Genomic DNA, 71,927 nt, shown 5'->3' on the forward strand with positions numbered 1-71,927 from the left:
GCAAAAAATAAATATTTTAAATTTAATCATCATTAATATTTTATGATATTTAAGTAATATTCAATAGTTTTTGTTAGGTAATTTTATATTGAAAACCAATATAATGAATTTTAATAAATACTAATTAATATTTTATTTATTAAGATAATAAAATAAATAATCTTACGTATTAGATTTATCTTATACTTGATCTAATTAACTATGTTGTAAAGCACTAAAGTTTATGTTACTGTATAATTGTTTACAATAGATTTGATATAAGAATAAAAATAAAATTTTGGTAAGATAGCTAAAATTTGTTTGATTTTTCATTTACATGAAAAATTGTACTATCTTTTCAAAGCTCTTATAACTTAATAACTAGATTTTGACCCGCGCTTAAAAGCGCGGGATTTTTTTATTGACAAACTTATTGTTTGTTAGTTCCTAATATGTTTAAAGCTATGCGTTCGGTTTTGATTCAGTTCTTTTTAGATTTTAGTTCGGTTTCAATTCGATTTTTGATTTTTGATTTTTGATTTTTTCATTCAAGAAATATAGAAATTGTTTAGTTATTCATGTCACAAAAATTTAAAATATTTTATTTAAGGTAAATCTTAAAATTTTTAGGAAATCTAGTTATATCACCTATTAAATTGATTAAATCATTGTTAAAGAAATATATAGTAATATTTTGTTAGTATAAATTTAAGATAAGATCAAAATATTAATAATCTAGTGAAAGGGTTTAACAACCTTTTATAAGTAGATTTTTCAAGATTGCTTCCCTTTTAATAGTATAGATTGTTTTTCTAGTTTTTATTGCCGGCTAATATTTAATAGATTTCATATATAACAAAGTCACTTTAATCTTAACATCTTTCCTTAACTGATAGAAATTTATAATACTTTGGTGATGATTGTTTACATGGTTTTGGGATTTTAGTTTTTGGTTTTTGGATTTTGATTTTTAGTTTTTAGATTTTGGTTTTTAGTTTTTGGTTTTTGATTTTGCTGTAGATTTTAGATTTTCTAAAAACTTGAATGGTAACATTAGATTTTAGTTTTTGTTTTTTACAGTAAAATAGATTATTAAAAATATTTATTTTGAAAACCATTAAAATACAAATGTTATCATTATCACTAAAAATAAACTAACTTATATTAAACTTTTATTTCAAATATATACTATAAAACAAAAACTAATAGATAAATTTTAAATACATTTAACTTTATATCTTGAGAAAAATATACAATTAGTTAAGCTTTAAAACAAACTATTAAATTTAAGTTGTATTTAAAAAATATGGTCAAACTTAATAGAATTTATGCAACTTAAATATTACAACATAAATAGTAATAACTGAATTTTCAAATTACATGTCTAAAGTGTTGATTAATAACTTGGACTATTTATTCATTTATTTTTTTCTATTAATTAGTTTCAGTTATGTCACTATCTATTAAATAAAACTGTAATAAAGCAAAAATAAAATTAAAAAGTCATCGTAGATCATCTTTACAAAACTGAAAAATGATAGATTTTGGTTTTTGTGTACAAATGAGTAGTTTTTCCAAAAACTAGTTTCCCTAAATTTTAGAGAATCCATTTTTTAAAAATCTTGATTGGTTAATAAACTAGTTTTTGAAAAACAAAAACCAAAAACTATTTTAGAATCTGCAACAATCAACCTCTTTATCATTTTTAGTTTGTTTATCAGCATATTAGAAAATATATAACTATCTTAATAAATGAATTATGTCTATTTCTCATGTTATTTTTGGTGTCATTCATGCTATAATGATAGTCCCTAAATTTTGTTGGAATTATAACTAAAATATTTTTGATACTCATTCATGTTCTTAGACTTTTAATTTTTGATATATATATATATATATATATCTTATAAATATTTTCCTTTAAATATCTTTATGTGATAGAACTCGTGTGAGATTATCTTTAATTTTATAGGTTATATATAAACAGAATAATGTTTTTTTTTGGAAAATTTCCAATTACTTTTATTAATTAAATTTATATTAATTTTCAACCATTTAGTATATATATTAAGTTATTTCCTTTTTAATGATCTATTTTTATTAGTTTTGATTTGATATGAAATTTTATTCTATACTAAATAAAAATTTCTTAAAAATTAATTTTTAAAATTAATAAATTAAAATAATATTTTGACATATTTTGATTGATAATTTAAAATCATACTTGATTTATTAAAAAAAAAATAATAGTCTAAACATATATTTTAAAGTAACAATAGATAGATCACGTTCTGATTATAATTAGCGAAAGTTTGTGGAGAGAAATACCAATTAATCAACTTATCTATCACTTCCCTCTGAAGATATTAATATATGAAATGTTGTCATAAGTCAATAGTAATTGTCATCAAGTATGAAATTCGATTTTAATATATATCTTAGTATTGTAGTTATTTAATTAGCCTTCATATTTGTTATTATACTATTTCATTTGTATTCATATTTGCTTTGGAAAATAAATAATTTTTTTCGTCCAAAGATGCAAATGATTTTTAATGACTTTTCTATTAGTTTTTAATTTGATATTAATTTTTAAATGTTTATAGTTTTTATTCTAAAGGTATGGTATTCTTTTTTAAAAATGTTTGTTAGTTTTATTTTTATATACTATTTTTGGAAAATAGTATATATAGCAAGTTGATTTATTTTAAATTAATTTTGTTTTGTTATTTTATTTTGTATATGCTATTTAAAAACAATTAGAAGATATCTCACAAGGCTTTTGTTCAAAAGCATTTATCTAATCTTCCTCTTTAATTGAATATAGTTATTGGATACCAATTTTTTCTAAAAATGAAACGAATTCTCCGCAACATGTCCTCTCCGGTTTTGATCTTCTTCTTCCCTACTCTCCTCTCTCCCTATCATGTAATCAGTCCTCAACTCAGCTGCTTTGATCCTGATCTTTGCACTGATGATGAGACTTAGCCAGTGATGTTTCTTAATAAGCTTCCCTAACAGTGGCAAAACTTCACGTACCTCTTTCTTCTCTTTTTCAGCTTCTGCTTTCATTATTCTTCTACTAAACGTTTATAGAACAGAAAGTAAGCAGCCGAGGTCTCATTTCTTCGCTGATCTGGTTGACGTGGGTATCATCAAAATCTTACCATCGATCACCTGCATGCTGCAAAGAAAAAAAAAAAGAGGTTAGAGATACATGGGACTTTGAGACATACAAATGTGTCTTCTGCTTCGGACACGCCTCAGTGAACAATGGAAGGTAGTATTCATGATCAGTCCTGCTCATGATATATTTATCTCTGGGCAAGTGTGGAATAACATAAGAATCTCTAAACCCACGTGGTCAGTACCAAATTCTCTCGCACAGGACAGCTCTTCCACGTCATTCTTTGACGTCCTGGTTATTCGTCCTCAACGGGAATCCCACTTTGGATAGATTACATTCTTGGGGTTATGACATCGGTAAAACTTGCATTCTATGTGGTCTCCATGAAGAGACAAGAAATTACTTGTTTTTCGACTGTCATTACTCTCTATATATTTGGAAAGATCTTATGGTGAAGCTAGGGATTTTCAATACCCCTCATTCGTGGCCAACTCGGCTGATCTCAAATTCTGGATCTACCACCTTGAAGGTGGCTATTTTTCAAGCTTAGCAAGGAGCAATCCATGTTATATGGGATGGGCGGAACAGCCGTTATCATGACGGGATTACAATGCTTCCTCACAAGACTTTTAATTCCTTGGTTTCTCTGCTAAGAAACAAGGCTACTGCTCTGGTAAATCTTAGACGTTGTACCGGGGCTCCAGCCCAGCAATTCTGGTCGGGAGATTAGAGCCCTAAGTAGACTTGGATTTATTTTGCTGCCTCTTTACTTTTCTTTGTTTTTGTACTAACTTGCTGCCTCTTTCATATTTTCTCTTATTAATGAAAGCCTTTTAACAATTTTATGTTAATCTTCCAAAGATTTAGTTTATATATCAAATTTATTCGATTTATTAATTTTTCTTTAATTATTTACTAAATTTAATAATTATTTCTATTTTTATTTTGAAAGAAACAAATTTTGGGTATTGATTTGACATTTTCTGCTTTGACATTTTTTGCTGCTTTAAAATAATATGTGGATATTTTCAATAATTTATAGCCTCAACTTATATATATTATATGTTATTTGTGAATATTTTCAATAGCATATAGCCTAAATTTTAAAAATCATGTATTATAAATATATATAGTTATAATTGTTTGTAAGTCTTGCATTTTAATTAATTATTTATATTTTATAATTATTTTTGGGAAATACCCTAGGATAGCACTAAAAAAGTTTTTATCACAAATATAGACTCTAATAATCAAAATGACCAAAATGTTTCATTAAAGAGGTAAATATACACTTATACCCCTAGGGTTAACTAATCCAAACCTTAGAGTTTAGAATTAAGGGGTGGAGATTTGGGTTTGAGGTTTAAAATTTTATAAAAGAGGAAATAAATATTAAAAATTTAAAAATAAATATTTTAAAAACAGTTTCAAAAAGTATTTTCGAATTACGAAAAGAAAATTTGAAAAAAGAAATAAAAAAGATTTTCGAAAAAAAAATTCAAAAAAAGTAATAAAAAGTTCGAATTTGAAAACATATAATCTAAAACTATAAAAAAAAATTTATTTTTTATTTTTATATATCTAGGGTATTAGTGTCCTTTTACCTATTAAATGAAACATTTTGGTCATTTTCCTCTTTGTGGTCTATTTTTGTAACTAAAACTTAAAAATAGTCTCTTTATGAGAATTGCCGATTATTTTATATTAAATTTTGAAATAATGATATAGATATTAAGTTAACATATTTATAATTTTTTACTTTGTTAGTTTACCTTGTTAGATAGTAATCTAAAATGCTGATTTGTCACAAAACGATTGGTGGTTTTAAATCCTATGTGGACGCCATTGAGGGCTTATAGCCTCAACTTTTATATAGTATAGATTGATTACAAAATAAATGTTACTCTCCAAAAATGATTCTCTATTAATAAAAAAAAGATATTATAGCGCTGATAACAGTCTTGTTATTTGAGTAATAGAATGGCCTTTCGACGTAAAAAAAAAACAGTCTTGCTATTTGTATAACAACGCTTGATTTTTTTTAGCGTTTGTCAATTTAAAAACGTTATGTTTGTTACGGCGGGAAAATAAAGAAATTTTGCTGCTTAATTTGTTACAATAAGGTACGTTCTCGTTCAATCGTTCTTCTTTGTTCTATCTCATTGAAAAAAAAATAACAATTATCTCTTGATTAGGGTTCTTATCATCACTCACTGTATCTCTCTGGCTCCAAATTCAATATCGAAACACTCGGTTGACTCAATGACAATCGCCGGCAGCCGCAACGAGTTGTCGAATCAAATGGAGGTGGGGTTAGATTCATTTCAGAGACAAGTCGCAGAAAAGTTATCGATCTAAATGCAGGAAAAGGATAATGAGAAGAGAAAAAGATAAGGATAGCACAAAACCAAGTTTTTGTTCCTAGCACTCAAGGATCAAAGTCACAAAAATAGGTTTCATTAAAGAGGTAAATACACATTTATATTCATTGGGTTAATTAATTCAAACTTTAGGGTTTAGAGTTAAGGGGTGGGGTTTTGGAATTACGGTTTAAAATTTTATAAAAAATAAATACTAAAATAAAAAATAAAAATTATAAAAACAGTTTCAAAAAGTATTTTTAAATTATAAAAGAAAATTTGAAAAAAAATAAAAAAAAATTTTTGAAAAAACAAAATTTTTAAAAAAAAATTATAAAAATTTCGAATCTGAAAACATATAATCTGAAACTATAAAAACAATTTCTTTTTTTTCTTTTTTTTTTATTTTATTTATTTTTATTTATTTTTGTGTGTTTATTTAATTTTAAACCAAGGATATTAGAGATATGAATGTCATTTTTGTGATTTTCTCGTTTAGTGCCATTTTTAAGAGAGTCATCACCTCTGGTGCCCCCAACAGCACAAAGCAGAATCTCCTATGCCTCTTTTTCATTAAGTGGGCGTGAAATGACGGGAATGCCCCTGAAAAGTGGAAAAAATAAAAAAATTAAAAAAATAAAATTCAATATTGGGGGGGATTTCGGTCGGTCTGGGTTTCGGTTTGGGTTTGGTGTGGGTTTCGGTCAGGGTTTTATTAATTCAGTTCAATTGAAACTGAATATCAATTTCAATTGGATATCTGGAAAAAAAAATTTAAAATTAAAAGAAAATAAAATCGAGCAGCTCGATGAGGAAAGCTCCTCTTGAGAAGAAAATAAACTCCCGCAGCTCTGGTTCACAGCTCCCTCCCTCACAGCAACTGAGTCTGTTATCGACGTCGATAGCTACTCTGGAGACACCGTCGGACGGCAACGTTTCCACCGGCTAGCATTCTTTAAGATAGGTGGTAATGCAGGTTAGTTATTCTCTCCTTAGCGAGCTGCAAGATAGAAATTTGATTTAGGGTTTGTAATTGAAAGTGTTGAAACAGCATTGATTCTGGGATGATTTGGTTGATTTATATATGAAATTGTTATGCATTGGGGTGCGTGAATTGTCTTAATTGTAAGTAGCTTCGCCCGGAGATCTCTCCGATCAATCAATCATACATACATTTTAGTTCTTGTTTAAGCATTAAGCATTACTTAGTATAACTAGGTATAACAAGTAGAACTGATAATTGTTGTATAGTAGGTAAAACCTGGTAAAACTGTTGACAAGTCGGTAGAACTAAGAACTACGGGTATAACTAAAACGTTTTTATTTTGTTCTTGCAGGATACAATGATGAAATATGTGAGCGTGTATTTCAAATTCAAAGGGGAGATCTCTTGTGTAACCTTGAAGACAACAGTGGAGGATATAAGTTTGGCAATGCTAGAAGAAAAATTGTATAAAAATCTTGCGTTGGATGAAAGTAACGTAAAACTGGCATTGAAGTGCATGCCGATGGTGTATGGATCTGAAGAACAGCAAATTATTCGTGATGATGATGATCTGTTTGGTTTCCTAACAACCGTTGATAAAGACAACCGTAGATCTCTTTTGTTAGTGGAGGAAACGAGTAGATCAGATCAGTTAGAGAAGGTGTCGAGAGTGGGCAGAAGTTCATTTGGTATGAACTACGAAGTGTTGCAGGGAGATGATGATGTTTATGATGAAATCGGACCGAAGGCCATAACTCTGTATGTAGAAAATGGTGAAGCAAATCAACAGAAGGATCCGATAGATGCAGAGAATGATTTTATGGATACGGACACTGCAGCAGAGACAGACACTGCAGCAGAGACAGACACCGCAGCAGAGACAGACACAGCAGCTGAAACGGACACCGCAGCTGAAACGGACACCGCAGCTGAAACGGACACAGCAGCAGCAGCTGAGACGGACACCGCAGCAGAGACGAACACCGCAGGTGAGACGGGTATGGCTGCAGATAAGTATATTGAGCAGCCACCTATAAAAAAAGGTAGTCCGGTTATAGAGGCTTGGGAAGACGGTTTGGGTCTGTATAAGCTTCAGGAGTTTCCAAGTAAGAAAGCACTTCAAGAGGTGGTCGATAGAGCTGCATTTGGTGAATGCTGTCGTTATGTTATCAAAAAGTCGGACCGGAGACGATTGGTGTTAAAATGTTGTGAAGCAACTTGTAAGTGGAGTTTACGAGCTGCAAAGATTTCAGAGACTGAAATTTTTTCAGTTAGGAGGTACACATGTGTGCATACATGCTCTCGGTCTAATCAAAGTAAAAGCAGCAACATCAAGAGGAAAGGCTCAGCAGAATTAGTGGCGACTTTTCTGAATGAGGAATATCCTGGAAAACTAAGTACTCCTGTTCCGAAAGATATCATGGATCTTATAAAGTTAAAACTTGGTGTAACAATATCCTACTCCACAGCCTTGAGAGGGAAAAATCTAGCTATTTCTGAGTTGCGTGGTGGTTCTGAAGAGAGCTACAAGATGCTATATAGCTACTTGTATATGTAAGAGCAGGTCAATCCGGGAACAAAAACAGGGGTGAAGTTGGATGAAGCAAATAAGTTCAAGTACCTCTTCGTAGCTCTGGGAGCTTGTATTGAAGGTTTTGCAGCCATGAGGAAGGTGATAGTTGTCGATGCCACATTTCTGAAGAATGGATATGGTGGTGTACTAGTATTTGCTAAAGCTCAAGATCCTAATCGTCACCATTATCCGCTTGCGTTTGGTGTACTCGACGGTGAGAATAATGCTAGTTGGACATGGTTTTCTCATTCACTTCATCTCCAGAAGCGGTTTCCTCATTCTCTTCATCTCCAGAAGCGGTTTCCTCATTCTCTTCATCTCCAGGACCTTTGTTCAGTTTCGTCGGAGCAGCTTCTGCAACCACATTAAACGGCTCAGTCATCTCCGCCGTATTCTCAGACGATTCCTTTCTCGTCTTCTCCGTCGAGCCATCCGTCGTCTGAGTCATCTCCATCGAGACATCCGTCGTCTTTGCCGTCGATTCATCCGTCGTCTTTGCCGTCGATTCATCCGTCGTCTTTGCCGTCGATTCAACAATCTCCACCGCCCTCGTTTCACCCTCCTCCGTCGTCTTCTCCACATTTTCTCCGGAGCCCGTCTTTGCAAACTTCACTCTCGGACCCTCTTCCTCTGTTGGATTCTCCTTCATCTTACCCCGTCGCGTTTCGACCACCATCGCAATCGGAAGATATCACCGGATTCTATCTCCGATTCTCACCGAATCAAGCTCGATTTTGGAAACTAGGGGTCTTTTTCGTGAGGAAAGAATGAGGAACTCGAAATGAAAAAAAAAATCGAAATTGGGGTGGGGGATTTCGGTCAAATACATTGAGAGGGTTTGCTAAAACCGACAGCTTTGGTTTGGGAGAGTTTTCAGGGATTGGTTTGTTTGGTTACACGGTTAGACGATTCGGTTCAATTGATTTACCCATTCAAACGGGTCGGGTCGGGCGGATGGGTTATACCCTGGTATAACTTGTAAATACTTCAACTATTCCCAGGGTTTTATGTCATTTCGTTATTTTCCGAATTAAAAACAAATTATTTATTTTTCTGTTTATTAGGGTGTTTAATAGAGATTGGATTATCACATTTGGGGGCACCAGAGGTGATGACTCTTTTTAAGATATAAACTTCAAAAAGTGCGAGCCAACTTCTAGCGTGCCCCAAATGTAAAATGTCAAATCTCCTATGGGTTCCTAGAGTCTCCTATACCCCTATTTCATAATTCTTTTTTTTAATCAAAATCTAAACTCCCAAATCAAATTCTTCCCGGTTATCAAAACTAAACCCTAACTCCCCCCTATGGATTAGTGAACCCATGGGTAAATATTTAAATTCTATACTTTTCAAATTCAAAAAAAAATATTTTAAAATCGTTTTTAATCATATTTTGATGATTTTTTCGAAAATATAGAAAACAACGTTTTTGGATTTTTGAAATATTTTTATCAAATTGTATAAATCAAATAAAAAATATTAACGTTTTCATTTTAATTTTATGATTTTTCGTTTGACATATAAAATTAAAAGAACAAAAGGGTCCTTTTGAAATTGTGTTATGAGATATAGGGGCACGAGAGGATATGATTCAAAAAGTGCTATTGACAATTGCCCTAATGAGAATCCAAGCACGGCTGCTTCAAGCGCACAAGCCATGGAATTGGAGAAGCCGAAGGCAAAGCAGAACAAGGAAGGAATTAGTTACATCAACAGCCGCGAAGCCATGGACTCATCAGCTCGTCTCTAGCATCCTTCGCTCCTTACCCAGATTCTTCTTCAATTCCCCACTTTCCATCGGTTGGCAAAAGGGTTTTCGTCACCGGTCACTTTAAAGTAGAGAAATCTCCGTGAAGAATCAGTCCGACGAAGAAAGCTTCACCTTTTTCTTCATGATTATGTTGCAAAGTAGCCGAGTATGTCTGATTCTGTTTTTCGTTCTGATGGGGGTAGTGAAATTGAATTGTACATCAAGATTGGTCTGATGAGAATGATGTCAAGACGCTGTATTATAATGTATTGAAGGCAAGGCATCAGGAAAGGAAGTGTCTTCACAAAACAACGAGAAGGTACTTCTGAACTTTAAAAATTGAAATTTTTATTGAGCTCTATTCTCGTTTCTATCACATTTTGACAAGTTGGGATTAGTTTGTTTGAGTTACAGTGCAGTGTCTTATCTATAGTGGTAAAGGATGAATTTTTATTCGGTTTATCTTTTAGCGTAATGCACATTTTGTTTTTGCATATTCCAGGTCTTGTGAAATGGTTTGATGCCATCTGCAGCTGATGTTGCTGTGTATGCAGATTTGCATTCTTCAGTGGTAATGACTGTTATAATGTTCTTGTTATATGTCGTTTATGTGACATCTTTGTTTTGTTCCTGTTATCTTTTGCTGAAGGCGAAGACAGCAATGATGTTGAGAAGGAGATTTCTAGGCAAGCTTCCAAAACCAAGTCTGTTAAGGAAGTACGTTTCCCAATCTCACTCTGTTTCTTAGTTTTAGATTCTGCTAAGTAGTTAAAAGGTGTTGTGTTGAATTAGACTGAGGAGCATCATAACAAGGCGAGAGTCGTTGTCTTAGTTTAGATCAGTCCTTGTCAAATGTTCTGAATGACAAATGCTTTTTGTTTCTTATGGTCTTGTTTTCTTTGAGGTCTTGAAGGGTATTGTAAGAAATGGATAACATCAGTGGATTGCCTAATGAACTGTTGGTGAGGGTACTATCGTTAGTTCCAACATTCACTGTTTGTACTTATGGATTTTATCGACAAGAATCTGCCATTACATAGAGCTCCTGTCATAGAAAACTTGTGTCTTTCTTTATGGGAGTCAAGGGTGGGTTGAGATTGATGTATATCGCTATCTACGTAAGCTGGACGTTTCTTATTCTTCGGTTAAGAAAGAAAACATGGTTCCCAACAGCTTGTTTACTTGCAAAACGCTTGTGATCTTGAAACCTTGAACCAATACATGTCTTTTCATTTGTATAACATAATTCTACTTTCATATGTTTTTGTGATCAGATTGTTCTGAATATTGAGTGAGTGTTTCGGTTTGGTTGTGGACCGGTTCTAGATTGTCAGTACCTGATTTTTTTTCTATGATATAATATTTGGCAATTAAATATCTGAAATTACCGAAATGTATTCGAAAAGCCAAAAGTATAATTAAAATCCAAATTTAAAACATATTTATGAAAAACCAAAAGTATAATTAGTAACATACTTTACTCTCAAACTGTATACTTTAAAATTTACCATAATTATATAACCTAATCATACTCCAGAATTCTAATTTTAATTAACAAAAAAAATTATTTTTTTTCACAGTTATAACCGGATGTAAATTTAAAAATTTAATTTTATAAATATATTTTTTGTTTATTTGTATGTGGTAATTTGTAATTTTTTTTTAAATAACAACATCCTAAACCCTAAACCTTAAACCCTAAACATAAATTTTAAAAATTCAATCTTTTCATAATGTAACTTTAATCTTAAACTTAAACTCAAATTTAATCATTTAAAAATTATAATCTCAAATTTAAAACTTTGAACACTAAATATACACTCTAAATCTAATACCCTAAACCCCAAACCTAAACCCTACATATAAAGTCTTTAGTCTAATCTAATATTTTTAACATCAAGTCTTAAATTTAAAAGATCTTAAATTTATACTATCCAATACTTACAAAAGTTAATTTTCAAAATTTAAATTTTAACATTTTATTTTATATATCTAAACTATAAACCTACATATATATATACCTCAAATCATATATTATCATTACTTTACATCAAAAACATTAGACCATATCACATATTTCAAATGCTATATCACAGACATTAACATTTAAATAAAAATTGAATTTTAATGATGAAACCAAAATATAAAATCATATTTTTGTATTATCTAACATAGAAATTACTATACAAATCTACTATACAAATCTACTAAGAGATAAAACAACATAAAATAGAAATAAAAAAATCTGTCATTGACCACTAATATTAATCTACCCATATCACATTCTTTACCATTGGATTAGATTTAATCTAACAGACCAAATCTAACTATACTCTCTCTTTCTTTTTCTTTTTTCTCCGTGTCGACAGACTCTTTGATTATCTCTTTGCCTTTATTTTTTTTTCTTCTGAAAACTCATCTCTCCGTAGATTCTCTCTCAATCTTTAATATCCCTATCAACAAATTCAAAACATTTTTTTTTTATTAACCTGGGGGGTCTCCCAGGCCCATGGAGAAGCCCAGACTAATCCCCAAGGAGAGGTGCAGCCCACGGATAGATCCTCTCTCTGGGTATTCAAATTGGCCCTAAAGCATAGGCTCATATATGTGTTAGGTGACCAAGATAATTGTGACTTAGTTTCGCACAGCAGATGGATCGAACCTGAAACGTGTTGGCGTCTCAGTTCCGTCTTCTTCCTCAGTCATCTCCTTCAACTTTGTCTCAATCAAAACATATTCTTCAAGCCATGGCTGGAGGAAGACATGACAACAACGCTGGATCTGTCTCTCTCTACTAGTTCAAATCTAATTTTATTTATTTTGTTTTTTAGGGTCGATTCAACAAATGAGAAACTGAAGACACGATGGTACATCCGCTCGTCACCACCACCATCGCTTCTCAGATCCATCCGTCTTCGCCGGGGTCATATTCTCATAGAAAGTCCTTGTCTTTGGCTCGATGCCATTCAAAGGAGATATCTTGCCGGAATCGGAACGAGCCGGAGTCGAAGAGGGAGTCGAGTCGGAGCTGTGTTGGATTATGTATGCGGAGGAAGACGGTGAGATGATGACACGGGAAGGAGAATTGGTGAAGGAGTTCGTGATGGTGGATGATGGAAGAAGACATCAGATGGTGTAGCTGACAGCGTGTTTGAAGTGTCGATGGTGGAGAATCCGGTAAAGGTGGCTGCGGAAGTGGAGCTCTGCGGCAAAGGAGGCGGAGGCGCGAAGAGTTAGGGATTTTTTTATGTTTTTTTTTTGTTTATTTATTGCTTACAATTAAAACAAATTTGGTTTAACGTGTAAACTGAATTTATTTGTAAACTGATTATAATTAATAAATAAATTTTAAATTTTTATTTCTAAATTAGTTTTTGATTTTAGTCAATTATTTTTAATTAATTATTTTTTAATCAATTAATTTAATAAATTTTATCAATTAATTAATTTAATTTTTAATTATAGTATTATATTTATGTCATTTTAACAATTTTATAGAACCAATCGCTATCGATGTTTATTTAACTATAGCATCCAAAAGATCTGATATCAAAAGTGTCAAGACCTATGATAATGGGCGCTGTCTGAGCGTTTTAGGAAACTCTATTATATCAAACTCATAGCATTTAACGACGCTATTAATATCCACATTTCCTGTATTGATTTCTTCCTACTAAAGAGTTCTGGTAGTTCTTGTTATTTCTCGACTTCACCTTCTTAAGTAATACCAAGGGTTTGTCGTAAAAAATTAACATATATAATTGAAAATTTGACTCAGTGACAACGGAGAAAATGATTTTTTTTTTCTCCTCTTACTCATTTTTCTTTGCTCCTCTTCTCACCTTTCTGCTTAACGTCGATATGCATGTTCTCTGGTGGAGGTCTTGCCGTTGGGGTTCAAAATCTGCTCCAGGGGGAGATAGATCTGGCTTGCTGAGCTCTTCTTCTTCTAGAGCTTAGACGAGGCGTCGAGGGTTTTGTGGCAGAAGAAGTCAGCTTTATAGGACAAGGCTAAGGCGGATATAGTTTTCTCGTTGTAGATCTTTTCAGCGTTCTTAGCGGTGGAGGCACATGAGGTACATGACTGCCTCTCTCCTCTGGTTCATATTTGGTTGGTGTGCGAAGTCAGTTCTTCGGTGTGGAGTGGAGTGTGTAACTTTCTTTGTATCGAGGCTTGGTGTCCTGTCTTGGAAATAGGTCTAGATTAAGCTCAGGGGAGGCAGCAGATGTCTTGTTCTCTGTCGGCGCATGCTTAGGGTATTGGCAGTTGTGTGATTGTTGTTTCCTTGGGGGTTTAGCGTGTGCAGTTTAGGTACTGTTGTACTGAGTTATCGTTTATGGTAGCTTATGTTTCAATGTCGAGGCTGCTCTCTGTTTTCTTGTTCCTCTCATGTCCTTCCATGTTTGAGAATCAAGATTGCTCTAGCCATTTTGCGAGTGGTTTTAAGTTTCTTTTAGTCATGCTGCATTGGTTTTCACTTCACCTCTCCAGCGTGGCCAGCCCTGAGGCGTAAAGAAGACCGGTTTCAGGTTCTCTGGAACTTAGCAGAGAGCCTTAAATTGTGCTAGTTGGGTTCTGATTTCTGAAGATCTTGGTGTTTGATGTTGTCTCTACCGCATCCCATATTTGTTCTGAGGATGGATGGATGGATTTCGTTTGGTGGTTCCGAGATCATCCAGCATATTCAATCTTCACCTGCTGGTTCCCGAGGCCATATGTATCATCACAGCCTCTCTTCCATTCGGGGTTTGCGCTTAATGTCATGAAGAAAGTAAGCTTGAAGCAATCATTTAAGACTAGCTACTCCGGCAATGACTCCAAAAGAACCGGCATCCGAAGCAATAAGTTAAACTTCACTTTTTAAGTGGTTATCACGACAGAAAACATTTAATGATACTTTAACAATTTCAGAGCGCTCTAGCGAAACCGTATGATGGGCAAACGAAGCTAGTATTGTAATTTTTGAATTAGAAAATTTTATTCAAACCAACCTTGTAATTAACACTTGAATTTCTGTTTCTTTTTTGGTTGATTATATATATATATATATATATATACGATTTTTATTTTTTTTGGTGTAAGAAAATACGATGTCTTCAATGTTAGAACTTAGAATATTCCAAATTAAACCCAAGAAAAATACTTCGGGGCTCCAAGTTTATTATACGTCACTGAATAAATAATTAGTTAAGTCAAAACCTTAAATGGTTGGTAGCCTCATAATAAGAATTAAATGGTTAAGCAATTATGTATATCAAAAGCAGTTAAGATCCCATATGGATTGAAGCTGCTGCATTTCAAAATACTCATCTCTATCGCATTGACCAAAAATTCGTCCGTACAACTCTTCATAATCATCCACTTCCAAATCCTGCATCCACCCCCTCCTCGGCGAGTCCAATGGAAATTCATTAATCGCCTGAATCTGATCCGGAGACAATCCGACCCGAGAATGTCCCTGACCCGACCCGAGATCTGCTTCAGTAGACGACACGCCCGGTTTAAACAACAGTGCTGCCTCCTGAGCAGCAGCTTGAATGTGCTCGGAACTTGAGCTTTGCGGCTGAGGAAAACTGTCAGCAAGCTCCGGAAAGTTGACATGTGTCCCACGTCCTCGGAGGTGAATAGCCGCAACGTCGTAAGCAGCTGCGGCCATTTCGGCCGTCTCGTAGCTTCCGAGCCAAATACGGGTTTTCTTACCGGGTTCTCGGATTTCCGACACCCATTTTCCCCACTTCCTCTGGCGAACGCCTCTATAAGACACTTGGTCAACAGAGAATCGTTGTTCTAGTTGACCAACATTTTTGTTTTCCATGTAACTAATACAAACGTGTTTAATACCTATGAGAGGGGTGTGTGTGTGTGTTTTGAAATGTGCTTAATTAGATCGAGGACAGAGTTATAGAGTCCGTGTTTAAGTGGAATCGTATATATAGAGAGTAAAAGAAAAGACATGAAATGATGGGATGGAAGTTTTGTGGAAGACTTTGTTTGGTTTCAGGTGAAGTGAGCTTCCCACGTAGTTACCTGTGGAGTGGGACTATGCTGTCATGCATGCATGTGTCTAATTCTACAGAATCGATGGGTTTCTATAATTTAAAAAGCTGTTTTTTTAACATGAATAAACAAGTGCATTTTTCGAAAGCTGTTTTAAATAAATAAATAAGTGAATAAATAGGTGCATTTTCAGCTATAATCTCTGCTAAACATTATAGGATATTCAAAACAATTTATATTTTCATTGAAAAACAGTACTATTGCCATTTTTTACAACTTGAATATATCATCCCAAACCATTTAATATTTAACACAAACATTAAAATAAATTAGATATAAAACAATAAAAATATATTACAGGTAAAAATCATATTAACCATTTACACATATATATATATATATATATATATATATTTAACAGAATATATTAAAATATGTTTTTCAAACATTTTTCAAAAATTGTTTGGTTTCGGTGCGGATTGGGTTTGATATTGCTTTTCAGTTATAACAATTGAAAAACCGTTCAAGTATATAGGTCGATTAATAGATTATAGATCCTTTCTCCGCGTCGCGCGGATAATATATTTAAATTTATTACATTTATCATTTTTATTTGTATGTGAATTTTTCTATATTAAATTATATATAATTAATTTTAAATTTGATTTTTTTTTATTTTTAGTTTGAAGTAAATATTTATATTATTTGTAACACAATTAACTAATAAAATATGAAGAATCAAGTCCGAGATTTTAGAGTTATGTAAAAAATATATAATTATATATAGACCACAAATTATCTTAATTTAAAAGATCGGAATCTCATCTCGAATAAATTTACGAAAAGAAAAAGTACTCCAATAACCTACTTAAAATATAAAACCTCCTTTTCAAAAAAAAAACGTACTTAATAATATTTTTTTACGTGTATTAGTTAAAAATTGACAATTGAATATCGATCTAGAATATTATTTTAATATATCTGTTGTAAAATATTAATTGTAATAAACAAATTTTGAATTTTATAATATTACATGAATTAGAAGTCTTTAAAATCTAAAATCTATTTTATTAACATACTATATTTTTTATTCATTTATTATTTTGACGTTACAAAATATTGCTTTAGTTTTATTTGTATACTACTTTTTTAATAATTTAGTTTCTTTTTAAGTAATTTTAAAATTATCAAGAATATAATATATTTAAAATTATTTATCTAAATATATCCAAATATGATGTCTCATTTTTATGTGTGTTTGCGTTGAGCATATTAATTTGTAATTTGTATATTTAATAACACCTTATTGCATGTCGTTCTATGGTTTTAATAAATATGTTGTCATTTCATTTTTATTACTACTAACATGATTTTTTAGTGATCAGTGATAATGTATTTTTAACGTTATGTATTATATTTTATAGTATATTTTTTAAGTCTTCCTGCTGGCACTTTTTTTAGAATCATTTTTAATTAGATAATAGGTTTATAAATGTAAATAAAACTGTGTATGTTGTAAATTTAGACTTTTTAGTGTAGTTGAGCACTATCAATTGTGGAAATTATATTATGATTTTATTTTACTAAATCTTTCTTTTTTGTGTATTTTTTTGCTTTATTTTGTATTTTTACAATTTTATTGCATTATTCTTTAATTGCAGAGAATTGATATTTACAATTTTTGTTTCATATACCTTAAAAGTCTTCGGTTGATTTTTGTTTGTTTTCTTTCTCCAATTATAATGTACGGTTCGACCGTTTCTTCTTTTTTTTTTATCAAACTTCTAATATCATCAGATAGAAAAGCTTAAACTCTAAGAATGGAGTGAGTATTTATGCTAGAGAAAACTGAATTAACCACTAATATAGTGAGATATTATAATATTAAAAGGTATGGAAACTCTTCTATGTTGTCCTACGCTGGACATAATTAAGTTGTTGTCAATTGATTCTATATTTGTGATAACTGGAAATACATCTTTATGTCTTCTTTACATCATCTTTAATTGGTTTATGGTTCGACCATTTCTAATCTACTGAGAGTAACATAAAATTAGATGTTTATTATCTCCTCCCAATTAGGAATGCACGGAATGAGAGAAATTCAAGATGAGACCACTTTACAATTTTGTCATCATATCTATATAGAGTTAGTTTATAGATTACTCTATCTGTTTCAAAATGTAATCAATTTTAATTAAAATCTGTAATATTTAAAAGTTATTACTTTAGAAAACTGTCTTTTAATATATAAATTTAATCAATTACACAGTAACTTACATAATTTAATTGGCCACACAATATCCAATAAATATAAAATTACATTAAAATATAAAAACAATTTATATAGTGAAACAAAAAATACTTTTAAACTATTATATTATAAAACAAAGAGAATATTCAAATTATATTGAAACATTAGAATAGTAAAAATCAGAAAAGCTGAAATCTCAACGTCGATCATTTACGTTGACCATGTTATTGACTTTGAAGATAACGTGAATGATCAAGAACAAAAAGATGAATTTTAGCTTCAGTCTTTTTTTTAATCATTTTACCAAAAAGAAAAAAAAAGAACAGGAAGATGACTAATAAAAAAAAGATACAAACAGAATACCGTAAAAATGTGTTAATCACAATAGCAAACATTATAGTCTCAAAAATAATCAACTTTATATTAAATATTAGTCAAAAATAATAAAATATATAATATAATAAATTTTATTTTAAATATAATTTAATTTTTAAAAAATTTATCACTGCACATGGTGCAGGAAAACACCTAGTATTATTTGAATTTCAAAAACTATCTGATGCACTAACTTTTTGTGACAAATCAAATTTAAGAAACTGGGCAAGAGATTGAGAGGATGGATGTGGAGAGGTACAAAGAGTCTTTACTGGATGAGTTATAATGGAGCATTGAAGTGCCATTGTTGTAGTCGTAGGAATTACACTGGCGAAGTTGGATAGACGAACAGATTTGGAGTCGCTGGAGACGTCTGAGGCGAGTAGGCTAAAGAAAAGGAAGCTATAAGTTATATAATGGGCTAACTATTTTAATGGGTTTGGATGGTTCGAGACCCATTATCTAAACATTCGCGATGACGTGGCAGTTTGATTGGTGTAGAATATTTTGTCCTATGTGGCACTCTTAAAAAGCCTCAAAATTAGTAGCTTTTATATAGTAGGATTCAAAACAATTTATATTTTCATTGAAAAACAGCATTATTGCCATTTTTTACAACTTGAATATATCATCCCAAACCATTTAATATTTAACACAAACATTAAAATAAATTAGATATAAAACAATAAAAATATATTACAGGTAAAAATCATATTAACCATTTACATATATATATATATATATATATATATATATTTAACAGAATATATTAAAATATGTTTTTCAAACATTTTTCAAAAATTGTTTGGTTTTCGGTGCGGATTGGGTTTGATATTGGTTTTCAGTTATAACACTTGAAAAACCGTTCAAGTATATAGGTATGGTCTAATAGATTATGAGACTTTGATTTTCAGGTCGATTCCTAGTCAAGTTTTTAAGGTATGCATATTCTTGACTAATTATGTTAGATAACTATTAAGAAAATATAATATGTTACAAAGTTTAAGAATAAATATTAAAAATAATTTTTGAAATGCATATAGTACAAATGTATAGTTTTGCAACTTGACATATTTAATATAGTTACCAAAAGTTATATTAACTTAGATATGATTACAGAAAAACAAAAATATAAAAATTAAAAACAAAAAATATATACTTGCCATTTGAAAGTGCTCGCCATTTGAAAGTGCGCATGAGAATCTAGTATTCATATAATTTAGCATTATTTATTTATAGTTATATTTTCAAATATTTATATAATTTGAGATTTATTTTTTAAAAGAAAATCAATAGTTACATGTCTTTAATAAAAAAATTTATACATGAAAAAAAAAGAAAAAGAAAAATGCATACATGGTTTTCTCAACAAAAACATACATGATCTTCAAATAGCCGGAAACGACTTCGTAATACGATTATTGATTATTTTTTCTTAGTCAGTTTAGTAGATTGTGTTTTTTTGTGAACTTTTTAGACCAAATGCAAAGAAAGTTTATTAATGGGAAATTTGCCAATATGGAACTAAATCTCTAAAGTATTGTCCCTCTAGAACTAAATTCTCAAACCTTGTCCGTATAGAACTAATTCTTGTCCGTATAGAACTAATACCTAGTGAATTTACTGTTTTGTCCTTTTCTTTACAATATAGTTAATAAAATTTGAAAAAATTATTTGAATTAAAAAGTACATACTTAATTAAATAAAAATAGGGCAAATTTTCCCCAAAATATCAGTCACATTCTCTCCGACTCTCTTTCCCAATCGAGAGACGATTTCTTTCTCGCCGACGACACCTTCCGCCTCTGAGATTCTTGGTTCGTCGGAGAGCTTCAACGAGTAGTCACATCGCTTCTCCCTCCTCCTTCTTACGTATTTCCTCTGCTAGAGCCACCGGTTAGATTGTCGTTCTTATCTCCGCCGCCGCCGACGATCGAAGCTGTTCAAGCTCGGGAGTAGCTTCTCCTCCCCGATTAAGGACGATTAGTTTCACAGTTGTTTTCTTTTGCTCTTCCTTCATCTCGGTTCCGACAATTTGAAGGTTAGGCTTTGAAATCCCCTTTACGATTTTGGTTTTTTTTTGTTTGTTCTTTATGTTTATTTGCATGTACTACGAATTGTACTAGGAAGAGAGTTCATGGTTTAAAACACAAATCGAAACAAGTTTATGGTTTTCAGAGGCGGAATGTGGTTGAGTGGGGGTGTGAGTTTGGCTTGTTGTTGAGGTGATTTTGAGTTCTAGTTTGTTTGGTATCGGCTTTATTAAGGTTTAGAATTCCTAATAGACTTGAAAAGGCTAATGACTTTGACATGCTTTAGACATTAATTGTACATACTTGTTTGGGATCGAGTTTGTTATTTGAATTGAATTTGTCGATAGTGTGTAGACTTTTGTTATTCATTTGGTGTGTAGCTTTGACTCTGATTTATTTTAGAGGAAAACACATTTGCTAGTTGATTATATTTTGTTTCGATTTGTGTTTCTATGTAGTTTTGAATTGTCTAATAGACTAGTTAAATGTGAGATGTTATATTTGGTTCGCTGTTAACTTATGGAATTCATGTTTTTTAGGAATGGCTCACCAGTTTCCTAAACGCATTCTTCAAGAAGGAGCTGAGACGCAGATCGATATGATTAACAACACATGTAGAAGGACGCTTCTGAAGGCGGTAAAGGTGGCTCTGAAAGATGAGTATGAGGAAGTTTTGAAAGAGCCTGTCTTCGGGCCTCTTCTGGCGATCATAGAGAACAACCTCATCTACTCAGGGAACATTATTCACAGCTTCATGTGCAAGCAGCTCAGGGTTTCCAAGCTTCACGAGCTGTGGTTTCTTTTTGCGAAGAGGCCTCTTAGGTTTTCTATGCAAGAATTTTATGCTGTGACTGGATTGAAGTACAAAGAGGAACCCGACGTAGACTTCATTAACTGGAAGAATGATAAGGGGTCCTGGGCTAATGCGCTGAAGACCAATTCAAAGATCAACTTATATACAATAAGGGATGAGCTCCTTAAAGTGTGTAACGAGTGGTCGTATGTGGAGAGAGTGAGGTTAGTGTATCTGTCTATTATACAATCATTCCTCATGGCTAGGGATTGGAAAGTGTATATCCCTCATGAATACATCCGTTTGGTGATGGATTTTGAGAAATTGAGGATGTATCCTTGGGGTCTTCGCGCTTATGATGAGCTGATTGCATCAATACTTAGAGCAAGAGAAGATGTGCATACGAAGAACAGCTACGTGTTGGATGGATTCTCATATGCGTTTCAGATATGGATTATGGAGGCAATTCCAGACATTGGTTCTATGGTGGGTAAAAAGATAAAAAAAAAACGTGAAGAAAATGAGATGTAGGAATTGGAAAGGTAGTGGAAAAGTATCCTACCAAGATATCACCAGCCTAGAGTCCCACTTTGATAAGGTAACTTATCTTTCTTCTATTAATATTGAGTTCAATAAATGTTCAATGTAAGCTTATTGTTTCATTTGTTCTTGCAGGGAGAGGTGTTCACATTTATATCATCTACTGGTGATTTCGATGTGATTGAAAATACTGAGTTCCTTAGAGAAGATGAAAAGAAGGACGAAAGAGTTGGTCGTATTGTTGAATTGATCAACGCCAAACAAGGCTGAACGCATTTCGATTGGGAAGTTGAGTCTTTGCCTGCACATATGGACCTTTCTGATTCAGAACAAGATGAACCGGCTGATGTTGCAGAAGAACCGTCTGCTGTTGCAGAAGAACCGACTGTAGTTGCAGGGGAACCGGCTGTTACTGCGAAAAGAGGCAAGCGCAAGCTAATTGATCCTGGTGCCGAGTCTCGAAAAAAACAGCTGCTTTGTCAACGTGCGGCTGAACACAACAGTGGTGTCTCTAGTGAAATGAAGACCTTCATTGAAGGTTTGTTCACCGCTTCTTTCAACTCTTTTAAGGAAGTGGTGCAGAAGGACATCCATGAGCGTTTTGACAACGTTGCCAATGAGGTGGCTCAACTCAAGGAACAAGTCTCTCAGATTAAGGGTCTATCGGAAACAATGGGAAAATGCAACACATCTGAGATTTTGTCTCCTTCAGCAACACTTGGGAAAGACCAAGGACCATCATCTCATAGTACGGGTCCTCCCGTAGCAAAGGGAAAAGGCAAGGCATCTGCGAATGTGGATCTTCCTCCGGTTCGTCGTAGCCCTCAGCCAGTAAGAGAGGTAACCAAAAAATGAAGCTCTGTAATATCCTTCTCTATGTATTTTGCTATGTCGACTCTTTTGTAATACGTATGAGGAATTATCTTTTGATGTAATGTCCTTGTATTGTGATATGCTATATATCGGCGTGTATGAACTAATGATGATGACTTGTGGGATTGACTATTTTGTAATGTACTTTTCTATATTTTGCTATGGACTGTCTTTTTACTATTAATGTTATGCTTGTTTTTATTAACAGGATGTTCAAACTGATGAAAATGAAATGATGGATTTTTTGAAGAATTTGACCAAATCAGCGAGATGTGTAGATAAGGGGACCCAAGAATCTTTACAAGAGGCCATGGGAAACCATTCTCAAGCATCTCATGTTAAAGGTTTTGATCCTTCACAACATCTGGATGGTGATGAACCAGCTGACTTTGCCACTCCACTGTCTTCATTTAAGCCTGCGGATTGGAGACCACATACTCTGAAAGACGTGGACTCACATGAGGACCGGATACATGATCCCGATTACTCACTAGTGTTTGTCCCTGAGGCATTATGGGGCAAACTTGTTGACTGGACCAAAACTTACAAGTAAGTTGAAATTTTAAATTTTTTAACAATTCTACCATTTTGATACTGAATTTTGTAATGCAGAGAACTAAAAATTGGACCATCTATACTCACAAATGAGTTAGTATCTCGTGTCGTGGGACCTTCACAGTGGCTCCTGAATAAGGTCAGTTATTACCTTGTTCCTTTTTATTTTGTGTACACAAACTTACAGTCTTTTATCAAATTATGCAGGAAATTGATGGTATGATGTGGTTATTCACTGAGAGGACTTCCTTGCGGCGATGGTTTCCAAATAAAGTAGCCTTCATGACATGCTTGTTCAGTAATCAAATTACGAACTCTTACAACGAGTATAAGAAGGACAAGAAGAAATTCAAAGTGGGTGGACTGCTACAACAGTACGGCATTGGCGAACTTCCAGCACACGGACGAACAAGACTAATGTGGGATCTTGATGTTAACCGCATGTATGTGCCCCTAAATGTTGGTAAGCACTGGATCTCTATGTGCGTCAACTTTGTTACTCGGTCGATAGAGGTCTTTGACTGTGAGGGACTGAGACACCCCGGTGCAGTGGAGCCATTTGCAGTTTTCATCCCTAGAATTGTCAAAGCCATTCAGTCTTCTAAGAGTCGACAGTATCAAGTCAAGCAGTATACCGTCTCCTACTTCTCAATGCCCTTCTTATTGAACAAAAGTAGCAGTGACTGTGGAGTATATGCCTTGAAGCACATTGAATGCCATCTTCTAGGCTTGGACTTTTCCCTGGTGAATGACAACAACATTCGTGAAGCGCGGCAGAAGATTGCTTATGACCTATGGGAAGCTGCTATTGATCCTGTCCTTATTGAAAGGATGGCAAATTCCGTGATGAGCTTGCGGGTACACGTTAGCAATAGCTTTAGCAATCGAGGAATTCCTATAAGACACAAAAGCTAAACTATGCTCGTCAGCAATGACCGCATTAAGCTGTCTCATAAACCAGTTCCACGCAAGGTCATTCTCTGAGTCGACAACTCCAAATGCAATAGGATATAAATTCGAGTTTCCATCTAATGCAGTAGCAACCAGTAATACCCCTTTGTATTTGCTCTTCAAGAACGTCCCATCCACAATAATAACTTTCTGAATTGCAACATAGAAACCGCGAAGACTCTGACCAAAGGAGATGAAGAGGAATCTGAATCGCCCTTCAGAATCCCTTTCATAAGACGTGTGTGACCCTGGATTAGCTTCCCTCATCATGTGCAAGTATTTGAGAATTTTTTCATAGCCTTCCTTTGGAAGGCCTTTCACTTTGTTGATTGCATACTCACGTGCATCCCATGCCAAAGAATATGATATCTCAAGTCCATGTTCTGAACGCATATACTGGACTATATCTTTAGATCTCGGCCCTTCTTTAACAGTTTCATACATAAGCATAACCAGAGTACCAATTGTTTTTGCTGAAGCTGTCCGAACAGAACCCTTCCTTTTGGATGCAGCACATGAATGATGAGGTACATACTTTTTGATGATAAAATAAGATGAACCAGGTAACCCCTCTGCACGAACACGCCAGCTGCAATCATCATCTGCGCAACGAATGTACCACACTTTTTTATCCGACTTGACAAGCTTATAGACGAAATTATGTTTCATTGCACATATTTCGAATGCTGCCTTCAAAAGCGTTTTCGAAATAAAATGTTGACCCTCCTTCACAAAATCCACCAAAGAAAATCGCACATCATTTCCATTGGTCTTCTCTTTGTCACACCATTCAACCTCTTCTTGCGAATCCAACGATGAAGAAGACCACAATTTAGGAAAAATAACAATTAAAAAAGAAAAAAAAATATTTAAAAGATTTAGAGAATATTTCATAACCGTTTTTACCAAGATTTCTGGATTTTGTTTACTAACCGTTATAGAACTTGCATTCCACCAATTTAGAAAATAGAATAATAAATAGGATGTTATATACTATTATAGTAGATATAAAGACATGTTGTAGATTGTATTTTCTTGCGTGGTTTATAATAAGAAAAGATTTAGATTATATTTTCTAGCGCGGTTGATGAGATGACATTGTTTAATGTTTTAAATCTACCAAAAATATAGAGCATAGAGGAAATCGTGAACTTCATATTCTGCCTTAGTAGTTGTATACGTTTTCGTTATAATGTGCAGCCTACATGCCTTAGAATATTGTGTTTCTTTCAGATTACATATTCTAAACCGCCGTAGATGGCAGATATGGTTAACTAGCACATTTAGCCAATTTTTCAAATTATTATGTAAACATCTTTTGATGTCAAAAATATTTTTCTCACATGCACATGCTTATCTACATGAAGTTAACTACTTTTCATATTTTTTTCCTTTGTAAAAAAAATCTTATGAATTTTTATATACAAAAAGGATAGTCACTGTCCAAATGTGTCAAAAGTTAATTTAGTTCTAAGGAGATAATACTTTAGAGATTTAGTTCTATATTGGCAAATTTCTCTTTATTAATTGGTTCGTACATCTTTCTTTTTTTTGAAAAAAACTTACTAATACTTCTTTCTTACATTTTAAAATACTTATAAGTTAAAACATTGATTTTAAATTAAGGTTTCGATTGGCAATGTTGTACAGCCAATTATGTTAATGCCACCGATTTTTAAAAACAATATAAAACATTTTTTTCTTTTATATCTCCCCGCTGCTGTTTATACGGACAACATCGCTGCAATTTTTTTATATTTAGAATTGTGAGCACATCCTTTATATATTAAAAAATAAACACGGTAATAAATGCGTTCACATTATAATAGACACAAGATAGTTTAATAGCGATTTGAGAATTAGTATGTTGATGTATCACGTGTAGAAAGCTTCTTAGATAAACTCTATATAAATGTGTCAACACTATATATATTATGTTTTTTCAATATAAAACTCACATGTAGGATTCAAATAAAATTTACGTTATCCGGAATTTTTGGTTCGAATCAAAATGGATAACGAATCAAAAACCAATTATATATATAATATTATTTTTATTGTTTACGGATTGAGCTGGGCAAAGTATTCATAAATTTTGATTCAATTCGTTATCTGTTTTGATTCGAACCGAAAAATCTGGATATTCGTAACTCTACGAAGAAAAAAAATAAAATGCAATATTTGTAAAAAAAAAGAAGTAAATCACAAATACTAATATTATAGGAACGAATATCCAATTGAATCCGCTATATACATATAAATACATATATTTGAAGAATTATTTATATAAGTTATATATTATAGTTTATATAAGTTTTACAACATTTGAATTTATTATATTAGGTATTAGAATTTAAAAGGTTAAATAATGTTTTATTTCTGTAGTAAAATATTATTATTTTTAGATTTCTTCATTTATTTTAAAAAAAAATTATTTTGCTTACAGATCAAATCGGATATCCTTTAAAATTCTAAAATTTTTCGGATATCCGAGACACTAAATATCCATGTGGCTAAGGATCAAATCGACACAAATGCCTCCAAATACCCAGAAATTCGATCCTTGCCCACCCCTATTTATGGATAAAATTTGATTTTCTTAATATAAAATTTATTTTACTAATGTCTAGGTCTATTTTATTTTTAATTCATTTTGTTTAAAGAATTTTATATGTCATGTGTTATTTTGAACAAAAATATCATTTAATATTAATTAACCGAATTTTTATATATTTATCAACCACCTTTATATACTTTTACATACACATACATCTGGACTTTGACGTAAACACCTTATAACTAAATATTCACCACAACTGAAGTATCTAGTTTTCTTGGAAGTTGAAATATTATTTTTCTGAATTCTTCTGTCACTATCGACCAAATTGTAATGAAATGATTTGTCTTAATAATTTTATTTTCTTTTTCTTTAACTATTATCCGTTTAGAAGCTACAATAAGAAACCATTGGTTCGACATCAAAAATATCTAAAGTTCAGAACATGAAAGCAAACAAATAATAGTAACTTTTTGTTATCACCGGAAAAACCAAAAACATAAAACATTTCAACTGAACAAACCAAAATAAATATTGATTTAGAATGATTGTTATATTTTAGGAGATTCAATCTAACTAAAAACCAAACCGATATCCAACTTAACCAGATTTGCTGTCTCCTTATTAAAAAAATAATGAATTTAATAATCACATTCCACGTAAGACGCAGATTATTACCTAGTATTTATTATTTCTAAATATATGATTTTCTTAAGTTCAGTACTAATCAAGTAATCATACAGAATATTAAATGGTTTTGATAAGAAAAAATAGGTACTTATTATTTAGATAGTCTTAAAATTTTGAGTTTCTATAAATCTGTTGTCCAATAATTCTTTTTTAGTATTTTGATATCACCAAGTAAATGGTTTTCGTAAATGTAATCATTTACTATTTGAAATGCTGATTACAGTAATTGTTCTCTACTTTTCTATGTGTTGGTTTGAACTTTCAAGCACGCGTTGGTTTAATTCGTAGTCTCTCGAATCTTTGATTATCCCATAAAACAGCATAACACGATTTTTGAACGTATGTCCAAGAGTCAAGATGTAGAAAAAAAGGAGCACGAGACCTGACAGAAGTGTGATGATGACATTTACTCTAAAAGAATATGAAATCTGTATCTACCCATAGACTATCAAGTTGACCAAATTAGTGTAGAGTTCGTTACGAAGGTGCGGAGAAAGAGAAATCTATCAATGTTAACCAAAACACGATTTAATAGATGTAAACTACTGAAGCCAGACTGTCATCCAAAATGTTTGACAAAAAAAAGAAAAAGAAAAAAAAAGACTGTCATCCAAATAATTTATTGGATTATAGTAAAGCCTCGCGTGTCGAATTTTCCACTAAAAGAAAATAAATGGTTACGTGAGGTCACTACCACCGCCACTAACCACCACACACGCAATCCGTACGGACCTGGATAATCCGGTGGTCAAAAAGGTCTCCATGTCAATCTCACCGTCCATATTCTCGAGGGACCCTACATATGAATGAATATAACAAAAAATAACTTTTCAGTCTATTCCTTTTTTCCAAAGATAAATCAGTCTATTCAGGGTACGTTCATATCAGCACTAATGCACCAGATTTTCTCAGAACTCTACAGTTAATCGTGCTTGTACGAGAGTAATACTAGGATGGGTGACCTCCAGGAAAATCCTCGTGTTGCACCCCCAAAAAATGGTGTTTCAAAAAAAAAAAAAAACCAGCCTATTCATTTGAACTCTCATATAGGTCTATTTGTTCAATAATTTACTATATTATGACCGGCTCTTGAAATGACGAGTATATTTTTTGTTTTAATTTTTTTTTGAAAATTTTAATTTTTATATTTGTGTTTTTCTTGTACTCATATTTGTGTTTAATATTAATTTAATATAATTTTTGGTAACTATATTAAATATATCAAATTGCATAACTATACATTTATGTCATATGCATTTCAGAAATTATTTTTAAATTTTATTCATAAAGGTTGCAACATATTATATTTTCTTAGTACCTAACATAATTAGTCAGGAATATTTGTACCTAAAAAAATCGTTTCAGAATCGACTCGAAAATCACAATCTCATACTTTATTAGACCTTACTTATATATTTGAATGGTTCTTAAAGTGTTATATCCGAAAACTAATATCAAACTCGATCCGAACCAAAAACCGAACAATTTTTTTGAAAAATATTTTTAAAAATCTAATTTTTAAATATTCTGATATATATATATATATGTAAGTAGGTTAATATGGTATTCACTAACTTTAAGTAAAATCACATTTAATAAATATTTTTTAATCGAATAACCTATTTAAAATCCATTAAACTAAATGAGTTTTTATGAATATTTATTTCTATTAAAAGTCCACTTAAACCTGGTTAAACCCAATTTTTAACATCATGTGCTTTGTTGATTGATAAACTTAATGTCTATGTAAGATATTTATAATTTGAATAAACTAATGTCTAGTTGAATAAATTAATCTAGATTATGACCCGCCCTTTCAAAAGGCGGGTATATTTTTTGTTTTAACTATTTTTGATAAATTTAATTTTTATATTTTTTGTTTTTAATAATATTTGTGTTCTATATTAATTTAATTAATTATTTAAACTTTATTCCTAAAGTCTGCAACATATTATATTTTCTTAATAGTTACCTAACATAATTTATGAAGAATATTCCTACCCAAAAAACCAACTTGGAATCGACCAAGAAATCAAATTCTCATACTCTATTAGACCTGGCCTATATACTCGAGCGGTTCTTAAGATGTTATATCCGAAAACCAATATCAAATCCAACCCGCACCGAAAACCGAACAAATTTTTGAAAAATGTTCTGTTAAATACATATAGATATATAAATGAGTTAATATGGTCTTCACTAACTTTAAATAAAATCACATTTAACCATGAGTCTTTATGATTTCAAATGAGCTTTGATATTTATAAAATTGCGACAAACATGAAAAAGTATGATTACTTAAATTAAGTTGTAACCATTATATTTATGAGAGTGATCATTGTTGTATGTAGTCTAACAATACTGTGGTATGAGTTTAGCTCGAAAGAATTTTGCAAATCTCTACAATAATAATTTATTTTTGTAGAAATCAAAAGATCGAATTCACAAACTCACTTTCGTATTGCTTTAGAAAAATAACTAAAAAACTAAAGCTTAATCACCTCACACAATTCGTTGGTGATACAACAACATATATAGGACTAGATAATCCTAATCCTATTAGTAATCATTCTTTCAGTATTTCCTAATCTCTATTGATAAACATAACAGTTAGATTTAGGATAGCTTGTGGTTCAAGCTAGCTCCCAAGCTTAAACCAACAGTCTCCCCCTTAAGCTTGAATTCATCTTCGCATACTACTTGCATTCCAATAAAACTCCTCATATCAGCAAAACGAACTCGGCTAAGGGACTTAGTAAGTATATCAGCTCGTTGCTTATTTACTGGGACGTGTTCCACCTCAACTTGATCGTTTTCAACGCACTCTCGTATGAAGTGAAACCTCCCGTGAATGTGTTTGCTTCGACCATGAAAAACGGGGTTCTTAGTGAGTGCAATCACAGACTTATTATCAACCCGTATAACCACCCTTTTGCAACCATCACCCACGACTTCACTTAACAGTTCCTGGAGCCATATGGCTTGCTTCGCAGCTTCCGTGGCGGCCATAAATTCTGCCTCACGGGATGATAACGCCACAATCTCTTGCTTTTGAGAACACCAGGTTACGGGACTGTCTCCAAGATAAAAGATATGTCCGGTTGTACTCTTGCCATCATCATCGTCGACATTGTGAGAACTATCACTGAATCCCACCAATGCTTGCCTTGACGATCGTGTAAACCTCAAACCAAGATTAGTAGTACCTCGCAATTACCTCAGTACTTGTTTCAAAACCGCACCGTGAGACTCCTTAGGTTGTTGCATATATCTACTAAGCATACTGACACTGAAAGAAAGATCAGGCCGTGTGTGTAATAAATAGCGAAGGCACCCAATGCTTCTTCTATACTCCCTCTCGTCGATGTCTCTTTTTTGTGACGACTTAGATAGCTTGACGTTCATGTCCATATGTATATGAGTAAGATTGCAATTGTTCATACCATCTTCTTCGAGGATCTTCTTAGCATATCGATCTTGTGATAGCACAATTCCTTCATCAGTTTGACGGACCTCAATACCTAGATAGTAAGTTAGTCTACCAAGGTCGCTCATCTCAAATCTTCGGGCCATCTCCTTCTTAAACGTAATGATAGACTTCAATGACGAACCTGTCACAAGTAAGTCATCAACATATACGCAAACAACAAGCAAATCCTCCTTCTTCTCCTTTCTATAGAGTGACGGTTCTTTCGAACAACGGGTGAAGCCTAGCTCTTTCAAGATCGTATTGAGTTTGATGTTCCATGTCCTAGGCGCCTGTCTCAAGCCGTAGAGAGCCTTATGTAGTTTATAAAATTATTTGATCGCTTGATAAAATCGTTATCTACTCAGAAACAAACGGTTCTTAATTATATTTTTATTAATACAAATTCATTTATTAGAGTTAAGTGTCACCGAGTATCCGAAACTACCAAGTTCTAGAAGTAGTTGGGTTTGACTGAACTATCTCTTATATATTAAAAGAGAAGCGTTGGCTTTAATGCTTTCACATTACATTGGCCACGTGTCAGCTTCACAGTCATTTGAAATTAATTACGCTGACGTGTCGGCTTGCTAAAGCTTCTCACGAGGATTCGATTTTGTTATTAATTTCCTAATCTGGTTAAAATAAACACAAGCACGTTGTATTTATTTTCTTCTTACCGATGAATGTGAATTGAAGATAATTACGATGTGAACTGAAGATACTTGCGTCAATAGAAGCTAAATGCTTACAAGCAAATATAATCATAACTATATAGTTGGAATCATGATCTACTTCAAGAAAAAAAGAGACGTTTATGGTTAAAAACAGAGCAGAGATGGAAAACAGAGGAGAAAACTTTGTTTCATCTACGGTCTATAAGGAAGAGGCAAACTATGGCTGTGAAGAAGCAAACTACCTTGACAAGAGAGTTTTCTACAACCTCAAGAAAGCATTTCAAGTGTTAACCTCATGCGAGAGGCACAAATTATATGAAACGTTCAAGATTCTTGATAGCTGCATGGAGGCTATTGCCATGCATGCATGTAGGGAGGAGTTAGTATCAGGTTTATCAGAGGAGCTCAAGGGGAGAGACTGTCTCGAGTGGTGGATCGAACAACTCTCTGCTCTTGGTATTAATAACTACACAAGAGTTGGTCCGTGACGGTGAGAACAGGTGTCCGGTCCGAGAGTCATTGCTTCTCTGATGCATTACTCTCAAGAATCATTAAAGGGTTGTTGATAGAATTGTCAAGAGAAGAGGGAGATCGTTGAAGCCATTGTAACTCTTTTGCCGAGTGGCCAGAGAGGATCAATCATCCCTCTCAGTTTCCTCCTTGGAATGTTAAGATCAGAATTACATTAGACATAGAGATCTGCCTGAGCTAGAACGTAGAATAGGTCAGCAGTTAGAGAGCGTGAGACTTGATGATCTGCTTATACCTTCTGTAGGAAGGGAAGAGTCCGTCCATGTACGATGGGAATATTGTCTATAGGATGCTCACATGATTTCTTGAGAGGGTTGATGAAGAAGATGAGGAGAGTGGTTATGATAAATACTCCACTGGTCATCACCATGGTTCGTTGCTGAAAGTGGGAAGAATCATGGATGCGTACTTGGCTGAGATCGCATGGGATCCATACCTGACTCTACAGAAGTTTAGAGCCATTATAGAGAGGTTACCTGATTATGCACGTATGTAACCCTTTAAAATATATACACATGTTTAATTATTCATTATTCCAATCCAAATTTTATATGTTTTGTTTAAAATGATGGCTTGAGGTTATTTTGTTACGAGTGTATGTATTTGATCTGCATGAACCTTTGCAAATAAGCATTGAGCAATAGATGGCTCCTAAACTTTCACATACCTGATTTTGGCAAACACATGCTCTTTCAAGTTTGCAAATAATATTTAGTTTTATAGTTTTGTATAAACCCATGTGAGCTATATGGACCTCCATGTCAAAGCTTTATGGACCACTCATTAAAAATTATAAAGATATGAGTTCACTATGATAATCCATGTCAGAAATCTGTTTGGAAAGACATTTAAAATTAAATAGCCTTTAAATATTTTTACTTAGTTTGACATCTATACTCAACTCCACGTACAGTTTTTATGTAGCTAGAAACACTTAAATCATTGTTCCCATTTTAGTTCTTTAGTATTTATGACGGTGCATATTGAAAAAAAACGTGTCCTACCTTTCCTACATTAGTTGGAGAAGTTTGTCTGAAATCAGTCTTTCCATATATCTATATACAATATATTCTTATTGCGTATATTATGTTTTTAAAATTTATTATTTTGTTATCATAAGACCCGTATCAAGACCATATATTGTATTTTTATTATATATGCACGCGGTCTAAATGTATAAGTTATATGATGCTTGGAGAAGTGTCTACACTTTTAATATAGTAAAAGATTTGTGGCAAACCTTACATATACGACCATCCTAAATTGGCAAAACTTAAATACGACTCATAAATATCATTTACTATGATGTACCTATATAATACCATACAATACAGAGTCAAAGATTTTGCATCTTGTTGGCCTACTCTAACCAAACTGACATGTCTTCCGCCCACGGGAGTTGGCTCGGGACCGCTAGCACCGTGGATCCTATGGTCCATCTGGTTAGCAAGAAATAACCTCCTTTTCAATAACAAAGCAATTTCACCAGAGGAAACCATGACCAAAGCCCTCTCGGCAGCAAGGGAATGGCTAGCGGCGCAAACAACGGCGGCCCCTGCTTTGCGAGTACCAGCGAAACCTCCGCAATTTCACCCACTGGATTGCATTGTTATACATTCAGATGCGGCTTGGCACTCAGAACGGTTTCTTGCAGGGCTTGGATGGATCATCGACACTGGAATCAACAGCCGCTCGTACATGGCGCATTGCTTCTTCGTCAACTCAACACTGGTGGCAGAAGCACTAGCACTAAGGGAAGCACTGGCAACATGCATCGATACGGGACTCCGCCGAGTGCATTTCAAGTCTGATTCGCTACAACTTATCAATGCGATAAACTCTAGCTCCTCATTCCCTGAGGTGTATGGTGTGGTTGCTGATATCCTCAGTCTCTCTCTTGCTTTTGAGTCTGTTTATTTCTCTTGGATTCAACGGGGAAACAACAAGGAGGCAGATGCCTTGGCTAAGAAAGCCTTGTTGAATGAACCTTTTGTAATGACCTCCTTTGACATTGGAGCCTAAGTATGAATGAATGAAAAATCTGTGTTACAAAAAAAAAAAAACAGAGTCAAAGATTATTACTTTCCTCACTCTTAAAACATCGACAACATCTATAGTTTTTAGCCCTCCTCGTTGGTTTCTTTCACCCGTGTTTCTAATTTGAAACCATTCAAATCTTTAAGGAAGGTCAATGTCAAGATCATTCGTTTTGGGAGCAGTATTCATATGTCGGTGGACTAATAATTGAGAGGGTCTTCGTCCACGTTAACGTGAATAAATAATCTGTACATATGATTAAATTTTTTTATTTCCATGTTTAATTTATTATCTTCTAGCGATTTTTTTATCTCATTTCAACAGGGAGTGAAGATTCATGCAAAAGTTAAAAAATATTCGGTCGATCAGTTTAATCCTGAAATAGACTAAATGGTTGTTCTAAAATTTCATAACCGTCCTAAACAGACTAAATGGCTGTTCTGAAATTTTATTTAATATTGAAATTTCTAAAGTACATTACTTCAAATCAATGTAAGTTTAATTGTGTTCTATTTATTTATTTTAAATTATCTGGAGTATTTTGTATAACTAATAGGTTCAATTGTAATGTCTTATATACATGTTGTACTAAGCACAGCAAATTGATGTCACGGCTGGAGGGTTGGAGATTATTGAATTAGGATATTTTACAAGATTGTGTTACAAGATATATATATATATATATAAGCATCATTTTAAAATTTATGTTTTATACGTTATTGAAGTATTGAATCTATTTTACTAAATTTATACTTAAGAGGTTATTTAATAATGTGTTTTCTCTTCTTCTTCTTCTTCTTCTTCTTCTTCTTCTTCTTCTTCTTCTTCTTCTTCTTCTTCTTCTTCTTCTTCTTCTTCTTCGAGAGATAATTCCCAAACTCCGAAGATGCTCTGAGTTCTAAGAATGAAAAGACAAAACAGAAAGCATCAGTAAATACTTAGGATAAAGTCTAGAATTACAGACGACAAAGGCCTGAGAACAGGCAAACTTGATCGTCTGCAACAACACATCACTGGAATATAGTTTGATAGCCAATTTTTACCAGCAAAAGCTGCAGGTTCAGCAACTTCCCTTCCTCGAATTCATGTTCTTGAAGAGGAATCTTTGATGGCTGTAATATTTCAATCAAAAATAGATTCTTCACTCAGTTATAGTCCGCCCAACATTGTCATAAACGTTCTTTTTGATGAAACAATTACCTTGTGATAACGTATAATCTGTGACTCCTATGGATTTAAGACAAACAGATTTTTCACTCAGTTATAGTCCGCCCAACATTGTCATAAACGTTCTACTTGATGAAACAATTACCTTGTGATAACATATAATCTGTGACTCCTATGGATTTATAGAACAAGCAAAACCTTCCATCTATCTCCCTCTCCATGAGCTGTTCTACCCAAATGGACCAAAGAAGCAGTCTATGTTTTTAGGCTGCTGTAAATTTCTCCTCTTCTCAGGTCATAACTAACCTGTTTTGATTCCTTTTGACGAAAACATCAAGTTTGCCTGCTCTCAGGTTTGACAGAAGAAATCCTTTGGTACGATTTATCTACGTAATGTTTAATAATGATTTTAACAAAATGTGTCTGATCATAACTATTCACCATTGTATAAGTCATTGTTGGTGTCAGTGGTGGAGGTAGGAAAAGAGTTCAGTAGGATTAAAATTTTATGTATATAAAATTGGCTACTTATTAGGGGGGTCAAACTACTGAAATTCAACCATTAATCAAGAAATATTACAATTTCATGCCTAAATTAGCTTAAATTTCAAAATTGGTTGTAGCTTAAATTTAAAAATTGATGTGGGTTAACCGACCCACATGCTTTCTCTCTACCTCCGCCACTGATTGGTGTTATCTAGATTTTATTTTATCTGCATGCGTTTAGAAAATATTTTTTTTTTAACTTTATCTTGATTTGATTTGCATGTGTTTAGAAATTATAATATGAAACGATTACTTCGACATCAAGATTATCTAAAATTTATATAACACGAAACAAAACAAATAATAATATTTTTTGGTTTATAACCCAAAAAACCAAAAATCTAAAGCAATTTAACCGAACAAACCAAAATAAATACGGATTTAGAATGATAGTTGTGTGTTGATCAAAAAAAAAGAATGATAGTTGTATTTTAGGAGATTAAAAACCGAAAAATTTAACCCGAAACTGAACCAAGATCCAGATTGAACAGACCTAATGTCTTCTTAAATCAAAAAAACTCAACCCAACCCAACCGAACCGATTTCCACACTGGCAGATCTAATGTCTACTTATCTGAAAAAATAACAAAATTAATAATCTAATTCCGCGCAAGGCGCGGGTTATTACTTAGTATCTTATTAATTAGGCTAAGACTCGCACCTTACGCATGATGAACATTATATATAAAAATTATTTTTAGATGATATTATTTATTTTATGTTCATTTACATATTATGAAATAACACATATATATATATATATATATATATATAAATTACTGGGAAGTGAGTAACAGTTATCTATATAATTAAGTTGGAGTAAAAAAATTTAAATAATAAGTTTATTTATTTATATGGTATATAATTATTTAAATGATAATAAAATAGTTATATAGTATATTTTAATATGAATTTTTATTAACTGAGGCTTCCTACTCATATGATTTGATTTTATTAACATTTGTATATTTGCCGTAACAAAATTTTAGCCATCAATCTCAAAATTTTCAGTGTGAGATTTTTAATAATTTTAGTAATTTATAATTTTGAAAACAAATTCAATGCAAATTTTGAAATTAAGATATCAAGGTCTCAATACTCTTTCAGAGCAAATTTTAAATTAACATATTTTTGTATTTTTATGGTATATAGCTTAATTTAAACAATATTAAATTATATATATATTTAATCTTAATATCGATTAAATGAGATTTCATATTCATATGATTTTATGATCATTCGTATCTTGCTATAACAAAATAAAATTTAAACCACTGATCACAAAAATTTTAATGTGAGATTTTTAAGGGACATTTGCTAAAACCAACCCAAATATTCAAGTCAAATATAAAAGTGTACCCCACTTTCAGTCAAATGCAAAACCAACCTAAAGGGGTAGTGAAAGTACTATTTAACCCTTATGACCAAACAAAAAACAGAAATATATTTTACGTTTTTATCCTTTGGAAGTCTACACGTAAAAAATGAAGTCTACAAATGTTTAGACTTTCTAAGAAGTCTACCTTATAGACTTAGTTTGTAGTCTACACTCTAATTTGATCTAAAATTTTAATTTTGAAAATGTATAAAAATAATTATAGTGATATTTTTAACTAATCATCAATATAATGGATTATATGAACTAAATAAATTAAAATTTCATATAATTGAACAATTTTCAAGAATATATACTAATTTGGTTATCATGTGTTAGACAATGTTTATAGTTTACAAACAAAAGGTTATAACATGTTATGTCTTTTAGTGGTTGATTTCATAAGGTTAGATTTTAGATTTTGTTTTTTTTTTTGTTTTATTAACTTAAATCTGCATATTAATGTTTAGTAGTTTATATTTTGTATAATCGGGACTTTTTGATTATCAAGCAAAACATTTAGGGTTTGATATTTGGGGTTTAGGGTTTCGTAGAACTACAAAAAAGTCTATTTAGCTGGAGACGTCCTTTTCAGTCTATTTTATTGGTGTTTACATAAAATCTTTTTATTTTAAATTAAATTTACATATTTATGAATAAGAATGTTAAATCATATATTAATAAATATTAAAAATAAATAAAAAATTTAGTAAGTTATCTTTTTAATTTTCGCAAATAATAAAGGGAAAGAAAAAAATCGTTGTAGACTTACAAAGAAGTCCACACATCAAATTTAACCTAACCGGATTTAACCAATATAATATTAACCAAATCGAATTTAAACCAAACCTCTTTTAACCTAACCAGAAAAGTTACCCAGAATATAAATACGATTTGTTAAGCTTTTTGGGGTAAAAAAAAACCTAATCCCCGCCGTTATCTCTCTCATGCGATTTTCGGGGAGATTTCCGGCGAACTCTAGCCACACTGTTTCCGCCGCTTAAACTAGTCGTTGTCCACTCCGTCGCTCTGGTAAGTTAAATGTCTTCGGCTTGTCTTCGGCTTCGTCCGCTCCGTTGCTAAAAGTAACCACCTTTACCTTTTTCTTTTTCAGATCTGAGCCGGCGACTTCCAAATCTCTGCTTCCTGTCAGTCTCACGGCTTCTACTCTAGCGAGCGAACAAACTGTGTTTCATCTTTCCAGGGAACGAACGGTACTTCATCTCTCTATGTCTTCTCTCGTTTAACTAATAACCTAACTAGTTGACTTATATTTCTGTAACCTCTCTCTTAGTTTGTTAACTAACCTATTAGTTTCTTCTCTAATCCATTTTCTGCTTCCGGTCAGTCTACTTTAAGGTACACATCATTGTTGATATGTAGACATAATTTTTGAATTTTTGTATACTGTTTTTGGCTTCCGTCGAAGGATGACAAATTTAGTTTGGTTAGATGGTTTCGTATTCTCGATTTATGATAGAGTTTGGGTTATTAATTTAGTTTGAATGGTTAATTCTCGTGTAGACTTCATTTTGATTTGTAGACTTCTCGGATAGACTTCATCTTGCATTGTAGACTTCTCGGGTAGACTTCATCTTGCATTGTAGACTTCTCGTGTAGACTTCATTCTGCATTGTAGACTTCTCGTGTAGACTTCATTCTGAATTGTAGACTTCTCGCATAGAATTCATTTTGAATTGTAGACTTCTTTTATTCGTTTGTAAACTTCTCTTGTGTAATTTTTTGTTTGTGCTTTTTTGCTGCAGGTTTCAAAATGGATAAACTTGATTTCCCACAAAGGCTGTATAGTGTAGGCCAGGAACCTTTTCCGAATAAAAGCATTGCCTACTACAGCAATGACAGCAAGCTCTTCCCTGCTCTTAAAGAAGCACTCGAGGCAGATGAATGGGAGGAGCTCAAGAACTCGAGAGTAGGAGTGTTCTTAAAGTTCCACGAAATGAAGTTTGGATGGGCTTCAAGGCTGGTGCACTATATACTGTGTTTTCAGCTTGACTGCAAGAAGAAGTTTGAGTTGTGGAGTCTCGTAGGTGTTGAACCATTGAGGTTTTCTCTGCATGAATTTGAAGAGATAACTGGCCTGAACTGCGAGTATGTGAAGAATCTCGAGAATCCGTTGGTTGAGGTAACGGCTGACATGAAAGCATTTTGGGCGCAGATGGGAGTGAATTTCGACCGGGGGCCAAGTATTGATGAATTAACTGCAGCGTGTCAGATGTGCAGAACATGGTCTCGAGATGATCGGCTGCGTTTAGGGTATCTAGCCATCTACGCTGGCTTCATCGAAGCAAGAAGAACCTCGTCACCCACACGGGCTAGCCTGGCTAGGTTAGTGATGGATCTAGATGCTTTTGAAGATTATCCGTGGGGAAGAGTAGCCTTTAAATTCTTGATGGAGTCGGTGAAGGGTGTAGACTTGACAAAGACGTATGCTATTGAAGGCTTTGTTCAGGTTCTTCAAGTCTGGGTCTACTGCTGTCTCCCTGAATTCGGAGCTGGGTATGGTCTCCCTATAGAAGGTTCTCCGACCCCACCTCTACTTGCCTTCTTAGGTGCCAAAGGCCAGAGAAGACTCCAGGAGAATATCTTGAAACAGGTATGCTTCTTATGTTTATATATGCATTAATTTGATATAAAGTGGTTTTATACTAACTTAATAGTTTTATCTTCTGCAGACTAGGACTAAGAACTTTGCTATGAAGGATTACTCTGAAATGTTCCCTCGCTGGGATGGTGAGCTGGAAGATGAGAAGGCTGATAACATAGTGAAGACAATGTTTTCTTCAGGCTGGGCGTGGGAACAAAGTCACTGGCCTCTTGTCGGAACAAAACTGTGGACAAATGTGAAGGTGGAGATCCATCCGATGAAGACAGAAGCTGGTCAGATGATGCGAAGCTTGAAGACAGTGTCCCCTTCTCGCACACAGTCTGATGCAGAATCACGCAAAAAGGCTCGTGAGTCCCCTGGCCTGGATGTGGAGACCATGAAAGGAGAAATAGTTCGTTGGCTAACTGGCCTGACTTCTAATATGGTTGAGGGGCTGAGCAGATGCGAGAACACTCTGAAGACACAATCCCACATGATTGAGGGCCTTACAACTCAAGTGGGAGCTGTTGAGAAGATGGTGCGTGAAGGTTGGAAAGAAGACCACACCAAAGCTGGTTCATCTACTGATGTACCTGAGGCAAACAAATCTGATGGAGACAAAGCTAAGAAGGACAGCGCTGAAGGAAGCAAAGGTGATGAAAGAAAAGGTGAGGAAAGCAGAGCCGAGGAAAGTAGAACCGAGGAAAGCAAAGCTGCGGAAACAGCTCCCAAAGGAATGACAACAAGAGCCAAAGCTAGAGACACCCAAGCCACTGTGGTTAGTACCAAAACATCCCCCAAACCACTCAATCCGAAAAGAGGAAAAAAATCAGTGAAAAAGAAGTAACTTGTTTGCATTTGCATTTGGATTTGGAACGGTGGAACCTTTTTCATGTTGTGCGGAACCTTGGAATATTAGCTTGTTTGGTTTGAAAAACGTGTGCATTTGTATGTTCTCTTTTGGTTTGTATAAAATTTGTGGCTGTTATTAATGTGTTATTTCTACTGAAAACAAATGCAGAGTGAGAGTGAAAATGAGAATGGAGGCATAAGTGTGGTTGTAGTAGATAAAGAACAATCACACATTGATTATGGTTCTGTGAAAAAACTGAAACAAGTTGGTAAACTGAGAGCTGCTCGCATTATGGCCCGTGCTAAGAGTGAGCGGCAACGTAGGCTTGCGGCAACGTAGGCTTGCTGCAACTCAGCAGTCTCCTTTTGATGGAAACAGCACGGCAAAGGTTATTATACCTAACCAGCCGAAGCAAGGCCAGGGATATAACCCATTTGCTAATCCTGATCGCCAAAAGCTCTCTGCTCTTCTTGATTGGGTGAAACTTGACCCGTAAGTCATCTATTTCCTAAATTAATTGCTCTTTATATAAAGACTTTGTAGTGTTTTATTTATTTAATTTGATTATTCAAAGCAAATGGCGACAGAAGGTCAAAGGTTCATCAAGTGATTGGTTCTACATACTACTAACTCCTACAAAATGGTTGATTGACACGGTATGTAGACTTCTCTCTCATGTAGACTTCTCTCGCATGTAGATGTCTCTGATGTAGAAGTCTCTAATGTTGTAACTGCAGCACATGGATGCTGGCATTAATCTTTTAAGGCTCCGATACACAAAGCACCCTGAATGGTTTAGGTCGGACAGAATTTGCATGTTGGATGCTGTATTTACTCAAATGTGGACAGCAAAGTACTCAGAGTTTCTGGCCTCTCCTGCCAATCCTGACGGCTCAGGTAAACTACTCCCTCCTGGCGCCTTAGACTACTACACAGGCGAGGAACCAGCGTATAGCAGATCAAATAAGACATGGGCACTGGAGATTGATGATATATATGCGCCATTATTGGTCAAGAACGATCATTGGGTAGCTTGCTGGATATCAATCCCGAGGAGACGCATAGTCATTTGGGATAGTGATCTTGCTTACGCTACGGATGCAGAAATTGCTAAGGCCGTGAAGCCTATTGCACACATGCTGCCGTACATGCTGCGTATGTTATCTACCGGTGCGGAGAGGGAGTTGTACACGGTTGATTTCACACATGAGCGTGAATCTGGGGTGCCACAAAACAAACAAAGTGGTGACTGTGGAGTGTATTGCTTGAAGTATATAGAATGTCATGCACTTGGCATGCCATTCCCACCTCATGAGCTGTGTGATAAGAAGATCAAGACAATCAGGTCTCAGATGGCGAGTGAGATATTTGATGAGACCAGGATAAACGGCACAGAGAAACGTGATTACAAGCATCTCAGTGTCTATGACTAAGGTTAATCCACTTCTTTGGGTAGAATTGAGGAAAAGTATGAAGTTTTTTGGTGACTTTCCTCATCGGATATATGTAGGTTGATGTAGTAGTCTTTTGTACCAGACTATTGTATTGTGCTGTGAGTAACATGCTGATGTAGCACACTTTTGTTTGTAACAAACTTATGTAATTTGCTTGCAGCAGACTTAAGTATTAGTCTTCTTTTACAGAAGACTTTTACAGAAGTCTGCTACTCGACTACTATCTAGACATCATCTTTTTATCAGTATATTAGTCTTTCTTAGCTCATATTCGACCAAAAATACAAATTCGAGACAACTCAGAGACTTACGTATTAGTCTTCTTTTCAAAAAGACTACAAAAGAAGTCTGCGGTAAGTAAAAGAAGACTATAAAAGAAGTCTGCGTTCTGTAAAAGAAGACTACAAAAGAAGTCTGCGTTCTGTAACAGAAGACTAACACATTAAGACATAAGACATAAGACAACATCCAAAGCAATAAGACAACTGATAAGTTTCACACATCACATAAGACATAAGACAACATCCAAAGCAATAAGACAACATCCAAAGCAACAATACAACTAATAAGTTCCACACAAGACATAAGACAACATCTAAAGCAATAAGACAGACAACACCAGTTTAACCTGGACAGTTAGGACGAGTGTGACCCGGTTGTTTGCACTGGGAGCAACTATAATCCTTGTGCAGTTTTCGCGGTTGGTTTCCCCTCATCCTGGAAATTTCTAGCCAAGACTACCACCTCGACTTCTTTTGCCTACCCCTTCCACGCTTGACCTCTGGAGGAAGACATTTACGTGCATTATCAGCTCCTTCTTCATTAGCAGGTGTTGTGTCATCAGTGTTAGGAGCTTCTTCTTCATTGGCAGGTGATGTGTCATCAGTGTTGGGAGCTTCCAAAACATCACTTTTGGGATATATATTTGCCGCGTATGCTGCATAAAGATAATTCTTTGAATAGGATGGGCATACAAGCGTAGAGACATGAATATTTGCATCCTTTGCAGCTGCAATGGCATGTGAACAAGGTATCTTCTCAATATCAAACACACCACATTGACACCTCCGAAGTTCCAAGTCAACAACACAATCTCGATGTCCTCCTCTCACAACAAATCGCCAACCATCAATACGCTCCACATTCATCATATCTGCATACTCTTCACGAATAGCCAACAAGTTTTCGACTCCCCGACTATGATGTGAAGTGAGACTCAAAGAATCTTCTCTCCTTTTAAAGAACCACCTTCCTAGCTTCTCGCGTATAAATTCAAGAAGGAATGAGATTGGGAATCCTTTGGCTGGCTTAAGTGCAGAGTTGATGGATTCTGCGATGTTGCTAGTCTTTATGTTGTATCTGTCACCTTGAAAGTGAACTCGTGACCATAAAGAGACGTCAGCATTCTCCAAATATGTTGCAAGGCTTGGGTTTATACTCCGTATCTCATCCATGTAGCGGTTAAAATCGAAAAGCGTATGTGCATAAGCAGCGCCTTTGACCAAGTACAACATGTGCTTTCCCTTGAACTTTTGGACTATGTTATGTTGTAGATGATAATAGCATATTCCTCGCCCTGCCCAAGGAAAAACCTTCTCACACGCCTTCTTAATGGAACCGTGCCTGTCAGAAACTATCACCAAAGCATACTGATCTGAAACACATCTCCGCAATTGGGTAAAAAACCATTCCCATGACTCATCATTCTCCGCATCCACAATTGCAAAAGCCAACGGAAAAATCTGAAAATTATCATCTTGGGCAGCAGCAACTAGCATAACTCCTTCATACTTTCCACATAGATGAGTCTCATCCACCACAATAACCCTCCTAAGATAGTTAAAACCAGCTATCGAAGCTGCAAAAGATAGGAATAGATACTTAAATCTGTTTTCACCATCTTTCACAAGACATGTGACAGTTCCCGGATTCGATATCTCGATCTGACGCAAATAAGAAGGCAGATTCTCATATCCATCTTCTGCTGTTCCTCTCACCAACTCTTGCGCAGATAACAAAGCTCTATACGAAGTGTTGTAATCAAGCTTCATACCAAACATGTTCCTCATCGCGTCTTTGATATGCTTTGGTGTAAGCCCATCTATGATCCCAACCCGTTCTATAAATAGTCTTGCAACATATTTCGGAGTAAAATGTTTCCGTTGAGCCATTCGATCCGCCACTGAACATGTATGAGTTTTTGAATATTTTGTCACCCAAAATGTCTTTGGCCCATGCTTCACACTCGCTCTAAGCTTCCAACCACATCCTTGAACACGACACTTAGCCACATACAGAGTTTTCGTTGTCTTATATGCTGAGAATGTAAATTTATATTCCACAGCCACCGACTTCAGCTTTGAAACAAGCTCATCCTTACTAGCAAAACTCTGACCGACATATATATTGTCCTTTAAGGACAACGATCTTCCTTCCCCACCAGAGAACTGTGCTTTATAACCATCATAAAGCGTTTCATTTGCATCCTCGTCAGAATCCTCATCTTTCACTTTCCCGTAATCACTGTAGTTTACACCATCGTCAACATCAACAGCAACAGTTGCTTGAACATCATCAGCAGTTGCTTGAACATCATCAGCATCATTACTATCTTCATCCCACTCTGAATCAGTATCTTGACCAGTATCTTCATCAGCAAAATTACTATCATCACCATCGGACACATCCGCATCATCATCAACTCCAGCTTCTACTTGGCTCTGGCTTGATACACAAAGGCGTACAAAGTGTGTCTTGGCCAACTCGATCAAGTTCTGCACTTGTCTATCATTCGTGACATGCATAGGAGGAGTATCCGGAGCCATTTGCTGTAGAATGACGTCTGGTAAGGAATATGTTAGCTCCACCTTCTCGATTTTCTTGTCCAGACCATAATCTTCTTGTGCCATTTCATGAAGTTCACCATGTGTACAACCATCTGGCACAAGAAACATTCTCCCTCCTTTCCGATTATTGACCACAAACTCCCACAAAGAGCCTTTCACCACCCATTCTCCATATACAACAGGTATCTGAGCCATATCCTGCAAAAAAAAATACAGGTTTACATAATCAGCAAAGAAATATTTCATGTTTCATAAAACTATAAACGAAGACTTACAAATACGTCTACAATTATTAGCTAACAACATTGTCAAATCAAATGAATTATACCTTCATAATTATAAAAAAAATTCTTTTCAAAATCACCCAAACCCATTAGGATTAACTAACACACAGTTCAAACAAAAAAAACTAGAAAAAACTTAATGAATAATACACAAATTTGCATTTTTATAGATTTTTCTACGCAGACTTAATATTCCGTCTCTGACAATTTAGACGTTCGTTTCAGTTTACAGACGTAGACTGTGAAAAAGGTCTACGATTTGGGTTGGTTTTTGCAATTGACCATTTCACGGGTTGCTTTCTATAGTTGAAAAAAAGTTGTGATTTTGTTCATGTAGACTTTCATTTCAGTCTACAATTTAAAAAGGTTAGTTTTTACAATTGACCAGAATTCATCCAAAATTTGACTTTCAGAACTAGACTTCATATGCAATCTACATGTTTGAATTTTTTTGAATGAGGTTAGTTTTGCAATTGACAAAGTTTGACTTCCAATCACTAGATCGAAATGAATGTCTACGTGTGTGTAGACTTTTTTGAAGTCTACTTTCAAATCCGACGGGTTGGTTTTGCATTTGACCAAATAAAAAGACAGACTTTATACGCAGTCTACGATTTTTTTTCTAAGATAAGAAGACTACATATGAAGTCTACAATTTAATAAATTTTTTACTGCTTTTTAAACTTTTTGGTCAAACACAAAACTAACCTATTCCACGAAGTCAAAGTTTTGGTCAAATGCAAAACTGACATTTTATAGACTTCATTGGCAGTCTACACGTTGTAGACTTCCGTTGAAGTCTATTTTGAAAAGTCAAAAGTTCGGTCAAATGAAAAACTAACCTCTTTTAAGTAGACGTCTGAGTAAGTCTACCGAAAGTTTTATTTTTGTTGTCAAAGGTAAAGACAGAGACTACTGGGAAAGTCTGCGTTAGAAAAAAAATTTGTCTGGTCAATTGCAAAACTAACCCGTGTGTTGACAAATAGACTGCATCGTAAGTCTCCACGGAGGCGTAGACATACAAAACAGTCTACCGTCGCGACACAGATCTGAAAAAGAACGAAAACCATGTAAATAGTTACCTTTTTCCTGTGTAAAGCTCGTTTCCAACCTTTTCAACCGTCCAAACTCCAAGTATGAGCAAAAAGAAGCATCTTTAACGATTCACTAATGAAGAAACTCGAAAATATGAAGTTTGTGGTTTTGAAAATGAGAGTTATGAGAGTTTTTTAGATGGAAATGTAGAGGAGATGAGAGGAAATGAAGTTTTTTGGGTTAGAATGAGAAAAAAAATGGTTGAAAATTGAATTCTAGAGCTTTAGAGCTCAAAAATGGTGGTTCATGGTGGTTGAAAAAATTGATGATGATGGCATTTTTGTAAATAAGAAGAAATGGTTATGGTGTATTTGGTTTTTTGCTAATTTCGAAATTAATAAAAAAAAATAAATAAAAATGGCAATTTTGTGAATAATTCAAAAACATAAAGATAGTATGGAAATTTTATTGATGAATAGTATGGACAAAAAAAAAGGGTTGGTTTTGGATTTGAATTGAAAATATGGGTTGGTTTTGAAAAACACCCGATTTTTAACAGTTTTAGTAATTTATAGTCGTTTTAAAAAAATTCAAATATATCATATAAGAATAAATCTAATTTTTAGTATATGGTTAATGTAATTAGTTAAAAAAAATTAATAATATAAAATTAAACAAAAATGATAGAGAATACAAAAATTGTTATCAAATCTTTATAATTCAAAATTATTAATTATCATATATATATTAATCATATTAGTTAATTTCATAGTTTTAATTTAAGGAAAATATAGAATATTGTTCGTACACTACTAATCAGTTTGATAGTTCGTTTGATAAAAAATATAATATATGTTTATATGGACAAACCTAAAGATTTTAAAAATTATCCTAATTGTGACACATGGCCACTTTAAATGACCACTTTAAATGTTGTAATGCTTCTTCGATTAATATATAAATGATTCTTATTTTAGTTTCTTCAATATCTCATTTTTGTACTCTTAACAGAAATATCTTTAAAATGATTAAATATTGAGAACTTAAAATTCTATTTTATTTGTTACAAATACCAATCATTTTTGGAGCAAACTTCAAATGTCACGGTGAATGCAAACACATTGCAAATATATAGTTTTCTTGCCTCTAAAGTAAACAAGGAGAGAGTGGAGCGCCGCAGAGACAGTCGTTGCCGGCGAATGCGCTAACCGGGAACTTTGTTGTCGGAAGCTTTCCGCAAAGATGGTTTTGGCTCAAGTTCAGTCTCTGCAGACTGGCCACAGTTTCTGGCACCATCCCGAATACCAAATTCCTTGACAGATCCAAGGTTTTCAGCGTCTTTGCGAACGTCAAACTCCCCATATCGTATCTAAGTTTGTTTCCCGCTGCTCGAAACTCAAGCAGATACTCTGTCTGGTTAAGGAACCTTTCTAGAATCCCTGAGATCTCGTTTTTCGACAGATCAATGTAATGGTAGTATAAGGGTGCCGCTGGCTCCCAATTTTCTATGCTCATCTTGATCCCGCATTTTGCTAGTTTCAACAAGAAGATGCTCGGTAATGAGGTAACCCACTCTGGAATCGTTTTGAGGTGAAACTGGTTGTACGAGAGATCAAGAAACTCGATGGTGTTAACGTTCAAGGCAGGAAATAGATCATTTAAAAGATTGTGAGAAAGATCAAGATTGTTTATATTGGTCAGATTGACCAAACCATTTGGGACAACTCCGGAGAAGCGGTTCTTGGAGAGATTCAACTTTTCGAGCTTGTTGAATCTTGATATATATTCTGGAATTGTCCCAGAGAGATTGTTTTTGCTCAGGTCAAGGAGCAGGAGTGTCGGTCCGAGCGATGCAATAGACCGAGGAAGTTTTCCGGAGAATCCATTGCCGGAGAGATCGAGAAATTTGAGCTCCGTCATGGATTCGAAAATATCTGGTATGGTGCCGGAGAGGCGGTTGCCGTCGAGTTTCAGATTCTGCAGTAGCTTGAGATTAGCAACCCCTAAGGGTATAGTTCCGGTTAGGAGATTACCGCCAATAAAGAGACCAGATAACCGAGACAGATTTGATATAGAATTCGGTATAGGACCAGTGAACTTATTTCCCTGAAGAAACAAATCTTCCAACTGGCTTAGCATGCTGATGTCGGAAGGAAGGGGACCAAAGAGACGGTTATTCTCGATGTTTACGTATCTAAGCTTCGGTAATTGGAGAAGGAACTGAGGAAAAGATCCAGTGATGTTCCCGTGACCTCCTAAGCTAATCACTTCGAGGTGCTGGAGTTTAGCCAGCGAAGGCGAGAGAGTGCCGGAGAGGGAGCGTTCGGGTTTCTTGGGAAATCCGACTAGTGAAAGAATGGTGACACGGTCACCGTTAACGCAAGCGATACCGTACCAGGAGCAGCAAGCAGTACCTTTCTTCCATGAGCTGAGAATGCCTGAAGGATCTCGTGTTATACCCTTTTTGAAAGCTAAAAGACCCGCCTCGTCATCAGGATGACATGTGGCGGCTCCGCTGGGGTTTAAACACTGGAGAAAGATAGTGGCGGCAAATACGAAGAGAGTGAAGGAGCAATAGTTCATGGTGATATCGTGGGATTGAGAGAAGTTATTGTTAGCTATTTGTAGATGGAAGGAGACTCCTTGAGAGCTGGGGATTGAGAGAAGCTATTGTTATCTACTTATAGAGGGAAGGAGACGACTTGCGAGCTGGAAAGTCAAAGTCCACGATTTTGACCTATTCATTTGCATGTGGCAGAAAGTGGTATGTCCGTTTCTCATGCCACGTTGTCTTGTCCTTAGAGAGAAAGGTTGATTTCATTATCCTATGCAGCAACTTGTGCGAAAAGAGGCTGGGCAAATAAACCAAACCCAAAAACCCGAACCGAATCCGATCCGATAAAAATGAATCCGAACCGATCCGAACCCGACGTAAATACCGAATAGGTCATGTTTTGTGGTATTTCGGGTTATGGGTATTATCCGAACCGAACCGAATCCGAATCTAAATGGATATCCGATAGAACCCGAAACATTCAAAACCTCGAAAAGATCTTGTACCAAACATGATCTCAATTCCTAATATGTATCCAAAATATATTAAGAAATATTGAACATCTAAAATACTTATCTATTACATGAAGGTTGGTGGTTCTATTACATGAAGGTTGATGGTTAAAGATGGCCGTTGAATCTTGAAGTATTTAGATTTAGATTTTGTTTTCGTTAAACAATGTTTCTCATCTCATGAGAATTTGGTTTTCGTTTTATGTTTTTATTTATTTGGTTTTCTTTTTATCAGTAAATATGTGTACTTTTCGTTTGATTTTGAATGATCACGGTTGATGTTCCTTATTTTTGAATCGATTTTACTTAAGTTTTGGTTACAAAATAGGTACAAATCAGGTATTTTAAAACTGAAAAACCGATTTTACTCATGTTTTGGTTATAAAATAAATAAAAATCAAGTACTTTTAAACCGAAAAACCGATTGGGACCCGAACCCGAAAGTATATTGGGTTGTACCGGTTCTTTGAAGATTTACTAACCCCGACCCGAACCCGAAAGAACCCGAACCGGTCCCGAACCGAACTTTCATATAATCCGAATGGGGCTGATTTTGATAAACCCGAAAAAACGAAATCCGATTGGATAAAACCGAAACCCGATTGGGACCCCGAATGCCCAGGCCTAGAAAAGACGATCAGTTGCAAGAAATAAAAAAAAAAAAAACTTATGCGAGAAGCAAATGATACGGGTTATTTTGTTGTATAAGAAGTAGGTTTAGCCGTGGCAACCAACATAAATGAATGAAAAAAAGAGAAAACTTGTAAAAATGGTCACTTTTAAGTAGGGGGCGAGAAAACAGAACCGAACCAAACCAAACCAAACCAAAGCATATGTCTAAACCATTTGGTTATAGATTTTATCAACCAAATCGTTCGGTTGGTTTTGTTTAAACCGAACCAAACCAAAAACTAAAATATATTAGTAATTATATTAACTAAATATACTAATAATATTACGTTTTAAAATATTGAGATATTGGTTCCCATAGCCATATGATCATAATTAGAGAAGTACCACACATAACTAGAAAATAATTTATATTCCAGTTTTACCCCTATAACCTATAATCTAACTTTTACATAGTGTCTCGAAAATGTCAGTTAAGTGCAGAAAAAGACTTTATCCAGCGAATTAAACTAATCGACATGACCCATCTGTTTTTCTTGAAAATACATGATATTCGGCAAGTAAGCTAACTCAATGATTCAAATTTGATAGCAACTATTTTACTTTTTTGGTAAATAATATTTATATTATTAACTAATTAAAAATATAATATTTTAAATCCTTACTATTAAAACTGTTCGAGGAATTGGTTGATTAAAAAAAACTGTTTGAGGCATAATAGTGAAGTTTAATGTGTTACAATTATAGATAGCCGATAACTAGTTACCACATACAAATATGATTTATGTTCCAGTGAAAAACAAAATGAGAATTATCAGCTAATATATGTTACCGTGTAAAACAAAATATTATATCTATGTTAAGATGTGTGTTTCTTTATTATATGTACTACATGATATTTAAGAGCTAATACCCATGTTAATAGCTACTATATCTTTTGAATGATACATCAAATTATTAACAACCTACAATAATGATTATTGCATGCTAACTTTGTTATTTTACTCGTTAATTTAAATTTTAGTAACTAACTTATCTATTACAGGATAAATAATATATTAGATTAATAACTAATGCTAAATTATAAATATTGTTATTATGTTATTGATTTGTTAACGCGCCATAGGTAACGCTTCACTTGCTAATCAAATAAATATCTTAATATATAGTATATAGGGAAAATTGCCAAAACGGAACAAAAATTCAGCATGGTTGTCCTTTTGGTATAAAAAAAAATTTATCTACTTTTTCTCTCTTCTACCTTTTCCAATTCTAAAACTTAATGAAATAAATAGTTTTATGAATCAAAAAATTGTAAAAATAGAAACAATTGATAAAACACCCATATACACAAACTGATTTTTTTTTGGTTAAAAACATGATAAATTAAATTTTAAAATTACGTTCTACTAAAAATAGAATTCATCTTCTACGAAAAAATGGGTCAGTAGAAAGTGAATTCTAGATTATAAAATATTTTCTAAAATTTTGACTTCAAATTATATAAATAAATATATTTTTTAATTAAATTTTTACTTTAATTCGTTTTTAATATTTAAATGCTTTTAGAATGTATCTTTTTATTAATTTGATTAATCATAAGTTAGTTTTGGGATTATGAAAAGATAATACTAAAACGACGACTTAATGATGGTATTATACTAAAAGAACAACCATGTTGAATTTTTATTTTGTTTAGGCAATTTTTCCTACTATATATATTATAAGGTGCCACAAGTATCACTTAACTACACGATCATATTTATGTTCAATTTTAACAAATTTTATATTTTTTGTTTTACATTTGTTAGAGGAAAGAGAAGAAAAATAATAAGAAGAAGAGTGTAAAAGTAAAAATCATGGGAAGAAATATGAAAGAGAAAAGATAATGTGAAGGGTAAGTGTAAGAAAAAGTAGAGTGTGAAAATATAAGAAGAAAGATAGTGTAAGAAAAAAAAAAGTGTAATAGTGTGTAAGATGAAAGAGAGTGTAATAATGTGTAAAAAGAAAGTGAGTGTAAAGAAGGGTATTTTTGAAAATCCAAAGTAAAAATGGTAGAGCAATCTACACATATATCAAATCATGTGTATATTACTAATTTTGATATCAGTTATGTATATTCAGCAAATTCTATAATTGGCTCCCATAGCCCTTGGTGTGATCATAATTAGAGAAGTATCCCTCATAACTAGAAAATAATTTTGATTACAGTTTTACCTATATAACCTATAATCTAACCTTTATATAGTGTCTGGAAACTGTGAGTCAAGTGGAGAGAGAGACCATCAAAACATGACTTTATCCAGAGAATTAAACCAATCAACGGGACTCATCTGTTTCTCTTGAAAATACATGATATAGACGAGTAAACCAACTCAATGATTCAAATTTGATAGCAACTATTTTTCTTTTGTTAAATAATATATATATTATTAACTAATTAAAAATATAATGTTTTAAATCCTTACTATTAAAATTGTTTGAGGCATTCGTTGATAAAAAAAAGAACTGTTAGAGGCATAGTAGTAAAGTTTAACGTGAAACAATGATATATAGCCGATAACTAGTTACCACATACAAATATGATTTATGTTCGAGTAAAAGCAACATGAAAATTATCAGCTAATATATGTTACCTTGTAAAACAAAATATTATATCTATGTTAATATGTATGTTTATTATATGTTCTACATGATATTTAACAGCTAATACATATATTAATAGCTACTATATTTTTAAATGATACTTCAATTAATAAAAACTTACAATAACGATTATTGCATGCTAACTTTGTTTTTTACTCGTTAATTTAAACTTTAGTAACTAACTTATCGATTACATGGTAAATAATATATTAGATTACTAACTAATACTAAATTATAAATATTTTTATTATGCTACTGATTTGTTTAACGCGCTACATGTAACAGTTAACTTGCTATTCAAATAAGCATCTTAACATATAGTATATATTGTTAACGTACCACAAATATCACTTAACTTACTTAATTACACAATAATATTTATTTTCAATTTTATCAAATTTTAGATTTCTTTTGTTTTACATATTCGGTTAGAGGAAAGAGAAGGAAATAAGAAGAAGAGTGTAAAATAAAAGTTAAAGTCGTGGGAATAAATATGAAAGAGGAAAAAGGATGTGAAAGTGTTAGAGGAAAGAGAGTGTGAAAATATAAGAGGAAAAATAGTGTAAGAAGAAAGAGAGTGTAAGAATGTAAAAGATGAAAGAGAGTGTAAGATTTTGTAAGAAGAAAAAGAGTTTAAGAAAGAGTATTTTTAAAAATCCAAAGTAAGAATTGTAGAGCAATCTACACATGTTAAATCATGTGTATATTACTAATTTTGACACCAGTTATGTATATTCAGCAAATTCTCTCTAAAATATTTAACTATTTAACCTAAACAACTAAACAACTTTATATGCTTTACTTCAAAATGAATAGAAGAAACACAATTGGAAATAAAATAAAATACAAAAATATAAATCTCATACATTAACTTCAAAACTAAAAATTACCTATGATACTACAAAATGAGATGATGTAGACGCCTTCTGAGAGCTTTTTCCTAGGCCTTCCAGGCCCTCGTTTTGGGAGTCCCGATGAGAGATTTGGGACGTCATGTTCAGGCTGTGAGGCAGAGGCAAACCATTTCCTTCCAAGTGTGCCTTCCGGTGCATGAATAAATAGACCAGCTGAAACATGTGGAATTACTTCCTTGTGTGGCCTTCCAGGTCGATTCTTGGGTGATTTTGAGAAAGGATGTTTCTTGCAATACATCTTATTATGTCTTGCTTGGACACAATTCCCACAGTGCTGTAAATGAAAAAATAATAATATAAATATCATAAATAACAAGAGAAGAAATACAAACAACAAAACAAGCATAACAAGAGAAGATACATACTACTTTTGTTCCTCGTTTTGAAATCTTTGGTGGTTCTCTAGGTTCACCTCTATCTCTCTTTCTGTTTTTACCTGGTGGTCTCACTGGAGGTTTCTTAAACGGAGGTGGATTGATCCTCACATTAGTTATTACCTTCCACATGTTCATGCCATTGACTGGTTTTAAAGGATGTGCATAACATATCTCCAGTTTCTCAATGGTGAACCAATTAGATATAAGTGTTTTCAGGTTTTGGTCAGCATTTTTCTCTAAACGCATGGCTGAGACAATGTGGCAGCAAGGAATGCCACCGATCTTGTACATCCTACAACTACAAAAAATGTCACCTCTCATCTTCACCAAAAACTTATCATTGAAGTACCCAACTTCATAGTCTCCTAATCCACAACTCAAAGGACTGCAATTCTTTGCAAGTTCAATATGTTCTTCGAGTTTTGCAACTGATTTATAAGTGTAGTTTGCCCTACACTTATCAGCTTCAGCTCTTTTTTGTGATTGCTCACTGGTTTTGTAATCCTTTCTTCTTATATCTTCAAGCATTTCCACAACCGGTTTTGTTCTTGCTATCCTTATAGCTGCATTGAAAGGCTCCCCTAAGTTGTTCTCAAGAGCATCAGAAGATGAGTATTCTGTGAAAAATGCCCTTGACCACAAACAAGACTGAGAAATCTTCAAATCATCATATGTAGCGACTGAAATCTTCTTCAGTTCTTCCATCTTACTCTCAAAACGTGCTATGTAGTAAGCATCAGCAGCACCCCAGAACAGATCTTTGAACACAGCCCCACCATATTTCTTTTTCCAGTTGGTGTACACATGCCGAGCACACATCCTATGCTCAACATATGGAAACACATCTTGAACCGCTAATATAAGACTTTTTTGTTGGTCACTTGCTAGAGTTAAACCATTACCTATCCCTAAGCCTAGGTCCTCGACCAAATGCTCAAAAAAAAACATAACAATTTATCTTTATTTTCAACCTCCATAATGGCCCATGCGATAGGGAAAGTCTTTTCATTAGGATCTCTTCCACAAGCAATTAATAACATTCCATTCATTCTCCCCTTCAGAAATGTACCATCAATGTGGATAATCTTCCTACAAGCACCTTTCCACCCATCTTTAAGCACCTGGAAGCATACATAAAACCTATAGAATCATGTCTGCCTCACCTCACATTCAACTGTAGATCCATAATTTATGCTTTTCAACTCCTCTACATAGTTAAACAACCTTGCAAATGACTGAGCTTGCTCATCGTCGCTACAAGCATTTTAGTCTTGTCCTTTCACAAATTGTTTTTGGAACATTAATGTTGCGCCTTTGAAGCTTTTGCTGCAACTGAGTAGTTGAGATATTTGGATTAATTCTGAATTCCTCAATGTAGATATCTACAATCTTACTATTTGTTAGGAAATACACTTTACCCCTGTCATGTGCAATTGTGCTCCTCTTTGTAAGCTCTAACAACAACTCTAAACATTCAAGTGATGCTATTATTAATGGAACATGAGATCCTCCATGGAAATTTCTTTTCTGAACAAATTTCCACAACACGCTTACCATCAAACTTGATATCCCTCCTCTTCCTCACAGCATATTTCGTTATTGCAGTTTTGAAAACTGTTGCTCCAACATGAATATTGTCGGATTACATCAACGATCGAATCACCACCTTCACTATCACTAACACCAAAAGAATCATCCTGCTCTATCACGCCACCTCTCTCTTCAACCTCAGAATCACTACCATAAGAGTCATTTACCCTATTATCTTCATTAGCACTCTCATTCCCAATATCATTTCATCCTCAGCATCATTTAGTGAGCCTTTCATATTAAGACGCCTACCCATATAAGGATCATGTTTGATGAGTTGGTTTTCTCGCTGGTTATAATGGATCGGGTGCAGGGTTCGATTTGCGCCGGACGCAATATTTTTAGTTTAATGTTTGATATCAAAACGACATAGTTTTGATTTCTGTTAAATAGTAAACAGCTGCCATATCATCAATACACAAGTGGTTTATATTGCGGTTTGACTAGTATTAGGAGGTTTGACATGTGGGTTTATGAGTTTGTTGATTAATTTAAAAAAAAAAACACATTGAAGGTTTTTTGCAGAAAATCCTTGATATAAACATTCTAATAGAAATACATGTATATATTTCATGGTTGCAGTTTTTCATACATCTACATTTTCCACCTTTGACAGTGTAAAGTTAAAGTCACTGTTGTTACTTCGAGCAAGCGTCCTATGCACCTGCAACTAAAAAATATAATATTTCACTTAGCTGGCTAAATAACTAACACCCAGAACTATTGTCAAAAATATTATCCATATTGTAAGAAAATATTGTTCGGCTAATTTTTTATTATGTTTGGGGTACCAAATATATTGTCTAATTAATATATATTGTAGCTGGGATACTAAAACTATTGTGCGGATAACATATATTATATTTACACATCAAACTAATAATATCAAATAACAAAATCAATTACCTTATTGAATCATGTCGCTTATTGTCCCCCAACATTTCACATTATGAGGTTTTGTATGATAGATCTCGCTCGTCAATTTGCACAAGGAAGCTACGGAGGATCATTGTAACGGCTCGTACTCTTAGAACTTAGGAAGAATCATGCGAGGGCTGGTGAAGTAAACAACCTCATGAATCAAAATATCTACAACATCTGGTTCAACTTTTGAATGTTTCAATGCTGGTTCTGCGTGGATTGACAAGAACTGAATTAATGAGAAGGAACGAGGTGCACAATGCACACAGCCGTGTTCATCTTTTTCGCTAATGATCCCACCATCATCTCAGTTAAAATCTTATCGGATATAGAAAGGAAGGAAGAGAATAGATCAAAAGTTTCAATTTTTTTAACATGTGTTTCTCTCCATTGTCTATTACTCTCTTTTTTGAACATGCAATAGTCACACACCTTTACATATACCCAATTGTATTTTTCTGCCATTTTATTTTCAAAAGCAAAAATTGTATTTTATCCTCCAATAAAATAAAAAAAATTTCCATTAATTCTTAGACTTTTTTATTTCCTGTTTAATCTGGAGCATTTTGGTAAAAACAGAGGATCACACATTGAGAGGTTTTAGCATATGAAGACCATTCACATTTGATTGGTTTACTTGAATTCACTAGAAGAATAAAAAAGAAACAGAGGAAGAAAAGAGAGAATGGAAAAAAAAAACAACAATGGTGAAAAAAAGTTTCTTTAGTTTTATGTCGTACACTTGTCGTTTAGAAAATCTTAACCAACAAATCAAACTAAATCTCTAATGCCAGCTACAACGTTGTACGTCACCTATGGCACATAAGACAAATCCTCCATTATACATGGCAATATCGTCATTTTACCAACCTCAATCTCACACGCACCATATGTTTACTGTTTTGGTATTTATTTAATTTCACTGTCTTGCATTGTTTTTTTAAACGAATTAACTATTAACTTTCTTACTCTTCTTAAGATTTTTCATTAATGGTTGTTTTGTCATTTAACATATTCTTATAGTCAAGTCAAATTATGACACTAAACTACTAACATTATTTTTGGGGCATACATATCTTTGGATTCAACTAAATCCATTTTAAAATATATGGGCAACTCCTAGATCTGATTTAATAACAAAGTAGGTCTGAGACGGATCCAAATATCCAGATCTGGATTCAGATATGTCGGATCCGTGGATTTAATATCTGGATTCGTGGTTTCTGGATATCCGTCTAAATATAACATTATCCATGGGTATTCGAATCCAGATCCGTAAAAATAATTCAAAAATATTCTTTTAAAATACTAAAATTCTACAAATAATAGACAAGTTAAATATTTATACAAGATTTATAAATATATATAAATATGTGTGTGTTGATAATATTATTAAAAATAATATATAATATTATAAGACTAATTTATGTATAGATATTAATATATCAAATATAAATATTAATATATTTTTAAAATATGGATCCGGATTGGATCTGAACCTAAAAGTTATATTTTCTTTTCGAAGCGAATCCAAAACGTATCTCGGATCAAATCTGAATCCCGGATAATAAGTCTGAGGCCTAAACAAAGGCCATCTCAAAAAAAAAATGAAATTTGGTTCGAGCCATGAGTTTGACACTTTTGTGAAAGTCCCCTTGGTCCAGTAGTTTGACCAAGGATTCATTAATGCTTCTACACTAGCAAGTTTAGGTTTCGATTCGCGGAGAAAGCGGAATTATGCGAATTAATGGAGAAACAACTTACAAGAGATTTGCAGCATGACACAATGAGTACCGTCAAGGGTGGATCCGATAGGGCGGCTCAGGTGATGCAGTCATACGTGAATTTTCATAAGGTAGGTAGAATTGTCGGCAGTACAATCGTCTGTAATATTTTTCCAAGTTTGTAATAGCATAATATATCCGGTGTTAAAAAAAAAATGAAATCGGGTTGGATTACGTAATCAAATTGTGACTAAAACGTGTCATGTCTAGAGAAAAACCTGATTAGAATATCTGTTAAGCTTATCACTATTACCAACGGGCTTGCCTCTAAGTTTAGCCCATTGGCCTACTAAATACTTAATAGGCCCATCTGTTTAGTATGTAATCTACGAGCACCCCGACGATTCTCACGGAGCGTCTTTGTGACATTCATTCGGGTTCTGCTCGTGAGAGAGAAGAAAACCGAACAATCATGAAGCTCTCTTTCTCCCTCCCTTCCAAATCGAAACCCAAAGTCACAGCCGCCGCCGCCGCCGTCGATGACGGTACAAGCAAAGAGTTCGTCACGGAATTCGATCCTTCGAAAACCCTAGCTGATTCCACTCCCAAACACGTCATCCCTCCGATCGAGAACACATGGAGGCCTCACAAGAAGATGAAGAATCTCGATCTCCCGCTCCAATCCGGCAACACCGGTTCGGGTCTCGAATTCGAAGCCGAGGTTCCTTTAACCGATTCCCAGGAGAACATCACGTACGGTTTGAAGCTGCGTCAGAAAGCAAAGGACGACGAAGAAGAAGAAGATCGGAACCTAGCTCCGATAGAGCAGCTTATGATGCAGAGTTTGAGGAAAGATCTGGAGTCGCTTGCTGATGACCCGACCTTAGAGGACTTCGAGAGCGTTCCTGTGGAGGGTTTTGGAGCTGCCTTGATGGCTGGGTATGGGTGGAAGCCTGGCAAGGGGATTGGTAAGAACGCTAAGGAAGATGTCCAGATTAAGGAGTACAAACGCTGGACTGCTAAGGAAGGTTTAGGTTTCGATCTTGATAAGTCTAAGGTTGTTGTTGATACCAACAAGGCTAAAGTTAAAGAAAGTGTGAAACTTGATGTTAATGGTGGCGATCTGTTTTTTGTTGGAAAAGAAGTTCGGATCGTTGCTGGTAGAGATGTGGGATTAAAGGGTAAGATTGTGGAGAAGCTTGGTAATGATTTGTTTGCTCTGAAGCTCTCTGGAAGTGAAGATGAAGTGAGAGTTGGTTTGAGTGATGTAGCAGATTTGGGTTCCCGGGAAGAAGAAAGGTGTTTAAAGGAGTTGAAAGACAAGGAGAAAGATAAGAAAGCGAGTAAACGAAGCAGAGGAACAGAGAGAGTGAGTAGAAATGAAGTTAGAGTCAGTGAGAAGCATGATAGAGGTGAGAGGAGAGTGAAGAAGCCCTCATGGCTCAGGAGTCATATAAAGGTGAGAATAGTGAGCAAGGATTTTAAAAGTGGGAGGCTGTATCTGAAGAAAGGGAAAGTTGTTGATGTTGTCGGACCAACGACCTGTGATATCATGATGGATGAGACGCAAGAGTTGGTTCAAGGGGTTGATCAGGAGCTGCTGGAGACGGCACTGCCTAGGCGAGGAGGACCGGTTTTGATTCTGTTGGGTAAACATAAGGGCGTCTATGGGAATTTGGTTGAGAAAGATTTGGATAAAGAAACTGGTGTGGTTCGTGATTTAGACAACCACAAGATGCTTGATGTTAGACTTGAACAAGTTGCTGAGTACATGGGCGATATGGATGATGTTGAATACTGAAACTATCAACACTAAAGCTGCTTACTTTCAGGTATTGCAACTACCTCATTTTCTATCCTTGCAATTCTGCTTATTGGATAGACCAATAGTTTCACATGGCGTTGCTTTTAAACAGAGTAACAATATTGAAATGTTCTGCATAAGTTTCTTGAAACCGGAAAGTGTTTTGAATAAGATAGTTATTTTCCATTTTTGATTTGGCAAAGCTGAACTCGGTGTAATTGAGGATTGAATGCCAATAACTCTATCAATATTTTATGTGTGACAGATGAGGTGCCGCTTGCAGATTTACGAGGAATCTCGGTGGGGTTATGCGTTTGTTGAGTTTACAGACAAAATTGACATTGGCTTCAGTGTCTGTCTTCCAGTAATTTGCACTCACTGTACCATTTGTAAGAGTAGGTACATGGTATTGCACCATTTTATTCACTACATCTACAAACTTTGTGGTCTGAATTAAAAGAACTAATCCATGAATTTTACTCGGAAGATAAGCGCAGTTTTAGATCAAGTTTGTATAGTGATGCATTTACGTTAGAATTTCCTAGGTGAAGAATAAGTTTTACTCACTCTCACCATCCATTCTAAACTTTATATGGTAATAGGCCTGGAATTGGAGTGGACTCGCAATACTGTGCTGAGGAAACAAAAGAAATCAGTTCTATTCCATTTTTCTTCTTCTCTTATTTGACTAAGTTCTTCCTTTTTACCCCCAAATTATAATGTCTACGAGCTTCATGTTCGTCTTCTGACATTGTGTATCAGCTATAGATTTAGATTTGAACAAACTATTTAAGTTCAGGCTAACAAGATGACAAGACAAACAAATGGTTCATATTGCTTGCTGCTTCTTATCCTATGTATTATAGATATATAAACGGAATATTATAAAAAAGTGCTCTTCTCGTGCAAACTGCGAGACATTATATACTTCAACAAGACAGTATTGAAGTTCCAAATTTTGGCAAAAAAAGAAGAAGAGAGTATTGAAGTTGTATCTCAACAAACTAAACAAGAACCCCGTTAGGTAAAGCACAGATTCAAAGAACTAGCACATAAAGAAAGCTTCGTTTTGGTTCTCGATGCATTCACATATTCATATACTTGAAAGGTGATGATGCATGCATGACTTTAGCCTAATATAGACCAACACGGTATTCCTCTCCACAACCGCATTTAGCAATGTAAGATATCCCCTGCAGCAAGTGTAGTTGGTCATGATCGTCACATAATTAAAAATCAAAACCAAGCCAACAAAATCAATGTCACCTTCAGTTTCTCAGCCTGACTCTGCAGCGAATGTAAATACTCTGCCTCTCCAGATTCATCTGACAAGAGTGCGGTGTATTCCTCTTCTAGAATCTTAATATCCAATGACATTAACTCTGGCTGCATTGTTCACGAGTTGAGGAAATAGTATAGTATCAGGTGCACGAAAAAATCATACATAACTGAATATAAAAAGGCAGAGTAGATTTCTCTTGCTGTGAGCAAAAGATCTAAATGATGCACTCATGCAAAATCAAAATGGTAGAAAAGATCCCAGAGAACAATTACCTTGAAATCATTAATCTTGTTCTTCACATTCTCAATTGTTAGCTTGATCTGAAATGAAGCTTTGTAATTCAGAAAAGGAGCTCAAAGAGATAAATCGTGTTTCATTACCGGAATAGGAAAATTAATTAAGTTTCTCTCGAGAAACATAAATTAACAAACAAAAGGTGCCAGAACCAACACCAAACCCACCAACAGTAACAAGTTGATCAAAAGTAAATAACCTTGGAATTTTCCTGGATAAGGTTGGATCTCATCTGTTTTGCTTGATCAAGCTTTGCTCTAGCAGAATCTGACAATCCCATCAGGTTTTTCCTTGATTCTTCTTTCTAATGTGTCAAGGACCAACACAAAAAGGGATGAGACATCCTAACCTCAGTTACTATGCAAATATTGGAGGTCTACTGTAATGGATAAGCATGCAAGGATTCATATAGGAGAACGAACCTGTCCTTGTTTATTAGTTTCATTGCTCATATGGGAAACAAACCAGCCCTGGCCAAAACAAGGACGACAGAAAGGAAAAATATGTTGGTAAACACAATAGGGAATGATATCACACCAAGAGGATGCAAATAAAAAACCTTCTGCTCCTCTAGTTTGGTTTTAGCTTCCTCTGCAGTCTTTATATAGTTAGAACTGCAATTATAAACAATAGAATTGACAGTCGGAAGGTGATTCCAGAACCACAATCCACTTCTAGCGGTAAGGTCTTTTTGAGTTACCGTTTGGATACAAGCTTTGCAGATATACTGTCTCGTTCTTGTAGGATAAGCTCCAGACTCTACGACACAAGATAAACAACACAAAGCTAACAACAGTGTGATAACTTCTAAAGGCATAAGAAGACCTTTTATACTAGTTTCATATTCATGGCTAACGTAAGAGGTCAAGTGTACCTGTGCAAGATTTGCTGAATCAGATTCCATTGACGAAATCTTTCTCTGCTTTCCAAGAATCTGTGAGCATAGTTCGCCTTTAGTCCTCGTCTTCTGATCCGTCTCTTCTTTGAGTCTCTTTGTCTCAGACAATGCTGATATAAAGAGATAAAAGAGTATGAATCTGATGAATACAAAGCGCAGATCCAAATTTGAACAAAGGACCGTTACTCTAATTCTCAATAGTTGATCACAACTCAGCCTAATCTGAGCGAAGACATCAATAATAATAAGCTTGAGAAATTCCAAACGAAATTGCTTTCAATTCACCTAAAACTGCTGTGCGATCACATACATTTCAATAGAAACTACTGAATCCGAAAGCGTTGAGAGAGAGAGACGAACCATGATCGAGATCTTTCTGCAAGGTATCGATTGTGGTAATCTGCATCTGTTCCTCGACGGAGACCTTGGCCGCGTGATCCTCCACATCTATCGTCAGTCGAATCCATGATAAACAAAGTCAAGTCCACAATCGCCACATCAAATTTCAGCTGGAATCAGGAAAATCATAAGCGAAAAGGAAGATTTGTACCAGTCATTTGAGACCGGAGAGTCTTCATACACTGCAGATACTCCTCCATCTCTTCCTTCCCTTTCCGATCACAATCCAAACCGTTCGCTTGAGGAACAAACGGAATCTGTAGAGCTTTACGCGAGCCGGCGAGATTTCAAACTATCGGATCAACCGCTTTAATTTTGAACTTGATAAAGTCCCATTAAAAATTATTTTGACCCGTTTGCCCGAACCCGATACTTGCTCCGTTGTCGAGTATTTATTTTTCGCCACTTATAAATGGGTTTCTTTTTCAAGATGACACTAACTCATGAATCACGCATACTTAGTGAAACATTAGCATATTGCCCCACAATTTAAGAAATATTTTATATATAAATAGACCCTTAAATTTGCAGAAATTATTTTTACAAAAATCTTTACTAAACTGTTTATAACCATCAAAACTTCAAGATCGTCCCTACATTAACTAAAAGAAAAAAAAAATCGATTTGGAAGCACTGGTTTTGGGTGTTCGATAGCTCCCTTGGATTGGGTTCGGTTGGTTTGCACTTTCGGATATCTATATTATTAAAACTCAAATACAAAATTGGAGTGTTCGAAGATTTGAATAGAATTATTAAAAAAATTGGAGTGTTTGGAAACATGGATCGTAGTTTTTTAAAATAAAATTAATTTTGTTTGGAAATAAAGATAGTAATAATAAAAAAAAAAGTAATGGACTTATGTTATTAAAAAAAATTGAAAGTCCATCATATTATAAAAAAACTATCTATCTAGACTACTTTTAAAATATAAGAAAATTGGTCAATCTAATTGCCTAAAACTTTTTTTTTCTAAATTAACCATAAAACAAAATTTAAACTTTATATACACATTTCAAATCAAAATAATAATTCAAAGTTGATTTATATCAAAAATTGATTCAAAAATATACATATATTCAAAATTGTATTTTTACTAAACTATTTTTCAATAACCATTATAAAAAAATGTTGTCAATATATATAAGAAAAATACAATACAAAGCCCAGTTAGAAATACCAACTCAAATTATTGGTCTTTATATTTCATATTAAGTTTTAAAAATATAATGTATGTAATTATTTATATGATGGTACGTATAAAATACTATTAATTATATGATTAATTATATGATGGTACGTATAAAATACGATTAATTTATGATGACAATGTACAATATATAATAATGACTAGGGATGGACTTTCCTGTACCCATACGGGTTTGATTCTGATCAGTTTGCGTTTCGGATTTTTGGGGTCAAAGATTTTAGTCTTATTAGGATGTTTCTAAATTTTGGTTTGAGTTTGATTTGGATCTTTGCGGGTTTGATTGAGGTTTGGATACCATTTAAATTATTTTTAAAGTTTTAAATCATTATATATTTTAAATTTCTCAAAATCAATAAATAAAATAATATATTACCTATAAATTTGAATAACATATGTCAGAATACCTAAGCTTAACATATCAATTGGCTTGATTTAAAATTTTGGATACGGAATCAATAATTATTTTAAGTATTTTTGGTGATTTGAGTATACTTTAACTATTTCAGATATTTACTTATGACTATCTATATATATTTTCAAGTATTTAAATCAATTTAAAAGTATCATTCTTGATGTTTTATATACGTTAAATGTAAAAATAATTAATATATATAAGTATATAAATTTATATTTAGATAAATTCGGGTATCCGAATACTTCAGTTCAGATCAGATTCGGTTCTCTAAGTAACAAAATTTTGAATAATTCAAATATTTATTCAATTTATGTTCGGGTTTGGTACTATTTTTTGGATCGGTATCAGTTTTGTTCTTCGGATTCATTTTGCAACGCCCTAATAATTACATGAAAAAAAAATCAACATATTTTTCAAAATATACACCCGCGCAGGCGCGCAGGTCAAAGTCTAGTTTGATATTATGCTCATAAATTCCATTCAGGTTTTACTAATATTTGGATTGGATTTTGTTTGGTTCATTCTATGTTCAGTTAAGATCGGATTATAACCAATGTATGGAATCGCCTAAACATATTTTTATAAAATTAACAAAAAATAATCAAAATATATAAATTATTTAAAAATCTAATTAAAACTAGTTAAACTGTCTGGACAATGAGGAGCTCAGACAAGTCATACTTGAGGGATGGAAATCTCCTGATCTCCCCGCTAATGCGACCATTATGGAACATATTTTGAGCTGCCGGAAAGCCTTGGGTGAATGGAGAAAACAACATAATGTTAACTCGGCGAAACTAGTGGAGGAGCTTAAAGAAAAAGTGGAGGGTTTGTATGCAGATGACAATGCTACAACTGAAGAAATTGCAGCAGCCTTGAAGGAACTCTCTGATGCTCTTAAGACAGAGAAAATGTTCTGGAAACAGAAAAGTCGAGTGTTTTGGCCGAGAGAAGGCGAGATAAATACTAAAATTTTTTACGCCCTAACAAAGCAAAGGAGAGCAAGGAACAAGATCACACAGCTTCTCGACGCAAATGGAAATATAGTTGAGGATGAAGAAGGATTAGTAGCCATTACTACTAGCTATTTTAGACAGATCTTTGAATCTTCTAATCCGGAAGAGATTGAAGAGGCACTAGCACAAGTTCCTACGACTATCACCAGGGCAATGAATGACAGCCTTACAGGTCCGGTCTTCGAATGAGGTCAAACTAGCACTTTTTGCTATGCATCCAGAAAAGGCTCCAGGACCGGATGGGGCGACTGCACTCTTCTACCAGAAATTTTGGGATATTGTAAAGGAGGATTTAATTCTTATGGTTAATAAATTCCTTTTTGAGGAGGTAGTGGCGAATGGACTGAATGATACGAATATATGTCTCATCCCGAAGACAACGAAGCCTAATGAAATGGCTCAATTTAGACCCATCAGCTTGTGCAATGTCAGTTACAAGATAATCTCTAAGGTCTTATGCCAGAGACTAAAGAAAGTGCTTCCAAGTCTGATTTCGGAAACCCAATCTGCCTTTGTTGTTGGAATGCAGATTTCAGACAACATTATGATTGCGCAGGAGATGTTTCACGCTCTACGAACAAAACCAAGTGGACGCAGTAAAAGGATGGCCATTAAGACAGACATGAGCAAATCATATGACAGGATGGAATGGTCGTTTATTGAAGCTGTTATGCGTAAGATGGGTTTTTCGAAAACATGGATTGTATGGATAATGCGATGTATTTCGTCGGTGAAATATAAGGTGCTCATGAATGGACAACCAAGAGGAAATATAGTTCCTGGTACAGGACTACGCCAAGGAGATCCTTTGTCTCCTTTCATTTTTATTCTATGCACGGAAGCGCTCTCTAGCCTTCTTAATCATGAAGAGAACCAAGGGAAGATAACGGGGATGCGCGTCACACGCGCATGTCCTTCGGTATCCCACCTTCTCTTTGCTGATGATAGCCTTTTTCTGTAAGGCGGAGCTCCGTGAATGTGAAGAAGTAATGAAAGTAGTCAAGAAATATGGTAAAGCGTCAGGTCAATGTATCAACTTTGAAAAATCGTCCTTACTCTTAGGTAAGCGGATTAATGCAACGGTTAGACAAGAGATTAAAGATGCACTTGGAATACAAAATGAAGGAGGGATGGGAACTTACTTAGGCATCCCGGAAGACATAAGTGGCTCAAAATGTAGAATTTTTGCTTTTCTCAAAGAAAAGTTGATGCACAGAGTGAATGGATGGACAGGTAGATGGTTGTCGAAAGGAGGAAAGGAAGTGTTGATTAAGTCTATTCTGCTAGCTCTTCTGACCTATGTTATGTCTACTTTTCTGCTCTCTTTGGAGATATGTGAAAACTTAGCAAGTGCCATCGCTTAATTCTGGTGGAGTTCAAATCCACCAAAAAGAGGAATACACTGGGCAAAATGAGAAAAAGTCTGTTTATCAAGAGAAGAGGGAGGGATTGTTTCCGTATGATCCACGAATTTAATTTGGCATTATTGGCAAAGCAGTTATGGAGGTTAGTTCAATTTCCAGACTCCCTGGTAGCCTGGGTCTTGAGGGGAAGATACTACAAATTGAGTTCTCCACTAAGAGTAAACTCTGCTAGTAGTCCATCTTATGTGTGGACTAGTATTTCTGCTGCAAGGAAGTTATTATTAGTGGGAATAAGACAGAAGGTACATTCAGGTTATGAAGTAAAGGTATGGGAGGATCCGTGGATCCCAACTACACCGGTGAGACCAGCGGTCCCTGTAGCGCCAGTTATGCACCCTAACATGAGAGTTAGTGATTTCGTTAATCAGGTAACGAAGGAGTGGGATGTTGGTCTACTGGAGCAATATGTCAATCCTGAGGACATACCGCTCATAAGGAGTTTGGCCGTAAGCTCAACTCATCGCCGCGATACATTCTGTTGGAACTACACAAGGAATGGCCAATACACGGTTAAATCTGGATATTGGGTGGTCCAATATCTATTAAAGACAGTGGAGGAGAAGGAAATTCTAGAACCAAGTATTATTAAGCTTCAAGCCTTTGCTTGAAAGTTAAAGGCGCCAAATAAGATATGCCATCTTATATGGCAACTGCTCAGTGGACATGTAGCAGTTACGAGGAACCTAGCAAGGCGTAATATGAGGTGTGATAACAACTGTCCTAGATGTGGAGAGCCAGAAGAATCTGTAACCCATGCCTTATTTGAGTGTCCACCAGCTCTACAAGCTTGGTCTTTATCGTCAACTCCAACAAGTCCAGATATTTTTCCGGTGCAAAGCGTTTATACAAATATGGATTATCTATTCTGGAGGAAGAACAGAATCATCGAGCCAAAATTGGATAGAGATCCTTATCCTTGGATAATTTGGTATATCTGGAAGGCTATGAACGACAAACTATTCAGAGGGATCGATAGAGATCCTTTGGAGCTAGTTCGACATGCAGAAAGTGAATGTCAAGCCTGGTTTGCTGCGAACGAAGAGGTACAAACAGTGGCACAAGAGAATAATAATGAGGAACCCCAAGTCATAAGCTTGGGTAATATATGCCTGATTGATGGATCTTGGACAGCATCTGATCATTTCAGTTGCTGCGGCTGGGCTTGGATGGACAGTAGGGGAAGCACCCAACTCATGGGGATAAGGAATATCAGTCGATGTGAATCAGCTTTGCACTCGGAGGTAGAAGCACTACGGTGGGCAATGGAGAATATGCTTCAACATTCAACATGTTAGAATTTTGGAACAGACTGTAAGGAGCTGATTACAATGATAAAAGAACCTCAAGCTTGGCCAAGCTTTGCGACGGAATTGGAGAGAATAGAGACGTTGCTGATATGCTTCCCGGATTTCAACATCATTCATGTTCCACGAGCGTGAAATCAATTTCCAGACTTTTTAGCTAAAACTACTAGATCCTTCTATAGGGAGTTACTTTTTATTGATTGTTTTATTCCGGTCTGGTTACCCAGATCACCTCAAGCTTGAATAATAGAATGGCCGTTTGGCGTCAAAAAAAAAAACTAGTTAAACTGTCTAAACTAACTAAAATATTCAAAATGACAAACACAATAAACTATTAAAATCTTTAAAATATTCTTAAATATTTAAATTACCGTCATATATATATATATATTTAACTTATTTAATATATTTTCAGATTCTAGTTTGGAATTAGGTTCAGGTTGTATCCCAACTCCAGATATTTTTTGTATAACGATTTTAAAACTCTAACCACTAAAGATAATTATCTTAATAATAAATAAACTCTAAATAAAACACTAAATAAATAAGATATTTATTTTAAATATCTTCTCTCCATCAGGTATGAAGCTTGAGGTTCTACCTTTGTTTGTGTATGTATGATATGATGATTGTGTTTGTATGATTTAATGATCCGTGGAAGAACTTATTGCGTTAGTGTACATAAAGAAACCAATTTGATACGGAGTGACAGAGACACCTTTGTTCAGTCAATAGTATTCAGTATTATGCATTATATCAGAACTGTATTCTCTGTTCTGAGCTGTTTCTGATTACTCACTTTCGATTCAGACAACTACACAGATCTAATTTGGTTACAACATACAGAATAGTAAATGCCTCTCAATCAAGATGATGAATATTAAGGGATACATATGATGAAGATACATTGTCACAAGTCATAAGAGAGGATTATATCATATCATAGTGAAATAGTGCAATCACACACATTTCATTTTCCATCCACCGTGGATAGAAAATGAAGGTTTTGTTTTCTTACATAGAATCAGAACCACACGCTTACAAGATAAACAGCAAATACATTAAAGAGTCTGTAGAGTTTGCTTTTTTTTTTGTCTTGAAGAAACAGAGGAAAGAGTAAAAGAGAGATAAGGAGGTGATAAGTACCTCGCACCTGAATCCTAACCATGGTTGGTTGTGAACTGGTTTAGTTCATGTTTAAGAGAAGAACCTAAAGGGAACCAAAATATCTCCCCAAGAGGCAAAAAAAAAATGCAAATGCAATGACCCCACATTCCATCAGTGGAGGTTGGTTGGTTGAAACTATGATGAGCAATCTAAATTTTTTAAAATGATCTTAATCAAAAAGTTAGTTTCAAGTGTGGCTATAACTCCAAAGCTAAGCCACCGAGAATATACATGACTGAGTTCACTAACAACATTACTTCCTTTCTCCTCAAAAGGAAGTTTATGTGTCTTTCTTTTCTGTTCTAGCTACATAGTCCTAGATCTAATCATCCTAATAAGACTACAACATTAAAATTGGATACTGCGTGAAGTAGTGTCCACACCTTTGAACACAAACTACTTCAAACACTTCCAGGTGGTGGCAATTCATTTCCCGGGAAATCCTTATTTCCTTTCTTATTGATCAGCCAATCCTAAGCTTTTCTACAAAAAATGCTTTGCCTTTCAGGGGCACTATGCAAGACATGGTAACTCTTACTTAAGTTTATACTTATTGTACAAGCTGTTCTGAACGAAACCTTTTTGTTCAGAAGCGCGTGATGCAATGCGAAAAGATGAGTAATGTGTATGACTATGGTCCAAGTTAAAACCCCTATGTGAGACTTAACTGGAACTTGCAAAGATGCCCACACTCCAAATTTATGGGCTCTTGCCTAAAGGGAAAAGGGCAACCATGGTTAGGCCACAGGTCTTGTGGAGATGAAACTAGTAAACCATGAGCCTTGGCGGTCAAGCCTGTGGAACTGCAAAGCACACTGCTGAGATCATCAGCACCTCTGGTTTTCAAAATTGTTTACAAACGAAATGAAGACAGATAAAAGATACACAAACCTGATGGTATGACTGGTGAAGGTGCAAGAGACACTGGAGAAGCATTGTGATGTGGGTAGTTTCCCCCAGTGGAATAGTGAAACATGTGGTTGGGGTAGTGGAGAGGAGCATAACCAGTGACGGGTCCATTTCCTTCAGCAAACTGGAGATATGGGTAGTATGCTGCTGCTGCTGCGACACCAGTCATTGGTCCGGTGTTATACATCGGATGCTGAGCAGTTGCTCCTCCATAAACATTGTAGTAGCTCTGTTTATAAACAGAAACCCAATAAGCTTTATGAGATACGAAGGACAGTAGATAAATACTCAAATACTTATTATAGAATTCGATGGAGAAAACAAAATATACATACCGTGGGGTAGTTGTAATCCATTGAGTACGAAGAGAACCTATGAAGTTTAAACAGAGGATTATAAGTCTGTTTAGAGAGATGAGGTAAGAGATTAAAGGTGGAGTACCCATAAGGATTAGTGTAAGGAAGTGTGTAGTGAGAGAATGGAATTGGGGAAGGAAGAGCAGCTGCAGTTCCAAAGTGTGTCTTGAAAGGGCTTGTTACCTTCACGCCTCTGCCTCCTCCTACGTGTCCTGCCAAACACACAACACCATGAGAACGTCCTTCTCTAACATTTGCTTTATGCAAAAAACAAAAGCATTACGTTTTTAGGGTATAAGGATTTAAGGAGACTGTTACTAGTAAAGGATGAAAATGGCTTTTCAATAAACTTAGGGATCAATATGAAGCGTATACCCTCCAGACAATGAAGTAACACATTTATCTTTGTCCTAGAAGTCTTAACATAACATCGAAAAAAATATATAGCGAGGTGATTCACGACATACAGTTTACATGTTTTCTCTTTAGTAAAGACAAGATCCTATATACTCATAGTATTCTTGTTAGGGTTTTCCAAAGATCAATCAAAACATAAAGAAAGCTATAGATACCGTGAATTGGAGAAGAAGGTTTAGATCTCTGAACACCAAAAGCCGCGAGATTGCAATTTGCTCTCCTCCCGTCGATGACAGGAGCGGGATCTATGCATGCCTTCTGAGCTGCTTCTGGATCACAAAAAGTCACCTTAAAAAAAAAAAACAGAAACCAATGAGCTTTAAAGCCAAGAATCTCCGAGTAAACAACAATACGAGAAGAAACACTTACAAAGCCGTAGCCTTTGGATCTGCCGCTGGACTTATCAGTGATCACGACTGCTTCAACAATGTCCCCAAACTGTTCGAAGTAGCTCCTGAGAGAGACTTTGTTGGTTTCCCATGCTAACCCTCCAACGAAAACCTTTGTAAATGTCGTGTCTTCCATTACTTTCTGCGATGTCTGAAACAAGAAAATTCAACGATGTTGGCGAAAGAAAGTTGCCGACTTTGGGAACAGAAGCAGAAACGGTTGTTGAGAGGAGAGAGAGAGAGAGAAAAGAACAGAGGACTAGAGGAGGAGGAGGGAAGAGGATTCAAGGAAAAGTCAGGATAATAAAAGTGGAAAAAGGAAAGAGAGTTGGGGGACACACTCATTCAATTATTTATCTTCGCTTTTCACAAGTATCAATGACATTTTATTTGTACGCTCACTGTGCATGTACACTTTTTGTTTGGTCGGATACACTCTGTAAATAGATTTGCGTTTGCATAAATATTATAATTCACATCCCTTATATATTAATTGAAAAATATTATAA

At 34.4% G+C, this 71,927-nt stretch overlaps 7 protein-coding genes and 2 pseudogenes across 11 annotated transcripts; 4 read left to right on the forward strand and 5 right to left on the reverse strand.

Moving 5' to 3' along the window:
- Positions 1-14,899: 14,899 nt before the first annotated feature.
- Positions 14,900-15,717, reverse strand: LOC106345219 (ethylene-responsive transcription factor ERF022-like). Its single transcript, XM_013784448.3, has one exon. It carries the CDS (start codon positions 15,588-15,590, stop codon positions 15,030-15,032), a length of 561 nt encoding a protein of 186 aa, XP_013639902.2. The 5' UTR covers positions 15,591-15,717; the 3' UTR covers positions 14,900-15,029.
- An 8,270-nt stretch (positions 15,718-23,987) lies between these two features.
- Positions 23,988-24,815, reverse strand: LOC125608632. Its single transcript, XM_048779064.1, has one exon. The coding sequence runs from the start codon at positions 24,813-24,815 to the stop codon at positions 23,988-23,990; it is 828 nt and encodes a 275-aa protein (XP_048635021.1).
- A 3,449-nt stretch (positions 24,816-28,264) lies between these two features.
- On the forward strand, positions 28,265-28,383 carry LOC125609766 (annotated as a pseudogene).
- Positions 28,384-31,697: 3,314 nt separating this feature from the next.
- Positions 31,698-32,563, forward strand: LOC111212621 (annotated as a pseudogene).
- A 5,628-nt stretch (positions 32,564-38,191) lies between these two features.
- LOC125609647 lies at positions 38,192-40,653 on the forward strand. Its single transcript, XM_048781186.1, has 2 exons — positions 38,192-39,806; positions 39,886-40,653. The coding sequence occupies exons 1-2, from the start codon at positions 38,967-38,969 to the stop codon at positions 40,642-40,644; spliced, it is 1,599 nt and encodes a 532-aa protein (XP_048637143.1). The 5' UTR covers positions 38,192-38,966; the 3' UTR covers positions 40,645-40,653.
- A 6,644-nt stretch (positions 40,654-47,297) lies between these two features.
- On the reverse strand, positions 47,298-49,089 carry LOC106365048 (LRR receptor-like serine/threonine-protein kinase FLS2). The gene has a single exon (XM_013804506.3). The coding sequence runs from the start codon at positions 48,850-48,852 to the stop codon at positions 47,416-47,418; it is 1,437 nt and encodes a 478-aa protein (XP_013659960.2). The 5' UTR covers positions 48,853-49,089; the 3' UTR covers positions 47,298-47,415.
- A 9,448-nt stretch (positions 49,090-58,537) lies between these two features.
- LOC125574812 (protein MOS2-like) lies at positions 58,538-60,745 on the forward strand. 3 transcript variants are annotated; one of them, XR_007339635.1, is made up of 3 exons: positions 58,538-59,969; positions 60,207-60,340; positions 60,544-60,745. XR_007339635.1 is itself a non-coding variant. In XM_048780359.1 (2 exons), exon 1 carries the CDS (start codon positions 58,610-58,612, stop codon positions 59,936-59,938), a length of 1,329 nt encoding a protein of 442 aa, XP_048636316.1. In that variant the 5' UTR covers positions 58,538-58,609; the 3' UTR covers positions 59,939-59,969; positions 60,207-60,427. The 3 variants fall into 3 exon arrangements, 1 of the variants encoding a protein (XP_048636316.1); XR_007339636.1 differs by having other exon boundaries at positions 60,207-60,336; XM_048780359.1 differs by lacking the exon at positions 60,544-60,745 and having other exon boundaries at positions 60,207-60,427.
- Positions 60,746-60,823: 78 nt separating this feature from the next.
- LOC125609219 lies at positions 60,824-63,161 on the reverse strand. The gene is made up of 10 exons (XM_048780360.1): positions 62,966-63,161; positions 62,776-62,862; positions 62,392-62,525; positions 62,218-62,276; positions 62,077-62,131; positions 61,940-61,987; positions 61,717-61,821; positions 61,496-61,543; positions 61,208-61,327; positions 60,824-61,134 (listed from the first exon to the last, which is right to left on the reverse strand). The coding sequence occupies exons 1-10, from the start codon at positions 63,012-63,014 to the stop codon at positions 61,075-61,077; spliced, it is 765 nt and encodes a 254-aa protein (XP_048636317.1). The 5' UTR covers positions 63,015-63,161; the 3' UTR covers positions 60,824-61,074.
- Positions 63,162-69,095: 5,934 nt separating this feature from the next.
- On the reverse strand, positions 69,096-71,747 carry LOC106368369 (RNA-binding protein 38). Of its 3 annotated transcripts, none has more exons than XM_022694931.2 (6): positions 71,399-71,745; positions 71,185-71,317; positions 70,698-70,824; positions 70,592-70,628; positions 70,239-70,485; positions 69,096-70,150 (listed from the first exon to the last, which is right to left on the reverse strand). In XM_022694931.2, exons 1-6 carry the CDS (start codon positions 71,552-71,554, stop codon positions 70,137-70,139), a joined length of 714 nt encoding a protein of 237 aa, XP_022550652.2. In that variant the 5' UTR covers positions 71,555-71,745; the 3' UTR covers positions 69,096-70,136. The 3 variants fall into 3 exon arrangements, with proteins under 3 accessions (XP_022550652.2, XP_013663771.2, XP_048636991.1); XM_013808317.3 differs by having other exon boundaries at positions 69,096-70,162; positions 71,399-71,744; XM_048781034.1 differs by having other exon boundaries at positions 69,096-70,162; positions 70,592-70,824; positions 71,399-71,747.
- Positions 71,748-71,927: the final 180 nt, after the last annotated feature.

The sequence above is a fragment of the Brassica napus genome, chromosome A5 (assembly GCF_020379485.1).
Source record: "Brassica napus cultivar Da-Ae chromosome A5, Da-Ae, whole genome shotgun sequence".
In the NCBI taxonomy this organism is placed as follows: domain Eukaryota; kingdom Viridiplantae; phylum Streptophyta; class Magnoliopsida; order Brassicales; family Brassicaceae; genus Brassica; species Brassica napus.

Bases quoted from the DNA above. Each gene is read 5' to 3' on its own strand.
- LOC125609647 (XM_048781186.1), top strand. From the start codon at position 38,967: ATGGATAAACTTGATTTCCCACAAAGGCTGTATAGTGTAGGCCAGGAA. The intron at 39,807-39,885 runs GTATGCTTCTTA...TATCTTCTGCAG, and splicing joins AGGAGAATATCTTGAAACAG to ACTAGGACTAAGAACTTTGC.
- LOC125608632 (XM_048779064.1), bottom strand. From the start codon at position 24,815: ATGAAACATAATTTCGTCTATAAGCTTGTCAAGTCGGATAAAAAAGTG.
- LOC106345219 (XM_013784448.3), bottom strand. From the start codon at position 15,590: ATGGAAAACAAAAATGTTGGTCAACTAGAACAACGATTCTCTGTTGAC.
- LOC125574812 (XM_048780359.1), top strand. From the start codon at position 58,610: ATGAAGCTCTCTTTCTCCCTCCCTTCCAAATCGAAACCCAAAGTCACA.
- LOC125609219 (XM_048780360.1), bottom strand. From the start codon at position 63,014: ATGGAGGAGTATCTGCAGTGTATGAAGACTCTCCGGTCTCAAATGACT. The intron at 61,988-62,076 runs GTTTTTTATTTG...TGTTTTGGCCAG, and splicing joins CCAAACTAGAGGAGCAGAAG to GGCTGGTTTGTTTCCCATAT. The intron at 61,328-61,495 runs GTAATTGTTCTC...TGAACAATGCAG, and splicing joins ACAAGATTAATGATTTCAAG to CCAGAGTTAATGTCATTGGA.
- LOC106368369 (XM_048781034.1), bottom strand. From the start codon at position 71,554: ATGGAAGACACGACATTTACAAAGGTTTTCGTTGGAGGGTTAGCATGG. The intron at 71,318-71,398 runs GTAAGTGTTTCT...TTTTTTTTTAAG, and splicing joins GATCCAAAGGCTACGGCTTT to GTGACTTTTTGTGATCCAGA. The intron at 70,163-70,238 runs GTTTGTGTATCT...TGATCTCAGCAG, and splicing joins TTCACCAGTCATACCATCAG to TGTGCTTTGCAGTTCCACAG.
- LOC106365048 (XM_013804506.3), bottom strand. From the start codon at position 48,852: ATGAACTATTGCTCCTTCACTCTCTTCGTATTTGCCGCCACTATCTTT.